At 47.9% G+C, this 69913-nt stretch overlaps 2 protein-coding genes across 2 annotated transcripts; both read left to right on the top strand.

Annotated features, from left to right (window-relative positions):
• The first annotated feature begins 35157 nt into the window (after positions 1–35157).
• LOC142027828 (electroneutral sodium bicarbonate exchanger 1-like) lies at positions 35158–43702 on the top strand. The gene is made up of 14 exons (XM_075022031.1): positions 35158–35740; positions 36197–36332; positions 36548–36708; positions 37643–37828; positions 37937–38025; positions 38158–38315; positions 38694–38781; positions 39287–39433; positions 39591–39682; positions 40016–40190; positions 40327–40460; positions 41003–41248; positions 41353–41458; positions 42393–43702. The coding sequence occupies exons 1-14, from the start codon at positions 35623–35625 to the stop codon at positions 42732–42734; spliced, it is 2178 nt and encodes a 725-aa protein (XP_074878132.1). The 5' UTR covers positions 35158–35622; the 3' UTR covers positions 42735–43702.
• Positions 42952–46641, top strand: LOC142027825 (electroneutral sodium bicarbonate exchanger 1-like). Its single transcript, XM_075022027.1, has 6 exons — positions 42952–42981; positions 43282–43395; positions 43551–43895; positions 44514–44765; positions 45572–45640; positions 46183–46641. The coding sequence occupies exons 1-6, from the start codon at positions 42952–42954 to the stop codon at positions 46639–46641; spliced, it is 1269 nt and encodes a 422-aa protein (XP_074878128.1).
• The last annotated feature ends 23272 nt before the right edge of the window (positions 46642–69913 follow it).

Raw genomic sequence — 69913 nt, 5'->3', positions numbered from 1 at the left:
GAAAATGATGACTGACTGAATGAAGGGGACCGGAGGGGAGCCCAGCTGAACCTCTGGTTACAATTAAGCTGGGAAATGATAAAGTTGAATTTTTAGTAGATACAGGAGCAGTATATTCTGTTTTGAATACTCATAAAAGGAAATTAGGAGACAAAACAGCAACCATAATTGGAGCGACTGGGAAACAGGAAAATAGACCATTCTTTCAACCCCTTGATTTAAAATTTGGAAATAAGGCAATTACACATGAATTTTTGTATGTGCCAGAATGTCCGCTACCCTTGTTGGGTCGAGATCTGTTATCCAAATTAAATGCACAGATAGTTTTTGAGGGAGGAGAAATTCTTTTAAAGATACCGGAGTCAAAGACAGGAGAAATATTGATGATACAGGAGAAGGTTAAGACTCAAGAGATGCCACAAGAAGTTGATGATGCTGTGATCCCTACAGTTTGGAACACAGACATACCTGGAAAATCTAAAATGGCACAACCTGTAAAGGTGGAACTGAAGGAGAATGTGAGGCCAGTGAGATTAAAGCAATATCCAATTAAACCTGAGGCTAGATTGGGAATCAAGAAATTAATTGATAAATTTTTGAAATATGGAATTTTAGAGGAATGTGAATCTGAATATAACACTCCAATTTTACCGGTGAAAAAGCCATCAGGAGAATACAGATTAGTACAGGATCTGAGAACAATAAATCAGATAGTGAAAGATATACACCCTGTAGTGGCCAATCCATATACACTGTTAACAGCTCTAGGGGAGAATCATCAGTGGTTTACAGTGCTTGATTTGAAGGATGCTTTCTTTTGTATACCCCTGGAAGAAGGAAGTCGGAAATTATTTGCTTTCAAGTGGGAAAATCCAAACACAGGACGAAAAACGCAATTGACATGGACAAGACTGCTGCAAGGGTTCAAGAACAGCCCAACAATTTTTGGGAGCCAATTAGCAGAAGAACTTGAGATGTGGAAACAAGATGGTCCCAAACCTGGACATTTGCTCCTTCAGTACGTAGACGACATACTGATAGCTATGGAAGAGAGACCAGCGTGTATAAAGGTAACAATTGATCTTTTGAACTTTTTGGGGCTAAGTGGATACAAAGTCTCTAGAACTAAGGCCCAAATAGCAAAGCAGACTGTAATATATCTGGGTTTTGAAATCTCCCAAGGACAAAGACAGCTGGGAACAGAGCGGAAAGAAGCAATTTGCAGTATCCCGGAGCCGAGAAATACCCATGAATTGAGAACCTTTTTGGGAATGGCTGGGTGGTGTCGGCTGTGGATAATGAACTATGGTCTGTTGGCTAAGCCATTGTATGAAGCTCTTAAAGGTCCACCATTTGAATGGGGTCCAGATCAGCAAAGGGCTTTCAAGAGTTTAAAACAGGCCCTGATGACAGCACCAGCCTTGGGACTTCCAGATTTGACTAAAGACTTCCAGTTATTTGTACATGAAAAAAAACACATTGCACTGGGAGTACTGACTCAGAAGATGGGAAGTTGGAAGCGACCGGTTGGATATTTTTCCAAACAATTGGACTTTGTAAGCAAAGGCTGGCCTGCTTGTTTGAGAGTGGTAGCAGCCACTGTGATGATAATACAGGAGGCTCGAAAAATGACTTTGGGAAGAATGATGGTGGTATATGTGCCACACATGGTGATATCAGTGTTGGAGCAAAAGGGGGGCCATTGGCTATCCCTGAGCAGAATGATGAAATATCACAAGATGATGTGATTTTAAAAACTACTAATTTGACTAATCCTGCAGTCTTTCTGAGTTCTGTACAGGAAAAAGGACAACTGGAACATGATTGCTTGACTACCATTGAATATGTATATTCCAGTCAAGAGGATCTGAAGGATGTACCTATGGACAACCCAGACTGGGAATTGTACACAGATGGTAGCAGTTTCGTTGAAAGTGGAATTCGCTATGCAAGATACGCGGTAACAGCTGAAAAATCAGTTATAGAAGCCAATACCTTGCCGAGCACAACTTCAGCTCAGAAGGCGGAATTAGTGGCTTTGACAAGGGCTCTAGAATTGAGTAAAGAAAAGAAAGTAAACATCTGGACTGATTCGAAATACGCATTTGGTGTGGTCCATGTCCACGGGATCTTATGGAAAGGGAGAGGATTATTATCCTCTCAGGGGTCCAACATTAAATATAAGGAGGAGATTTTGCATTTATTACAAGCAGTACAGAAACCTAGTGCAGTAGCAATCATGCACTGTAAAGCACATCAATCAGGGAACACAAAAGAGATTGTAGGGAACAGATTAGCAGATAAAACAGCTAGGGAAGCAGCCAAAAGGAATACTTTACAATTGGCATTGATTCCCACAAAAACTATTGCATTACCAAAGGAAAAACCTAAATATTCAGAAGAGGATGAGAAATTGGGGAAATTATTAAATGCAAGGAAAAATCTGGAAGGATGGTGGGTGACATCAAAATGACAAGTAGTGGTCCCACCATTTGTAATGAGGGAAATAGTGCAGACAAAACATAAAGAATGTCATTGGGGAGCAGAAGCATTAGTAACCTTTTTGAGAAGGCAAGTAGTATCAGTGAAAATGCTAGAAATAGCTAAAATGACAACTGCTACATGTGAAATATGTTTGAAAAACAACCCAGTAGTAAAGAAAAAGGTCCAAATGGGGATATTGAAATCAGGAATGGAACCAGGGGACTATTGGCAAATAGATTTTTCAGAGTTACCTCGACAAAATGGGTATCGATACGTTCTGGTGGGGGTTGATACTTTTACAGGCTGGCCAGAAGCCTTTCCCTGTCAGACCAACCAAGCCAAGGAGGTCATTAAATGGTTATTACAAGAAATCATCCTGAGATTTGGAGTACCTATTGGAATCTCTTCTGATCGAGGTTCCCATTTTGTTGCAGAAGTGGTCCAGGGTGTTAGTAGAATTTTGGGAATTACATGGGATCTACATACACCTTGGAGACCACAATCTAGTGGAAAGGTGGAAAGAATGAATCAAACATTGAAAAGACAAATTAGTAAAATATGTCAAGAAACCAATTTGAAATGGCCTCAGGCACTCCCATTAGCCCTTTTACGAGTTGGGGTCCAACCAAAGAGTGGGACACTGATTAGTCCTTATGAGTTATTGTATGGAAAACCTTATGAATCTCCTGAACCAAATTTGAGCATACATTTAAAAGGAAAACAAGATGTGTGTGACTATTTACTTTCTTTAGGAAAAACTTTAACTGCGCTGCGGAGTGCGGTTGTTTAGAGCAGACCTCTGTCTTTGGAAAATCCGGTACATGACTTCCAACCAGGTGATTATGTCTATGTGAAGACATGAGCTTCTGAACCTCTACAAGAACGCTGGAAAGGACCCTTTCAAATATTGTTGACTACTTTCACTGCTGTCAAGATTGCTGAATCAGATGCATGGATTCATTATTCAAGAATAAAGAAAGCACCAACAGGGAATTGGAGGTCTAAGGAAGTTGGTCCTTTAAAACTGAAACTTTATAGATAAGTTGCATGCTATGTACTTGGGAAAATAATTGTGTAAAGCTTATAATATTAGGGTTACTATTAGGGATACTGTCAGGGGCATTGATCCTCTTGTGTGGTATAGGCTGTGAATATTTCCTCATAAGTTGCTGTAAGCGTAAGATACAAAGCAGATGTAAGATTATAAAAGTAGAATCATGAATTGACATGGTAAAGGAATAAGTAGTGTGAGGTAAACAAAATGAGGCGATTATTGCTTAAATTATTAATCTTGATATCAGTCGCTCCTGGGATGTTGATTCAGGATAATCTAGTTTTACAATTGATTCAGGGTTTTGAAGAAGAAAATCAATCATAAAGCTATGATTATCCAAGTTATTGACATCAAAATGGACAAACAATCCCAGAGCTTCTTTTAGCTTATAGTGAATAATTGATAAATTACAGTGAAAGTACTGAAGTGATTTTCAAAACTTTCAAAGGGGGGAAATGTTACCAATACTTGATAAAAGTTGAAATTTTACTTAAGTCAGGTTTGGTTAAAAGGGTAAAAATTGTAGAAGATAGGGGTTTGAAGCTCACAATAGCTATAGAAACTAAGGAACATACAAAATGTGCAGTATGCAATCATAAAAGAATAAGTCTTGTCTAAGATCGGTTAACCATAGAAATTTTGACAGATTTGTTAGGTTGTAGTGTTTTGTTTTAAGAAACTAAGAGAGATTGTTATGGACCTTAGTTCCGTTGCTTAGAAACCCCACTTTGATCAAGATTCCAGTTAGTGGAATTAAGTAAGATTAACCAATGAATGTTTTAGTATAAGAATATTGATAAGGTGGTGTGACTGAGGGCCAATCACTAGAAACGTTAAATTCAAGAATTAACATTGAATGTACTTTCATGTAAATCTAATACATGATGGCAAAATCGTACTGCGCAGAATCACATAAGAGAGGTCAACTATCGGACAAGGTGAGGAAGACTATGAAAGACCACCAGAGGGCTTCTGAAGACCACCAGAGACTTCACCACGCCTGCATAAAAGGACATTTACATATGCTAATGATTTATCGGACAGTTGATGATTATGTATGACATTTCCCAGGCATCTAGTGAATATCTATAACAGGTGTGTATTTAACCTGCATGATCAAACCAGACAGGTGCACACACGAGGTGGAGGGATCCCCTGTGTGCCCAGCGCTGCAATAAAGGAGTGCCTGCTTCTTAACTTCTCATTGCCGTTAAGGAGTTTTATTCCGGTTTTCGGCGACGTTACCACCCGGGACCCCCCCCAGCTGTTTCCAGTGTTTTAAAACACACCGCAGAGGTGATTTTTTATGGAGTTCACTTGACTGTCCTGTTCCCATTATCAATACCTTCAGTATACAAAAATCAGAAAGTCAAATATCAGAGCCTAAGTCAAAATACCAAACAGAATCAATCAGAGATCGAATGTCATATCCAGAATCAATAGTCAAATACCAAAGCCTTAATCAAATTACCGAGACCAAACCAAATGAGTATCTTTGCCTTCAACCAGCGAGACGAATACCCTTTACCAGAGGAGTACTTCTACCAGAATACCAGATTTTTAAGGATCCTTTTATATTTCTTCCTTGCTGACTTCTCTTAGTCGGGCTTACAGGTAAGAGTACCAGACCAGAATACCAGAACCAAGGTAATCAAAAGAATGCCTTTAAATAAAATCTTACCAGTGGCCTTGGCTTGTGAGCCCAGGGAACAGGGATCAAGGGTCTCCCCAAGAAATCTCAGTGCCAGCTGGAGGTCCTGCGATCCCAAGTCCATCGAGTCTCAGAAGCCTCGTCCCATCTGGGTCACCAAAATGACACCGAAAAGCTGGTCGAAGAAACTCTCAAAGACTCGTTTTGGCGTTTTAGAAAGCAGGCATTCTTTATTGCAGTGCTGGATGCACGGGGGATAGTTCCACGTAGCGTCCACACCACAGCTTTAGCACAAACAGGTTATACAGAATAAGTAATTGCATATTAATCGAATTAGTGTACATATACTAGAAACGATCGCAACTGATTATCTTAGTACTGCCTACATCCGATCATGCGCAATGAAGGATCCCTTTGAGTCGAAGGGCTGCTTTTGCGACCACCGACCCATTGAAGTTCTTGCTGGCTGTCCTTGAAGTCTTTATTCTTGTCCTTGTTCTTTGATCTTGAAGCTTAATGCAGCTTCAATCACATGTGGTCAGTTTCAGCATTGTTCTCATCTAGTGTACAGGAACATCTCGTCATAAGAGCAAAGGACTGCAAAACTTATGAAGATTTACTAGTTAGTCCCTTGACTACACTCTTGTAATTATCTCCCCAGTTACCCTTTGTCTCTTGTTTCAGCCATAATTTTAATGCATGATCATTTATCAAATCTCACTTAGTCATCTAGCAGCAAACCAGTTTTCATAGAAGGTACAAAATATTAAAAACATAAAAGTTTGAACGAACCACATGAAATGTATGGACATATGCTATCAAGTTCAGTTATACACATTCGATTTCCAAAGTTCTTCCCCAAAACTATTACCGGGAGTCGCTTATCTCGCACAGTTTCTATCGGGTTGAAGTTCCCCCACTTCGAATTAAAGGTCCAGTGTTCTTTTCTTCTACAGCACATGCCCAAGGGGGGTGTGTGTGTGTAAGTGTTTTGGTCGTGAATTGAGTCGGTGGTCCGATCTGCCCCTGCTGCCTTTACCTTTCCTCCGGTTATCCAAGATTTTTGCTGACTTCGTGCCTATTAGCAGCTTTTCAGCTTCTCGGCGCCTCCTGGGGTAGGATGTTCCCTTCTTCTCAGCCTTTTCGTTCTCCTTCAGGGGCCCAGTCATTAGCAAGGCATGCCTCGTACAGACAAAGGATCTCTTATTTCACAAGACCTCTTCTTAAGTAAATGCCTCCTTCAGTCCATGGCTTCTCTCTCCAGTCCATCCTCTTTTGTTACTGTGAAATATGTTCATCTGATTCGTGTCACTATAAACAATGCTAGGGCCGCATAATAAAATGTGACCCTCACTGTCTATGTAACCTTTAACCATTTTGTGGATCCTCGTCTAACCGCAGGCCGGGAGGAGACAGATGATACGTGCATAGTTCGTTCTCTTTTTGCCAGCCCAGAGCCGGTTTTGTTGTTAACTATCCTGGAGGAGAACTGAGGCATTTGGATGTGTGTTTGGCCTCAGGGATTGCAGTGCTTGGGATCTCGATGGGCCATTTGTGGTGTGCATTTGTTGAGGGGGAGGTGTCTGTTGTGAACTTGTTTGGGTCCTGGTGACCGCAGCCGGTGCTGTGCAAGGTGAGACCAGTTTCTGGGAGAACTACTGCACCCCCACAACCAGGAGGTGGAGAAGAACACTCCTAGTATGAATATGTAACGAGCGTTGGACTACAAAAGAAGCTGTCTTGTTTCTTGTTTTTCGCGGCGCGCGTTGTGGTAGAGCAGAAGCTCCCGGCGCGCCCAGCGCTGTTTGCTTGCCTTTATTCATTGAATAAATTGTTAACTTTGATTGGAATCCTGTTTGGGACTAAATTCATTTATAACAGTTACTCCTTTGGAATCCAGTAAGATGGAGGCCTGCTGCCCCTCTGCTGAGAGAAGCCTCTTGACTGAGGTAAGCACCGCTGCAGCCCTTGCCTGCTCTTCTCGGGATCTGCTCCCTCCCTGTTTCGGGGTTGTTTGTGTGTGTGGTGGTTTTTTTTTTTTTGTGTGTGTGTGTGTGTGGCGGGGGAGGGTCCGCAGGGCCGTCTCCTGGGAGAAGCTGCTCGAAGCTCCCCCGGCTCGGAGCCGGACCCGCCTCTGGCCCAGGCCGAGCCCCTCAGCGACGGCGGTAGCGCCTCGGGGAGAAGAGATTTCAGAAGGGGAAGGCCCCGTGAGGGAGTCGGGGGAGTGGGACGTGAGAGGAACCCCTCTGCGGATGCCGAGGTCAGGGAAGGAGGAGGGGATGCCCCCGCAGCCCGCGGGGAGGCGGCAGGCTGTCCCCCCCAGCCCGTGGAGGGGAGCGGGGGAGCGGATGTCCCCCAAAATGGCCGCGACTCCCGCGCTGGAGCAGTCTGTGACGGAAGGACTGCACCCTGCCTGTGGAAGGGACCCGCGCTGGAGGAGTCTGTGAGGAACTGCAGCCCGCGGGAAGGACCCACGCTGGAGAAGTTGGTGAAGGGCTGTCTCCCGCGGGAGGGACGGACCCCCCGGCGGAGCAGGGGCCGAGCGCGGAGTCCTCCTCCCCCTGAGGAGGAAGGAGCGGCAGAGACAAGGGGTGAGGAACCGACCCCAGCCCCCGTCCCCGTCCCCTGTTCCCCTGCGCCGCCGGGGGGAGGAGGTGGAGAGAGCGGGGAGTGAGTGGAGTTGAGGCGGGAAGGCGGGAGGGCTCCCCGGGGGGAAGCTGTTCTCAGGCTGGGTTTTGCTTCCTCGTAGCCTTGTTGTGATTTGATGGGTAGCAGGTTACGTTGATTTGGTTTCTTCCTCAGGTTGAGCCTGTCTTGTGACCGTGACCGCAAGCGGGGAGTGATCCCTCCCTGTCCTTGAATTTGAGGAGCTGTAAGTCAGGTCTTCTTCAGGGGTGGGGAGGAGATCTGACTGAAGGGTGCTAATTGTACTTTGTCAGTGGAGCTAGGCTTACAGATGAGGATGGGTTCTCTGAATGACATGCAAGAGGCGCCTGGTGACTCTTGGAAGTAAGTGTAAAAAGGCCATCCATAGAAATATTTTGGCATTTGAATGTCTGCTGGGAAAAGTTGCAATTTCAGCAGAAAAGAAGTATGTTTTTTTGATAGGCGCCCTTCAGTGATATCTCAAATCTGTAATTTAAGCACTAAGAAACGCAATGATTACTATTGTATTGATTTGGTACTTTGTGTTCTGGTTAGTTGTTTGGCTTCAAATACAGGTACGCCAACACATGCTAAGCTCTAAGTTGATGTGGAGAGGATGGTTTTTACTGAGATGTGAAAACTCCCTGTTCTGTAACCAAATCTTTTTATGGGAAGCATTGTGGTCTTGGACTTGGAATGAGCTGAAAGTTAGTGCTTATTTCCACTTGGAGCTTTATTTTGGGTTTTCAGGCTTAATCCCAAACTGGTGGTGATGCAAAGGTAAAAAGATGAGAGAGCATCTTTGTTTTGCAGACTGCTGAGAGGCTGGGCAGTAGGCCTATGAATGTATTTTGCTGACTGTCTGGTTTTGCAGGGTCTAAATGACAGAACTGCTTGTGGAACCCCATTATCGGTGGGCTGACCGGCAAGCTCAAGGCAAGGCCAAAGCCGACCATCATCAGTGGCCCGAGACCTCCTGAAGAAAGCTTAGCGGATGAACTAGCAGCAGTGGACAGTCCTGAGGCATTGGTGAAAACATCTTTCAGGTCTGGCGGATATGAGCTTACTTTTGTTTATCCTTGAGAGGATATGTTTTTAAGATGAAGCCTGCAGTGTGGGTTTGGTGGGAGAAATGGGTCCCGAAGGATTCCGCAGTGCTGCGTATCTGTACTGAACAACAGTGAAAAAAGAGGTCCATAAGTAATACTGGCTGGACTTGTCCTTTACTTCTCTGACCTCATTAGCCTTCCTAAAAGATGAAGAACTAGACAGATACAAAGTCTGTAACTAGTCAAAATGGTGAGGAAAGACAGCTCACTCTAGGAAGATGTCTTTGAAGGTTGGCACTGTTTCTTCTGAAAGTGGTTTAGTGATGAAGAGTTGCGCTTTAGGTCAGATGATGTGCTTTATTGATGCGAGGGAGAGCTAACCCTTTTCCTGTTGATGTGATGTCTTGAGAACTGCCTAGCATTAATTTATTTTGCCAAGGAGAAGGATTCTGGCCAGGGGCTTGCGAGCAAGCGATCGCTGCTGTTGTAAAGTGTGTGATAGATCTATTGCTGGGTTTTCCTACCTCTTATTTAATCATGTGGACGTACCGTTGTCCGATGTTTCTTGGAGGCATGTTTTCTGAAAATGATTTTCTCAAAGTGAGGTAAACTGGAGAAGCCGAGGGATCTTTGACCAAAATGTGAAAATCGGCGTGCCCAGCAAAAGCGGAGTGAGTGGCAGAATTTATTTTTTCCAAGTGTTTTTCGAGCCTTTTTTTGGTCGTTGAAAACCTATGCTCTACTTTTCTTTTCTAGTAAACATACATGTGTGCAAGCATGAAATGGTTTTTGCTTTGGATAAATTTCTCTTGACTCCAGTGATTTTGATTATACCTCGGTCTGTCAAACTTATTTCAGTCTTTGTAGAATTGTGATTTTGAAGGCGCTGAAGTTCAAGTCATTGTATTAGGTGGTAATTTCAGATACCTTGTTTATACTGCTTGACATTTAAAAACACGTTGCACAAAGTGAGTTTGTCAGTCTATATAAATGAATCCCGTAATTCCATGGAGCGTTTTCATCCTTTAATATTTCCATTGAAATGATTCAGGACAAGTGTTTCAGAACCTTTTATGGTTTTATGGTGAGCCCTGGTATTGAATGGCTTTTAAACACTTTGTGTCTCTGGTATTTAAAATGTGTAATTTCAAGAGATCTAACTCTTTTTCAGCTTTCACTTCTGATACCAGATTCTGGGTATCTGCAGTCCTTAGGCTGCCGTCGTCACGATAATTTCAACCTTTTTATATGCCCAAATAATGTCGGAGCGTTTCAAGTGGCATGATTTGATCATGTGAGTAGGGGTGACTCTTGGAAGAAGTGAGCTTGTACATAGCATGAAGGGTTGGAAAATGTCATTAAGCAAGATAGTTTTGCTCATGCAGTTTAAGTGTCTTTATAAACATTACCGAACCTTTGTATTTCACCAGTAGAGCAATTACTGTACAGTGTGGCATTTTTGGAGGCTTTTATAGATGGGAATCCAAACAAATTGTTGTTCCAAAGTAAATTTTAATTGTCTAGTTTCATAAAGAAAGGAAGCCCCGTGTGCGCTTGAGCTGTGCAGGGGAGTGGAAGAGAAGATGGTACGTTGCAATTACTGTCTAAAGACACGAGAAAATAAAAACACTGTGGTGTTTTGACTGAGTTTGGGATCTTGTTGATATTATGGTGCAAACTGGGGCTTAGGAGGCAGTAGCATCTTTTGTATGATGGGCTGCATGTTTGATTCATCAAGGTCGTCTGTGGGTGGTGATCTTCAAGTGCTTCCGTGACAGAGTTTGCCTGGTGTGTCTGAGGGTAAGTGATTGCCTGGCAAGCATGGGCTTTCCTTGTTTCTTGTTTACTAGAGGCTAGTGGAAGATCTTGTTACCCTGTTGCCTTTTGGGGACTGAACTGTGCTTTCCAAGTTGTCCAGTTCAGCATGTCTTAATTGGGAATCTGGTGGCTGAATCTCAGGGGGTGCGTGGGGCCACGTTGGGCTTGCATGAACTGATTTTACAGAGAGAAAAACCAGGCCTTGCTTTCGAACGTGACTGCTACGAACTGTAAAATGCAGCGACTCCCTTGCTAGTTCTGATTCAGTGCTGTTGGAGCCGTGTATGGTGAAACTATCCCTTCCATGCGCAGCTAGAAAGAGAATGCCTCTCCAGTGTCAAAGGAGTGACGCTTGCTTGTGATTGCATATCTGTTTACGTGAATACATACAAGCAGCATGAAATCCCAGCTGCCACCTCTTGTATTAGATCTTGTTTTCTACTGTGCGGTACTTATTGTTCTGTAGCTTGGAAAATTAGGAGGAGATCTATGTTTGATTTTGTTCCGCTTCCAGATATGAGCTTGAAATGCATTTAAACCTTATGGAAGGAGGAATGTGACTATTTCAATCATTTTGGTTGTACTTTTCCTGCGGTAATAATCCATCTTTAAGATGTAAAGCAAAACCCAAATGAAACCGACCCCCTCTCTATACCCGGCATAAGTCTAGTGCACGATCCCTCCCTAATGAAGAAGTGTTCCGAAGGGTCTTGATTGTCTTATACAATTATTTTACTATCTCTTTTCTGAAGATACCAAGAACCAGCCCCAGATTGGTCTATGCAAGGCTGATTACCTTTCTAAAGAGAGAATTGAAAGAGTTTGTAGTATCATCTTGTTTGGAATATTGCAGTGAGGGAGCAGTTGTAAGTAATTTTGTGTCTTGACTAGTTCTACTACTCCAGTGCTTAAAATGTAGATTTAAAATCCATTCTCACTGGCATTTAGTCTATTTGTCTAGTAAAGGCAGGGGAGGCCCCAACTGGAATTACATTTGAAAATACAGTGGACTATGGAGAATGGTGGATTATCCCCTTTTGACAAGGGAAAAAAGTATCATGAGACACATAGAAGTGATTAGCTTCTTGGCCCACACTTTATGCAACAAACCCGATATATCCACTGTCTTTCTTTGCACCAAGATGCAAGTTCACAATTACAGGGGCTGTGATGCCTTTCTTTTTGAATAGCTGTGCGTGGATCAGGATCCATGTACGTACAATGGTTGGCAGTGGCTGTGGACTGATGCCAGTGTGGAATATTAGGTGGTGGGCGTACGGCCTTGTCCGGGCTGCGTGATCTGGCTGTTGGCTGGAGATGTCAGCGGTTGCCGACACTGAAGCCTGTAACTCGGAAACTCTCTTCCCGGATCTGCTTTTTGATCTGCTTGGTCCCTGTAAAGAGTAGTGGTGGTATTGGTCTTGGTAAGAATTAACAGTGGTAATTACTGAGCTCTTTGGGAGACTGTGTAGTAACTTTACAGCCTGCTTTAGCTTCTGTGTGCTGCTGCCTGGCAGCGCTACCCAAGCAGGCATTTTGATAATGCTGGGCTGGCACCCAGCAGAGGGAGCAGAGAAACGAGAGACAGTTTGGGTGCTGTTCTCCCAATACCACCTAGAAGTTTGTGGAAGTGCTTTATATTGGAGGGTAGGAGAGAAACTGCTGCGTTTGTCCCCAGACTGCTGCCTGGAGTGAACCAAGTCACCAGGGTGGCACTGTTCCAGCGGAAAACTCGATGTGTCCAAGATGTCATCATTTCTGCTAGACTTGATTGGTTTTGATGTACGGGAGAGACGGGCTGTTCTTTTGAGTCCGAAGACCCGGGACGCTGGGTTGGGGTATATGACTGTGGTGGTGCTTATGGGATGTAATGGCTGTGCTGGACCTTGTGGCAGGAGAGATCCCATGGTACAAGGTGACGGTGACATCCAGGGAGGAGTGGAGATGCTCGCCTGAGACAAAATGTTCAGTGCAACCTGCCATCCTGGTCCAGGGCCTGTGTGACAGCTGAAGTTGGTCTGGAATCGTGGAGTAGTGCAGCTGGCTCCATCTAGCACGTGGGGGCTTGGGGCAGCAGTGATTCCAAAGTGATCAGCCAGGGTAGCAGGCAGCTGAAGAGTCAGCAGGTGAGGCAAAGACCCTCTGTCCTGTAGCAGACAAGCCTTACGGGATACCTATGTAGCTATACTGAACTAGGAAGGGATATATATCATCTGTTACTGAGGCCATATGTCCTGGGAACCAGAAAGGCAGATGGAGTTCCTTCAAGGTCAGAGTGTTTTTAAGCTCAAGGCTTGCATGGGTTCTTAATTGCTGTCACCTTTCAAAATACTTCTAGCTTGAGACTGGTAACACCCCTGCTTACCTTAATAGCTGCTTTTCCTGTGTCAGCTGCAAAGTTTCTTTATCTTTCCAAGGAGGGTTTGCTTTGCTTCCCTTATCTGCTTCTGTTCTGCTTTGGGAGTCTTAAATGGCCCTGGCAGCTAATCTTCCTGTATTTCGGGTTCGGTTGTGAGTGATGTAAACTGTTGCTCGTGCCAGCGACTGGCCATTTGATCGACAGGATAGAGAGGATGCTGCAGCGCTCCAAATGCGAAAACTTCAGTCACAGCACCGCGTGCTGGGAGTCAGCCCACGAGGCTCAATCATGTGGGTCAAGGTGGCATCAGTGGGAATAAGGGGTACGAGCCAGCCTTCCCCCTACCTTGCCTGAGTCCTAGCAAGAGCCCATCTCTAGTGAGCTGGTGGAGAGGGACCTACAGGACTCCTTTAGCACCTCTCACGTTTTGACACTCTCTGGGCAGCACCGAAGCTTGGCTGTAGCTCCCTAAGCTAGTATGTGAGGTCTGAAAATCAGAGAGGGAGGTGATGCTATGCGGGAGAGCTGTGACCATGACCGCAGAAGAACAGGAGTCGAGGGCTAGTCGTGGGGTAGAATAAAGCCCGCCTTCCCTGCCAGGTCTCAGTATTTGTTTATTGCCTTTTTCATTTGGATTTTCTTCTTCTTTTTTTAAAGAACACACAAAAATGAGAGATGACTCTCACTTGCCCTAACTTGTTAAAAAAAAGAAAAAGACATTTTCTCATTGTTTTTTGTACCCATCTACTGCAGATTCAGGTCTTGCTAAACATTAAAATGTAAGCAGTCTCTCTGAAAACCACCCTTCTCAACATCTTTTTCAATCTAGACTTGTTGTAAGGCACTTTACTTGCATTAAACTTAAATTCATCAGCGTTGTATTCAAACCTGTTGCTTCTTCCTGTTATTTATTGGTAGTCATTATGACAAATAAGAAGGGAAGAGTGTTCTGTTCATTAAGGAAATGGCTGCCATATCATTTGTCTCTCTTGTCTCTTCTTTTAATTGTGGCTCCCTTCTAGGTGCATGTCATGGTTTGTGAGAGCTGTGCACTATTTTCTTGGTGGATTGAGATTTATGAGTCAGAGGGCAAATGATCAGAGGAGAAAGATTTATGCCAGTTACTGTTCAAAGGCTGCATTCTCTCTCTCTTTGCGTATACGCACAGGGGTCCAGGAGGAGGGTGTTTTTTCAGGCAGTTGAAAGAGAAATGGACTTCTCTGTCTTTCGGGTTGGGGGTTTTTTTTGGTGTCCCAGTCGTCTTGTTCTTCATAGGATAGATGTATTATTGATGACAAGCAAAGCCAGAGATTCTGTCCCTGTAAATATCAGACACATGAAAAGACCCAAGTTGAGAAATTCAGATGGACTGTGGGTGTCCTAACAGAGCTGTGCCTCGGAAAGGCAGGGAAGAAATCCCCTTCCAAAATGGGAATGAGAGTTTGAGCTGAAGCTCCATGGCTAAACAAAGTCCTGGTGGTAAAGAAGTCCTGCTTTGAGGACTGCCCAATGCCTGTCCTTGACCACCCTTCTCTGCCCGACGTACGTCACGTGAATCTGGTACCATAATAAACTCTGAGCATTTGTTTTGCAGCTGTGCAAGGCTTCCAGGTCTGTCTTTGTAAGCATGCAGATCACCCCCAGTCCTTGACATGGACTACGGTACCCCCACCACACACAGAGGACAAACGTATTTTTAAATGCGGATGGTGGTATACCTCTCCAACCACGTGAGTCTCAAATGTCCGTGCGGCACTCCTGTGGGTATACAAGGCTGTTCCCGGGTCTGTGCTTAGTTGCTTGGCTTACTGAAGTTGCTAGCCCAGTCTTCCTTGCAGGTTTTCAGAAGAAACTGTATGTGGGCAGGGAGTTGTATATAGGAAAAGGCACTAACTTAAGGATAGCCTTTATTCTGATAAGGAAGTGTTTAATAATGCACTGTTTAGTTGTCTCCACCATGAGCGACTAAAAGCCTCTACCTACTAATATCAAACTGGGATGCCTTGCAATTCCTGTTGACATAATTTTTAGCCTGGTTTCCTAAGGAAAACCGCCTATCCTTTTCCAAAGGAAATTGCTGTATATCTCTCAGTCAGCCTTCCTGTTAAGTTCTTAAGCATAGCTGAACTTGATCAGTAGCTTAACAGAATGGTAGACATCTCAAAGGTATTGTTGTGGTTTAACCCCAGCCAGCAACTAAGCACCACACAGCCGCTCACTCACTTCACACACCCCCCCCCCAGTGGGATGGGGGAGAAAATCGGGAACAAGAAGTAAAACTCGTGGGTTGAGATAAGAACGGTTTAATGGAACAGAAAAGAAGAAACTAATAATGATAACACTAATAAGATGACAACAGCAATAATAAAAGGATTGGAATGTACAAATGATGCGCAGTGCAATTGCTCACCACCCGCCCAATCGACACCCAGCTAGTCCCCGAGCAGCGATTTACCCCCCCGCCACTCCCCAGTTCCTATAGTAGATGGGACGTCGCATGGTATGGAATACCCTGTTGGCCAGTTTGGGTCAGGTGCCCTGGCTGTGTCCTGTGCCAACTTCTTGTGCCCCTCCAGCTTTCTTGCTGGCTGGGCATGAGAAGCGGAAAAATCCTTGACTATAGTCTAAACGCTACTTAGCAACAACTGCAAACATCAGTGTGATCAAGGTTCTTTGCATACTGAACTCAAAACATAGCACTGTACCAGCTACTAGGAAGACAGTGAACTCTATCCCAGCTGAAATCAGGACAGGCATTTAGTTCCTCTCTGCTTTGTGAAAACTGCTGGTAGGATAAGAAAGGGTCCCAGTGAAGGAATGGATAGGAGAGAGAGAAGCTGACTTCCCAGAGTTGCTGTCTGGCTGAGCAGTGCTAACATCCTCTCTATGTAATCAGCACATCTGTAGCTGTGAAGGAGGCGCCATATGTGACCACACAAGCAGGCAGGGCGCTATTTGGAGGAAAAGCCCAAGGAGAGCAGAGCAGCAGGAGACACAGCAGATCAGAGAATGTGTTGCTGTGGGGAAGGTAGGAAAGATGTAAAGCACAAGTGCCTAAGAAACCAGTCACAGCTTGTGCTGCAGCTTTGAGTACTCGAAGTGCTGCTAATGAAAGGTACTGTTGTCACTACTGTTATGCTATAAATCGTGTCTAATCACCCTGGTGGAGGGGACCACATATCTTATTCGGGTTAATCCTATGCCATGACCCCCTGGCCTCTTGGCATGTGGTGACGCCCAGCGTGGTCTTTCTGTGCACATGCAGAGGTCGAGGGTTTCCTGATGTGAACTGACTGTCCTGGCGTGTCACCTAATGGGCAGGAGCAGCTGGGTTTTCAGGCAGAATAGCCCTGGAAAGGGGCTGGTGGCCACCTGGCCTATTCCTCCAGCCTGCGGCTTGCCCTTGAAGGGCACTTGGGGGGAGGGGAATGCGGGCTCTGGAAGAGATTTATTCTCCTGGCAGTCTGCGCATGTCCTGTGGTCCATAAGTTGCTCATGCTGTTATTGAATTAAGGCTGTCATGGTGTATAATTGATTGCCAATGAGAAAATGGGATAGTGGCTTTCTTAGTCTTGGCAGTCAGAGAGAGTGTGATGAGCTGAGCTAAGTGTGTTAGATGAATTGCTGAAGCTTTGAGTTCTTAATGCTTCTTGCTTATGCAAATTAAAGGCGGCACTCCAAAGGAAATTCCTATACAGTTTCATCTGCTTTTAAATGGCTGGCTGATGGCAATGAAGTTACGTGGTAGGTTGTACTGTGATGCTTTCCTAAAGGATGTGGTAAAACATTCTCCAGATCCAATCCCATCAAGGACAGATTTGGTTTGGTTTTGAGACCACAAAACCTGCAAGTACGAGTTCAGGAATATTTTGAAGGGAATAACAACAATAGCAGTCATGCAATGTCCCAAAATAATCTTAAGGCTGATGGATAAGAGCTTAATCTTTGCTAAGGTCCTGCGTTTCTTCTTAGTGTGAAGAGCTTTGAAGGAGGAGGAAAAAGGGATACTTAGCTCCAGTTAATTGAGTATGACAATCAGATCTGGAGAGAAAACTGTGTTCCGTCTTGGGAAAACACTAGCCATTTATGCATCGAAAGATCAATTTGAGATTTGTTTTTTTGATGAAACCCAAGAGAGAATCTATGCTAAACATTTACCTGGGACACATTGGAAATCCCCATACCTGTTGCAGGTGTCATGCATCCAATGGATTGAATTGTTGATTCCCCCAGGAATGCTCTGACTACCAGCTATGGGTTGCTTGGAGTCCCCTGTTTGCACCCCCTGCTCTGTGTATCTCTCTTTTGACCCTGTGCTTTCTGATGAAGGTTTTGTCTGGTTTGCCTCCCCATGCAGAATGATTTTTGGTAACTGCTGTATTTTGCTGGAGATTCCTTTGCCAGAAATTCTAAAGCCCAGCCTAGCAGTGCCTTTGCAGATAGACAGCAAGGTGTAGGTAAGCTGCCGTGAACTGTCAACACTCCTTACCCCCCTAACTTGCTAATGGCTGTTCTTTTATCTGGTTTTTGCCTGTTAGGCTGCCAACTGGCAACTTCTGGAAACTCTCTTATGTAATAGAAAGGTCTCATTTGGAAATTATCACACTATCCATCTGAGTACTCAGCACATGCTGATGTCAGAGCCGCTGTGCCTGTAGTTTGCAGATTGGGACAATTATTTGTAGTTGTAATAATTTTTGGATCTGAATCTACTGAAGTGTTCACAGCAAGACTGCTAAAGCTATCATGTGTTAGCTGGTTTCCACGTGAACTTTATAAATGGATCTAAACTTTATAAATTGACTCTGGTTGTTTTGAAACCAGGCCTGTAGTTTAACTTTGCTGTCAGTGCAGCACCAGTACTCTGGCAAAGAGCAATCTTGTATCTTCTTTTGGTGGAAAGGCCTTTATTCTGAGGTGTGGCAATTGACCCAGGAATGTGGGCTTTGGGTCCCCATTTGTGCCCAGGGCTTCCTTCTGTTATGTCTGTAGCTTTGATCTGTCTCTGCTTTCATGTGAGCTCTTGCAGTTCCTTGTCAGAGCAAATTTTCTCTCAGCTCAGCTGAGAAAGGGCTAGACCTGAAGTTGTGTTTCTTGTAAATGAGAGCTACTGACAAGCATTTCTTGTAAAAAGGAAAACTCTCAGAAGCTTCTTTTGCTTCCTCTTAAATGATGTGCGCAAGCAGCATTTAGATCAGCGTGAGCATCTGTAGTTGGAGTTTCTAAGAAGAAGGTAACATTTCTCTTTCCAGTACTTGGAACCTCAAGACTGATTTTTGTCATGTAATTGTCACCAGTAGTATCTGCTCCTGAATCAAAAAGATGCTTGTTATCCTTCCGGCTGCTTGTAGCAGTTACAATTAAGCCTGCCCTAATTCCAAACAGTATTACTCATGATAAAGTAATACTCAGATTCATTCTGAAGATGTTGAGAAAGTTGGATTCCTCTTCTGGCACTGTAGCTCCTTGTGAGAGTTTCTTTGCTTCCTAAATAGTTTTAAAGTTGCTTCTAATGTGATTACCTGCAATGCCTGCAGTACTTGAGTAAAAGAATGAGAGAGTGTAGTAGTGTAAATGGGGTGGGCCAAAACTGGTGTAAATTGGCATAAAACTCAGTTGACTTCTGTGGAGTTCTACTGATTTACTGCAGGTGAGCGTGTGGCTTGGTATTTCAAAGCGGTGCTCGTGCACTGAAACGTGCCTCTGTGTTGATTAATGTTAGAAATCTGCTAAACTTGGCAGAGTGTTTTTGCTGAATCATGAGCGATGCTGTTGAATGATGTATTAGTCAAAGTGGCCTGGGCTAGATACAGCAAATTCCCGTCTGTGGAGTGCCCACTGGCTTTCACAAAAACTCTGTGAAGCTTGCAGACTTGGAATCAGTATGGCCTTTAACTGTTGACCTTTTTTCTCCACTGCTTTAATGCTGATTCTAATGTAGCCAAGGCACTTTCTGAGCACCTGAAGATGGTGTTGGCAAGCCATGAGCTGACACGTAGGTTTTCTTTGTGTTGCTTGGGCTTTGCGTGTTTGCTCATTGCATTAGTTCTCAGAAAAAAAAAAGTGCTTAGTGCTTTTCTGCTTTCTAATTCATTATGTCATATAAATAATTGTGTTATCCTGATACATCAGCTCTTCTGCTAGCAAAACTGTCTTAATTTCTTACAGAAGCTGCTGTTTGGTATCAACAGAATACAGGCTCCTTAGTTTTGTGCTGCAGCAGAATATCAGCCGTGTTGGTCTCTTTTTTCCAAACTCATTTCACTTTTTTCTGAATTGAGGTTAAACTCAGATTTGTCATCTTCTATATGTCATTCTTTTTGAAGCAGCGGTACAATAATGAGTGAAAATTTTATAATAGCAGAAACTGATTCAATCTATTTTACACAGATCGGTTTCCGCCCCGGTCGCCCGTGCCCCAGCATGGCTGTGTTATGGCCTATACAACTGTGGTTTGTGCTGTTTAACATGAATGACCTGGATGATGGGGCACAGCGCACCCTCAGCAAGTTTGTAGATGAACACCCCCCCGCCCCCAAAAGAGGGGCTGTGGTTGGTAGACCTGGTGGGTGTGTTGCCATCCAGAGGGACCTCCACAGGCTGGAGAACTGGGCTGACAGGAACCTCATGCAGTTCAGCAAGGGGAGGCACAAAGTCCTGCTCCGCGGCAGGGAAAAACCCCATGCCCCAGTATGTGCTGGGGGCTGACTGACTGGAAAGCAGCTTTGCTGAGAAGAAGCTTGGGGTCCTGGTGGACAACAACTTAGACCATGAGCCGGCAACGTGACCTTGCAGCAAGGGCGGCGGCCAACAGCATCCTGGGTGGCATTAGGAAGAGCGTCACCAGCAGGTCCATCTTCCGCTCTGCTCAGCACTGGTGAGGCCACATGTGGAGCGCTGGGTCCAGTTCTGGATTCCGCAGTGCAAGAGAGACAGGGGCATACTGGAAAGAGTCCAGCAAAGGATCATGAAGAAGATGACGAGACTGGAGCATCTGACATAGAAGGGGAGGCCAGGAGAGCTGGGACTGCTCAGCCTGGAGGTGAGAAGGCTTGGGGGAAGCTTATCAATGTAAATACCTGACGGAAGGGAGCACACAAGATGGGGCCAGGCTCTTCGCCGTAGTGCCCAGTGACAGGACAAGAGGCGGAGGGCAAAAATGGAAATTCAGGAAATACCATTCAAACATAAGAAGCAGCTCTTTTTTTTTTTTTCTGAAATGGTTTTTGGGTTGGATTTTTTTTGGCTTTGGGTTTTTTTTTACTGGGAGGGGTAGCCAGACACTGGCAGAGGTTGTCCAGAGAAGTTGTGGAATCTCCATCCTTGGAGATATTCAGAACATGATGGGACAGAGTCCTGGGCAACCTGCTGTCGCTGACGCTGCTTTGAGCAAGGGGGTTGGAGTAGATGATCTCCAGAGGCCCCCTCCAGCCTCAGCATTTCTCTGTGATTCTGTAGTGGGAACAGCGAAGCTGAATTATCACCCTGTGAGTAAAATCCTAGCGTCTGATCTGCATTGTGGATCTGTTGTCTGCATTGCAGATTTTTGTTGCATTGTCTGCACACATCTGCTGGGTGGAACTCCCTCTAACATCAGTATGAAGTAGAGGTCTGCAGTGCAGATTGACAGCTGGGATTTTTCTCTGGAGCGTTTCCCCATCTGTGTTTGAGGCAAACCAGGATAACATATTTTAACTTTTTTTTCCTCTGTAAACGGAGTGTTTTGTGAGTTGAGTGTTCCATAGAGAAGTTTCTTAAAAGGCAAGCTTCATCTCCCAGTCCTGGAAAAAAAGTGGCACTGAGTTCACAGCTCAGATGATAGCAAAGAAGAAACTCATGTGATGAGATACTAATACAGGTCCGCAAGTGTAATTTAAATTTGTCTGAAGGAGTTTCCTCTAAGGAGGGAGGGGAAGTGCAAATGACAGAGACAACTTCCATAGAGAAGCAGTGAAAACGTTTTTATCAGTTCATTGTGAGTTGGGTAATGGTCTTAGTGAGATTATCTGTAGCCTTAGAAAGCATTAGTTCATTTCCAGGGTCAGCCAAATGCTTTGATCTGTTTTGAATCGAAGCCTGGTCGCAGAGGTTGCTGCTTGTTGCTTCTGCAGAAGCATTTCTGGGGGTCCTGCTGAGCTTTCTCTAGGTCTTAAAAAATACTGCTTAAATGTTGATCTTTGCAGAGATACTAGACTAAGGTGGCATCTCTTTTTAACCAGTACTCTCTCCTAATGTTGATGTCAACAGAGAACTTGGCCTAAAATACTACCTGGGCAATCTTCTAGTGTATTTCCTCCAGCCCTGAGATAAGACAAAGTGATAGGAAAGCAAATAAGCCCATTCTCTCATTAATCTTTCAGTTGCTGAATTTGTGTGTCTATTGATGTACAAAATGTGATTATACTTTTCCTTTGTCTTGTCAAAGGTGAAGTCATCTTAGTGACACTCCTCCTGTCCACAGACACTTTCTTGGGAACTACCTGTTCAATACTTTCAGTAGCTGGCTTCTAAACTTCTCTATTTTTGTTTGGTTTTGTTGGCCCAGGCATGGCCTCAGATGTGAGAGCAGATTCTCTGCCAGTTTTATCCCTGCAGTTTTATCAGAGTACCTGCCTTTAGCAGGGCTGTACCAGTATATGCCTAAGGCAACTAAGATGTCACAAGCTGAATGGCATTAGCTAATGGAGTGCAATTCAGATGGAGAGCAAGGTAATCAATCAACCAGTTCTCTGTTCTCTTCTGAGTGCCTGCATACTTCTGTGGGAATTTCAAGGACTCTGGTGATAGAAACAAAGCACCAAAAGCTAACTTGACTCAAAATTTCAGATGGGTAGCATGAACAGCAACCATCTGTGGTTTTGTTTTTTTTTGAACAGGAGATATTTTCTGGAGAGGAGGTGAAAGAAACAGGTTTGCTATGTGACCACATTGAGATAAACACTGGCTTTGTTGAACTCTGAGACAAAATGCTGGCTTTTGAGGGCCAAGTATGCGCAATTTGTAGAGTAAGTCCCCATGGCTGTAGCTCTGGCTAGACAACTGCACCCGTGTTCATGCTGTTTGACATCCCCAGTACAGAAAGGCTGAGTGCTGCGAGGGATCCTTGCTATTCCACAGCACCTGACTACGGTCTGCCTAGTCTTGGAGAGCATTTGTGCCATACTTGACTTCTCTGTAACCATGCGGACCCCAGGGCCACCTCACTGTTCCCTTTGTAAGTGGCTCTGCCCCGTGTCCTCCTTGGCTGTTCTCTGGTGACCACGGAGGGATTGTTTTTCAGTGGGATGTTACTAGCAGGACAGGAAAGGCAGGAGGGGTTCAGCTGTTTTGTGAGGGACAGCCAGAGCTGCAGGTAAGAGAGCTGAGGTGACCTGCGGTGACCTCCTCGTGGCCATGGATAACCAGCTGGTTCACATGCAGGGGGGGTCTAGCTCCTGTGCCAGTTTTATGTTGTGTGTGGGATTTTGTGTGATTTTGTTTTTGTTGTTGTTTTTGGGTTTGGTTTTTTTTTGCGATTCTTACTGAACCAAGGCCTGTCACCCCAGGCTGTTTCTGGCAGAGTGACACCAGCATCCCTTGGCAGGACTGGATTTGCAGGACTGGGCTGTGGGTAAATGAGCTGGCAGAAAGCCTGGAGTAGTGCCAGGTCTGGGATGAGCTGCCCAGTCCAGGAGGAGAGAGAGGGTGGTGGTCATCATCCTCTGCCTGCACTAAACTCACATTACCTTGTGGCCTTCCTCGCTTGGCACCAGCCTGTTCAGTGTCAGCACTGGAGCGTGCAGGTGTGTGAAACTACAGCCATCTGGCTTGTCCTCGACTTAGTGATGAAACTAACAGTTGCTTTCTGACAGAAGGCCATCCTTGGCTGGGCTGGGCATGTCCACGGGTTCCCTGTTGCGTAGCATCTACTGGAGGATAGTGTCCATTTGTGTGGCACTTAGCATTTTCCTGGGATGACTGCCATAAGCATTCCATTTATGCTAGTGTCGCTGATCAAGTCTACGATTTCTGCGTGTTTTAGGGCTTTTGTCTGTCCCAAACTTGTAAGCAGTCAAGACCCAGGTGTTAGTTTAGTCTTGTGAAGCCCAGTGGCAGTTACCTGATCAGCAACCTCCTTGCTTGGTGCCCGTGTTGAGATGACACCATGACTGGTCACGGTGAGGCATCGTTGCATCTAGTTTTCTGGGTCACACTGGCTATAGCATCGTGCTGACCTGGCCATGTAACTACAGTGGTTTGGGCTATGCCTCTTCTCCAGGTGTGCATTGACTAGTGATGCTTCAGGTGGCTTGCGTCCAGAAGATGCATCCAAACTACATATGAGTGCCGACTGGAAAGTGCGTCAAAAGCCCACTATTTTCAAAGCGTTACTGCTTGTTGAACAAAGGCTGGTGCCTTGCTGCAGCCTAGGCAGTGTGGACATATGGCCAACTTAGCCTGCAAAGCGGCTTTGAGAAGATCGTCTCAATAGAACCAATGGAGAGTTGAGAGAGGATTGCTGAGTTCATTTTATACCCATTTCCTGAAATTTCTTCTTCTCAGCTTTATTCTTCTTGGTCATATATTCTTAAAATGAAACTCTTCTTTATGAAAAAGAAAGAAAAAAAATTCTGGCTCTGTAGTTTCCAGGCAGCCTGGATTATAAAATGAAATAACCCAACTGTATATTTAGAAGCATGCAAGTAAATGTCTCGTAGCTAAAGTTAATATAAAGGTACAGCTAATTGGAAGTAGTATGTTAACACTGAGAATAACAGTGTATTTATTTCCCATTTCACAAGGTGGAAAACAGACTTCAGTTAAATGAAACTGCAATGAAAATCATAATTATTTTGTTGTATTTCTGAGGAAGAAAGTAAGCCTTGGAAATTTCTCAGGTGATTTTGGAACTTTCTTCTATTGTGGGTGTTCTTTCAACTTTAAAACATTTTCATCAGAATTTTTTGATGCCTGTAAAAATAGTAATAACATAGGAGACTAGCAATATTAGATAAACAATTGCCAATTAAATCAATCTCACTGTTAAAACACAATAGGAAAATGTACACTGCAAAGCAGCATGAAAAAAATGCATAGAAAAATGGTAATGCATGATTTTCAGAATCACGTGCTTTGTGGTTTTTACATGCCTGTTTAGTGGTTTGTCATAGTCCTTACCAAACAGTCGTGTAAGGAACCAGCTTTGCCAAGGACCTTCCTTGCAACACTCTCCTTGGGATACCTAGTTTGTGGCAGCAAAAATGGGAATGCCATGGAAAGGAAAATGAGGAATGAGAGTAGATGGATGGTTTTCTGTGTGTGTGCATGTGTAGGTAGGGAGAGCCCTGGCCCATTTCATGAATGTCAGGCCAGGATCCTGCTGAGAGATGCTGGTGGTCCTGCAGGATAACTCAGCCCCGGATTGTCTTCCTTCTTCAAGTGCTCTGTCTGTGAGAAGCCTGAAAAAGGTGGCCTATGTTGGAAAAGCAGGGCGTGTGGTACCAAGTACCTGCTTTTTTTTTACCCTGATAGGAGAGGAGGATTTGTGGCCTGTCACAGACTGCAAGTTTCCTCTCTAGTGTCAGCAAGTGGGAATTTTGCTCCTTCCAGGGCAATATGGTAGGTTGAGACCGATGAACACAGTGCAACAACTCGGCCAGGTGGGAAGCCTGAAACCATAGTGAGGGACAAAACTTAGCTGCTAGAAGAAGCATTAGAAACTGGCAGTGAAGTTTGTCATGAACAGGTCCAGTGAGGAACCCGCTATGTTGTGCTCATCTCTGAGGAGATGCAAAACCCACAGCTGAATACTAAGCAAAAAGGGGGAAAAAAGGAGGAGGAAGAAAAAACCAAGCAGCATCGTTTGGAGGAAAGCACGTATTTTTCACTCTCATGTAGAATCCAGGAAGTTGGTTTCAAAAGTTTTGTTGTTGTCATTACCTCTTTGATAGGAGTAGTTCATGCTGCTACAGGAGAATCACAATTAAAACTGATGACGGTGTGAGGGTAGCCTCCATGACAGGAGGCAGCGCATTCCCCTCTCTCTGTGTTGGCTTGCAGAGCCTCGCTCCTCACTGAGGGGGGTGGGCTGCCACGCTGCTCTGAACTTGGAGGCAGGTGATTTTGATGCTGAAGGTCATGCCCAGCTCCTCTTTCATGTGCCACAGGTCTGTGACTAGCTGATGAGTGTAGCTGCCCATTATGTATATGCAACGGGAGAGAAGAGGGCTGTTTTGCTGTGGCTCTACAAAAGCTGTGGACAAGAAGACCCAATGACAGAGGAGCGATAGCTCTGATAAGCCAGACCTCTACGCAGTGTCTAATGTTAGTGTTTATCTGGCCAGTGGGTAACTGGAAGTGTTGTCAAATGGCAGATAAAACCCTAAAAACATGCACTGTGACCATCCTTTTACCGTTCGTTGCAAGTAACCATGGGGCTAGGGATGCAAGAAGTCCGTTTTTGTTTCCCCGTTGTTCAGTTCAAGAGTGAAATCAGGAGTAACTTTAAGTGAGAGTCAAATGGACTCCAAGCCTGTAGATGAAACGAAATACAGGGATGGAGACTCTGACCTTGCCTATCCACAAAATAGCAGTGATTTAGAGATCAGTTTATGAACTTATGACTTGCATCTATTTAATTTCATTCAGTAACTGATGTGTGCAGCATTCCCTTTCTAGCACACCTGGGTGGAGGAAGATGTTATCATGCCAGTTCAGGCACTCATGCAGCAGCAAGTAGAATAGCTGTTGTTTTCTTCCTTCACTTCCTCTAGATGAACATCTGAAGTAAGGCAGAGGGGCATCTTTCCACACTGTCATTCTGTGAATTTCTCTTTCTTCAGCCTGTTTCCATTGTACTTTAATTTTGTGCAGAAGTGATGGCTTGCCCATGACACCTGGCTGATGGTTGTTCTCTCATTTGGCCCTTGTCATGGCAGAAGCAGGCGTACTGTGATTGCTTTACTCACCACGTTAGGCTATCAACCAGCATTTGTTGATCACTTGTGCGCTTGCAGATTTGAAGTTGTCATTCTTTCCATTTGCCACAGTTCTCTTTTCTTTTTTTTTTTCTTTTTTTTTTCTTTTTTTTTTGTTAAAGCTTCTGGCACAGGACACAGCCCTCACTATACTTCAAGTAATCCTCTCTGCACCCTTCCCAAAATTCATGGCTATTATTCAAGAAAGCAAAGAAGGGTTCAATGAACAACACTGAGACAGAAAGAATGAAGTCCTGTCAGTTTATATTAAATGGATGGCATTTTTAAAAATTCCTAATTAAATACCGCAACCTTTTCTCATTTCAATTGTTGGCAATAGTTTTGCTGTAGCCCAGTGTCAATTTACTGTTCTCAGGCAAGAGAGGAGCCCTGTTGGTGGGAGAATTGTGCGGGTGGTGTAACACATAGAGCTTCTAGCTCACCTTCCTGTTATTCAGATGCCAGAGTCTGTGATCAGTTGTATACAGCAAGTTGCCTATATTTGCGTTTCACATTTTGGTGGCACTTGCAAGATACCTACTGCTATGTATTAGTCTTGTATTTTGCCACTAGTAAGAGATTGCTGCTGAGCTGATTCACCCTTGTGGAGAATGAAGTCATATATGTAAAAAGTAAATTATTTGGCATGTGCTTGACTTACTACCCTGACTTTTTATGATGTTGTGAGTCAAATTGAGAGTGTTTGTCCTCACCCAACTTTTGAGAAGCTGGCTTACAAAAGATGTCGTTAATAGGTGCGAACACAGTTTGATGCAGGCAGTACACAACTCCCAGCATCACAGGGCCTAGCTCCAATGCTGTGAAGGCCCGTTCCTCTGCAGGTTTGCACTGTGGAGGGGATTGAGAGACACGTCCTGCCGGTTCCTTCTTTTAGTCCCTTGAGCAGAATGGCATTGCGATAGGCTGGAAGAGAGAGGTGCTGGTTTGAGGGCACCTTGTCAAAAACCCCAGTCCTAAAGGTTAGTGAGGATTGACTGAAAAGATCTGATCTCTCATCCTTTGTATCCTCAGATGCACAAAATACAAATGGGCAGAAAATTGAAAAGGAACAGTCCTTGTGGAAGACTGGATGTTTTTTAAGAACAATAAACTGGGAATTCATCTGCCTGCTAAGTATTTTCTCTGTGCAATGGGAATGATGTTTTGTTGTTGTTTAAACTCTTACAAGGAACGTAGCTCTGTTGCTTTTTGGCTGGGGTGGGACTAACTCTCTGTTTGTTTCACAGCGGTCTGGATCTCGACACCGCTGAAAGTGCTGTCAAGGAGTTAGAGGTAGGAGATGAAGCAGGTCCACGGGAGCTTAGCTGAATGTTAGGCTGAGCAAATCTTTTGTTTGTTATGGGACGGAGGACGTTTTGTCAAATGCAGCATTTCAAGTGCGAGTAATGGGGAACTTCTCTAGAGAGTACGAGGGTGAAAAAAATGACGTAAATGAAAAGTGTCATCAACAGGCAGCATGAGCGCGAGTAATGCTTTTATCAGAAATACTTCAAAGAAGCTACTGCCTGTTGAAATTGGACAAATGAAAACTCCTATTTGTGGAGCTCGTTGCACTCCGTGCCTTGCTGGTTCCTGTTCAGATTCGTTCTGCAGTAGCACTTTCCCGTGGTTTCGCTCTCAGCCCCAGACCTGACCACTGCTTTGAACTTCTCAGGCTTGACTAGCTGTCAGACCCTCCTAGTTTTTCAGGAGCTGTGGCAGTACTGGTGAGCTAGCTTGATAGCAGCTAATCTAATGCTCAGTTGCATGTGCTTTCCTCATAGCTGTGGGAGCCAGGGGACGTTCTTTTAATGACGCCATTACTTTGTGGCCAAGCTCGGTGACAGCTGATGAGTTCTGTTGTTGTCATCTTCCTCCTGAGACAGAAGAAAGCCCCTGCCATTCCCGAGGAAATGAGACCAATATACTGCCTGCTTAAAAATGCTCCTGTTAGTTAAGTTTAAACAAATCTTCAGAGTACAGTAGTAGCATTGTAAATAGTATTGAAGAAAGTGTGCTGATCTTAACTGATACAGAAAATTATTGGTTCTTTTTTTTTTTTCTTTTTCACTTTTGAAAATACTGAAAGGTATTCCTAGAAAAAGTTTCCCCTTTATAAAGCAGGAGTTTGTTGGAGCTGAATTACAGTTCCTTTGTAACTGAATTGGGTCAATATTCCGAAAAAGGGGAATATGTTTATTTTTGAAACAGGTCAATACTGCATGTGTTGTGCTGGCAAGGAGGAGGCTTCTTAAATGTAGAACTTCTTAAATTTAAAAGCACACCTCCACTCTCCATAGTAATGCTTCCATGTTAATTCAGGGTTAAGATATTCATTCACTTCAGTTTCTGTGAATCTGTTAGGGCAGCATGCTCTGAGGTGATGGGAGGGAGCAGGGGGAAGAAGGGGAAGAGGAAAAGCAAAATATCTGGAACCTGCTCTTCCATGACTCCTGCAAACTGCAATGTTATTTTTTTCCCAAGCCTGAAAACTGTACTTGACAGTGGAATTGTGGCTATCTTGTTAATATTCTTCCTTCCTTTCTTATTTTGGCCTCTCCAGGAAGCAATTCGAGTAATCCTCGGAAATCTTGATGATTTACATCCATTTTCTACAGACCACTTCACTATCTTTCTGTGTACCCTTTCTTTCCTACTTGTAAAAGAAAAGATCCAATGACTTGTATCTGTTGGGCATTGCTTAATTTGACATTCCTGCCTAGTAGTGCGCAGATCTTTAGCTGGAGTACGAGTCCTTTGAGCTTTGCAGTTTTACACTAGCTGAAGATCCTCCTCAGTTGTTGCCTTCACCAGAGAACTGATGTACGTAAAAAGAATGTTTTGCAGTGTTTTCAGATGGCCACCCCTGCGTTCCAAATCTGATTTAGCCAGAGAAAACAAACGTGTATATGTAAAGTCCCAGGAAGCCCACGTAATGCGATTGCAAGGAAAGCTAGTGTGTTGTTTCAAAAGGTTAATAAAACGTAAAGCGCTCCTTACAGGCGCAGCAGTGTTGGCCCACTAGTAGAGAAGACCGCAGTAGTTTTCTTGTAAGGTACATTAGGATTAAACATTGTAGTTGCTGTAGTGTAAAGGGTTAAGAAGAAGTTACTCTCCTGAGGCTGTTGTTGCAGAGAAAAGTAAGTTAGTTGAAGGAGAAGCCTTTTCAGTCCTAAGGTGTGTCAGTTTGTGAATCGGATCAGGCCCTTTGGCATCATCACCTCCCGTGATTCCGAGTGCCCAGGAGTAATGAACACCCACGTGTTTCCGCCTCCAAGGCATTCCCTTCCAGTCTCGGCAGACTGCGTTATTGCCACCCCTGGTCCTAGCAGGCAAGAACGAGATCATCCTCTTTCCCTGTCAGAAGCTGGTATGTATGAGAGCAACTTATTCCTCTTACTGCCAGGAAGAGAAAGTAGCCCAGAGCATTGTCAGAGAGGAGGCACCCAAACAAACGAAGCCTCGTTGTTGGTTTGCTTCGCTAAAGCGCAGCCAGTTTTGCCTGCGTGCTTGAGGAGGGTTTGATTCCCGAGCTTGTATTTCTAGAACTGGGAAGTCCATCCACCTGCTCAGCCAGCACCGGGCCCTGCGGAGAACTGCAAGCTCAGAGGCCTGGCGTGATGAGCTGTCCTGCAATCTGTGTGTCGGGCTCCTCGCTGTAGCATACCTCTTAGTTAATCACCAGCTGTGGGAGTCCTTGAAGCCAAACTCAAACGAACAATTTCATCCCTTAAAGGAACTGATTGCGTCAGCGTTTCATCTAGGCAAATCTTGGGCTCCATCTCTGGTCCTCAGGATGTTAGTTTCTGCTAGCAAATGGAGTAAAAGTATTCATGTTACCTGTTTCTTCCTGAGATCAGAGGCACGTAAGGAGACTGCTGCCTGGCGTCACCCATTCTTGCACGCATGAGCTCCTAGGTGTGCGAACTGCACCCCCAGGAAGGAACGTCTGTAACTGTGGCGTTTGTCATGTCAATTATCTTTTGTCCTCCCATTTTGAACTGTGAAGTGAATGTAATGATGCTACTCCTGTGAATCCTAGTCCTTTTCAGTTTTTTAAAAAATTACTTTTTAGTTAGGAAAGCTGATGAGGTTTTATTCACAGGGTTGGGAGCGCCTGGCATGTTGTTTCTTGCGGGAAGATGTCAGGACTGAAGCCAGATACAGTTAAGGAAAGACAATGCTATTAATGCAAGCAACTGATGGGAGAGTGTCACCTGGGTGAGTGTTTCTTGTAATGTGTTACTAGCGCTTTTTCACCAAGTTCATACGGACAGATTGTAGGTGCTCCCTTCTGCATATACGTTCAGTGTGGTATGACTTTTGAAGCTTTACAAGAGGACTCCTGCTCCTTTGAAATGTTAGTGCTATGTTCTTAAGTCTTATTGTTGTTCTCAGATGTCAGTAAATGGGAGAGAGTATCGAAGATGAGATTCAAACATGAGAATGTCCACCTCGTGCCTTATCCCTACATTTGCACGATGTATCTAGAACTCGGCTCTATTTCAGCACGGCGTATCTTGTGGTAATTCACTATGGTTATGTTTGGATAATGTCTGGAAACATCTATGATCTATGTCTTGCTTTTCCCTTTCCCTTCCTCCACTGTGTCTTTGAATGAGAGGGAGCAAAACTGCGTGCGGTATGGCTGTACCATGGATTTGAAATAGAGCATAGCAATGTGTTCTCTTTTGTCCTGTATTGCTTTTTTTGAAAATGTCTGGAATTTCTCTTTGCCTTTTCACCCACTGCTGACTCTTCAGCTAGTATTTTTATGAAGCAATGCCCAGTGGCTCCCAGCCTTCATTCTTGAATGTCGGTAACTAGGCTGGAGCCAGCACATATATATATGGAACATGTGTTTTTCTTCCTTATGCTTGACTACATTTGTTGACGTTGAATTTCACGCTCTTTGTTTCTGTTTTCCTAAAGAAAGAATGCATTTGTTTTTCTAAATAATGATAGTAATAATGGTAATAATGTCTTTTGTATAATTAGCAAATGTTGTCACCTCCCTAGTGTCTCATTTTCCAGGTTTTCTATGAATTCCCTGAAGAGCCTCAGGCCCCAGCTGAGACCTCTGTGGGACTCTGCATTGAACCTCCTCTGTTGTGAAAACTGAGGTTTTTTTCTTACTGTTTCCTGTTCTGATGATTGGTCCCTGGGAAAGGCTGCTGCTGGTCTGTCTTGTGAGCACTTAGTAGATATTCTGGTCTCCCTTATCAAATGGACAAGTAGTCCAAAGCAATTGTCCCCATCCCACTGGCTTGTGTTATTCACAGCCAGGAATTCTGAAAGAGCTGTATTTGCAGTTCTTCGGTTTCAAGATATCATATGCAAGTCCAGCATTGTTTCTAAGTCATTTATCTTGTTCTCAGGACGTGTGGTGCAATGCAAAAATGTACTATAAAGTTGGTTAAAGAAAGTCCAGTCACCAAATATTCACCAGATTTTACAATACCTCTGTTACAGGTAAAGAAGTAAACAAGGGCAGTGATGAGCTTTTAAGTTGCGTGTGTGGTTCTCTTTTGTGTGTTGTTTTTTTTTTTTAAAAAAAGTGATATTCCAAGTAGTCTGGAGAAGCAGAAGATATATCTAGGCAATGCTGTAGTTGTCCTGTTTCTGGGTGTCAGTCAGGCAGTGTAAGGTGGGAGTGAATTCTCACCTAGAACCATCCAAGTTGAGGGAAACCTTCCTGTCAATTCCAGCGGACTTTGAATGAAGTCCTGCCTGAGGACGTGAGAGCCGTGCTGGCTTCAGTTAAATGTGTTTTCGCCAAGTCTGAGCTGAGCTGTCAAATGGTTTCTTCGCTGTGAGAGTCTGTATGAGGTCAATAGTGCTGAATAATGAAGTAGTTTCCTAAGTGCTGCATGTGTCGAAAACAACCAAGTTAAGCTTCTTTGGAAAGTAGTTGTTTAGTGAGATCTCAGGGTGGGTTTGTTTTCAATACAGGTAAGTGTCTGAAGATGGAGTGAATTAGTGAAGGTGTCCTGTCCAAATTCCCCCCGAGGAAATCCCGCTCTCTCTGCTAGCATTACGTTCCTGCTAATGATGTTCCTAGGCCCTCCTCTAAAAATGGAGCCAATAGGATGTCCTGGGAAGCAGTAGTTCTTCTTTAAAACTGTTGAGCATAATTCTCTGGATGGCCTCTCAGTGCTTACCTTCTGTTTGAATAAGGCAGCTAATCTTTTATTCCTGAGTCATTTTTTGGTTTTGGTTGTATAAGCCTGGACAATGTTGCGAAACACAGATGTATATTAAGTCTGACTTTTGTTCTAAAATAGAAAAGTCAAAATCAAATTTTATCAATACCAAGTTTGCAATGTTTTGAAGGTCAAGAGAAGAAAAGAAGTGTCAGATAGTGCTGCAGTGGAAGAAATGGTGAAGAGGAGAAGAGTGGAAGTCGGAGCGGAGGCCTCATGCCCACAGTCGGGTGTGGGCAGGTCAGTTGACTACAAAATAGTCTTCTGGGGCACATATCGATGTTTTTGATGTCTCTTGCACCTTCCTCGTATTTCATTCCTGTGTAACCCTTTGGCCCATTTGTCGTCTTCCTTCTCTTCCCTAGGTGACAGAATCTAAGCAGCATTGCCCACGTTTGGGGAAAAGTTGTCCTGTGCTTTCAGGTTCCCATGCCGTTAACTAAAGCTCTTCCCCTCTCACTCCTTTGTGTTAACGTTACCTGCAGAATCACAGCGGGATGAGAACTGGGCGGCTCAACAAAGCGGTGCACTGGCTTGCACACCTGAGGCAGGGATGACAAGGGAGGAACTGGGAAGAGTTTTCTAGCTGCCTCCCAGCCTGCTCCTCTGAGTCGGCTGATGACTGCTGCCTCTCGGCTTGAGGCAGAGATCTCTGTCTGTGGCTTTCACAGAACCGTTGAGGTTTTCGGGACCTTTGATATCATCGAGTCCAAGCCCTCCTGCTCAAGCAGGGTCACCCAGAGCAGGTTGCCCAGGACGTGTCCCCTCAGGTTTTGAGTGGACTCCAAGGGTGGAGACACCACAACTTCTGTGGGCAACCGGTTGCAGTGCTCGACCACAGTTGCAGTCAGAAAGTTTTTCTTGTGTTCAGCTTTAATTTCATGTTTTGCAGTTTGTGCCCTTTGCCTCTTGTCCTGCCAGAAGGCGCTGCTGAGAAGAGCCCGGTTCCCTCTTCTTCATTCCCTCCCATCAGATGTACATGGATAAGAGCTCCCTGAGCCTTCTCCAGGCTGAAGGGTCCCAGCTCTCCCAGCCTCTCCGCATATGAAAAGTGCTCCAGTCCCTTCGTCACCTTTGTGGCCCTTTGCTGGGCTCGCCCCAGTGAGTCCCAGTCTTGTCCTGGGGAGCCCAGTCTGGACAGAGCACACAGACTGGCCCCAGCAGCCCTGAGCAGAGGGGAAATGATCCCCCCAGGCCTTGCTTTCTCATTCAGTGCTGTCTGTAGGTACATGCATAAATTTGCATGTCTGAGCAGCCTCTCAGGCTGTTGTTGCTGGAAGGGTCTTTCATTCCGTCTAGCTGGCGCTCTAGGCTTTCACCTGTCTCCTGCCTTGCTGCTCTTTCTTCTTGAGCTCTTGGGGTATTTCTCACGGAATGTTAAGTGGTTAAAACGTAACACAAGACATGGTTATTCAAATGCATTTGTCTCTTGTTTCTCTGTGCAGCCTGATGAATATCATGGCACTAAATGACTCATTGTTATTCCTTGTATTGCAGATAACTAATTCTTGTTCCTCAGATGCAGCTGTCCTAGGCGGGTAGTATGTTTCACCGGAACTGTTGACCCAGGTGGAAAAAACAGTCTTCTCGGTTCTAGCTAGCAGCCAGGATAAACTACTGTGTAGCAGGGTTTTTTTCTGAATCTACCCATTGATCCAATAAGATATTCTTTTTCCCTACCGTATTTGTGCCTCCTGTTATCCTCAGGATGCTAGAGCTTCAGCTCTACTGTTAGAAAGAAAAAGAGAGAAAACATGATGCTGCTAGTGGGCTTTGCTTCTCAGGAGGGTGAACGAGCCTGTGAAGGGTTTTCCTTCTGCACACTTTTGAGCCTGACACCTCTCATGCAGGAAGTTTCTCTGTTCTGGAGAGTTTTTGCTCAAAGCAGAGCTGGCTTCTCCCCAGGCACTAAGTTTTCCAAGCGGGAAGGCTCTAGGGGTGCATGGCTTTAAGTAGCTGCCTGGATCCGCATCATAGCTTGTGATTTCACAATGGTCCCTATTGTGTCTCTGGAGTTGGTGCACACTGGGTGCCACTTAGCTCCTCCCGTGAGGGCTACTCCATCAGTCCCTGGGGAATCGGGCCCCCTGACTGACCTGGAGGTTCAGTTGTCCCCGAAACCCAGTGACTGACGTGAGGATGAACCCAAACGGGGGTTACAAAATGACACTTCTGGAAGAGTTACAGGTAGCACGGCCGGGGCTCAAAAGTGCAGTTTTGTGGGTTGGGGTTGGTTTTTTTCCAGTTTGGAAATCACTTTTTTAGACAGGAACCTCAAGAACAAAGCAGGAGGTGGGTTTTTTTGGTCTGAAACACTCATCCCTCTCCTGCTGTATTAAAGACGTCCAGACTCTCGTGGTATACAGTAGAGGTGATGTTATGGGCTGTTTTATTTGCGTATGGGAAGGAAAACCTCCTACAAGTCCGTGGTTTTAGGGCTGTGCCTGAAGGAGGAGGAGGCGGCACGTAGAGGCGTGATGGCTCGTGGACTCGCGTGGACGCAGGGGTGGGTGATGGCTGGGAGGACGTAAGGGAGCTCTCCACCCCCAGCCCCAACTTTTCCCTTCTTGTCGTTGCTAAACAGAGACATGACGAGGAGGCAGTGATTGACCGGGGAAGAAGGAGCAACACTGTCAGTGTTCGCTATGAGGAGGAGGAGTTGGAAGGTGAGTCTCTGCTGAGATCCTGGTAGAGGAGCCACCAGCCCAGCGCGTTTTCCCATTGCACAAAGTCTCTCCTGTGTGCCTTGTCGGGTGTCACATCATGTGCAGCAAAACGTGCCGCGCTTCTCAATGAAGCAGCACAGTTATTGTCACGTTTTTTACTATTACGGCTTTTTAAACGGAGGGAAAAAGCCCCCCGGGAGGCCACGGTGTGAGTTGTAGCCACAGGGTTCGATAATTCATGGCTTTTTTTCTCGCAGAGGCTGCTCCTGGCTTGGAGAGGTCAGGAGAATCATTTCAGGGCTGCAGACGCGGGGCTGTGATTTTCTTTTTTTGTTCTGGAGTTCATTACGATGGGACTGATTTGATCGTCTCTTGTCGCCTCGTGCCATACAGAGATTTTGAAAATAATTAGCTTGTGTTGCTGCTTAATGAGCAAGTCTGAGTGTTGTCCAGCCGAAGCTGGAATTTGAGAAGAGGTCCAATACTTTGGGGGCACTTTTAGATGACCCAGAGCCAACACTTGTTGTTGCTGTGTTGTTGCAAAGCTCGAGTAAAATAGGCTTGGAAAAAAGGAGGTCCAGTGAAAATAACATTCAGGGAAGCTGGCGTTGCTCCTGGGATATATAACCGTGGCTTAGCAAGGCACCGGCCACCTCAACCATTGCCGCAATGCCGAGAGTGCTGCAAAAACCGCTGCTTTTTCGCAGGCCACCGGACCCTGTACGTGGGCGCGCGGATGCCACTGGTTAGGCAGAGCCACCGGCATCACCGACGCCACAGCCAGAAGCATCGGGAAGGGGAACGGGAGAAGGACTCTGCCCCGATGGAGCAGGGCTACCACTGTAAGTCCCACCGCGGCATTCGCTAAACTCCTGGGGGCAACGTGGGCGCTGGGGCCTTCTGCAAGCAGGTCCCCGTGGCTAGTTTGAGTGAGTTGCTGTTCTTCCGAGGGAAAGTGGCCGTATTGAGCAACACCCTCTTTTTCCCAAGTTTTCTTTTTTTTTGTTGTTTTTTTTTGTTTGTGTTTTTTTTAATGCAGTTAAATGCATAATGGGTTTAGGCTCGTCTTCCTTAGAGGGATCCTGGCTTTAAAAATGGCAATGTGGGGAAGGAAAGCAGCCCATCCTCATGCAGAGGTGGACTAGATGCTTCTCCTTCTCCACGGCTCTGTGCAAGCCCAGACAGATGCAGAGGAGAGGGGCCAGCCCAGTGTTTATGGCTGCACTGGTGCTGATGGCCACTTTGCACGTGAGCGTGACGAGCTGTGTTCAGGCGCGGTAACGGGATGGGTCTTTGCCTTCTGCCCCCAGGCTCCCCGTCCCAGCGGGTGCAGTTCATTCTCAGGAGCAAGGAGGACGAGCAGCACCTCCCTCACCACTTGTTCTCCGAGCTGGATGAGATCTGTGTAAAAGAGGGCCGAGATGGCGAGTGGAAGGAAACGGCAAGGTAAATCCCTGCTGCTTGGCTGCGGTGGGAGAGGAGTCCCTGCACCGGCAGCGCCCGTGGGCTCTGCTTTCTCCTCTCCAGGATGCGAAGCTTTTGCAGCTGCAGGTGGCGGCACGAGGAGCCTTCTCCTCTTGCCACCCCGTGGCTCTGTCAAAGGGGTTGCAGAGCTGGGGCTGTTTTCTTGCAATGGGGCTGATCGCACCCGATGTCCGCAGGTGGCTGAAGTTTGAGGAGGACGTGGAAGATGGCGGCGAGCGCTGGAGCAAGCCCTACGTTGGCACGCTGTCCTTGCACAGCCTCTCCGAGCTGAGGAGCTGCATCAGCAACGGGTCGGTGCTGCTGGACATTTGTGCCAACAGCATCGAAGAGATTGCAGGTACCATGGGCGCTGCATCCCTCCGGGAACGGCCGAGCTCAGCTCGCCACGGTGCTCTTCACTCCCAAATCAAACCCTGCCCCAATGGCACGTCCTTTTCCAGAAGTGCCACTGTGTTTTTCTCATGAGCTGTTTTTGGATGTAGACTGGGCATGCAACAGTCGCACCGTTTTTTTATTCCAATGCGGGGTCCTTTTGAAAGCAGTTTGTGGGGTTGGAGAAGCCACTAGAGAATATTCTGCAGCCAAAAAGGAGCGTGTGTCAGGGCTTAGCAGGCTGCTCTTAGAAATACAGAGTCTGCGTAAGAGCTGAACCTCCTTAAAGGAACTATTTCTTACAAGCTGTTTCCTCGCATTCTTTTTTTTGCTTTTGCCTTAAGATCCAGCATGTAAGAGTTTTAAGGCAGAGTTTATCTGGCGATGACCAAGCAGTGTATTTCTGTGGGGAAGATACTTGAAGTTAATTGCAAAAGCCGCTTTGGAGAAGTTATCTTTGACTGGCGGCAGGTCTCCATTCAGCCCTTTCAAGGGCTGGAGAAGTCGGAGCCGTTCTTAGCACGTTTCTCCCTGGGCTCGGCAAATTGCACTCCATCAGCACGGGAAGCTCTGGGAACGTCTGTGCTATAGATCGCTTATAATTTGGGTGAACGTGTAGAGTCAGAAAGGCCAGGTCGGGCAAGAAAATTGCGTCATTTAGAATGGGAAATATTTATCTTAGCGGAATGATGAATAAGCACTTGGATGCCATGTTTCTTAGCAGAAGAAAATTCTCGTTTTGGCTGCAAAGGCTGAACATTATTAAAAGGCCTTGCTATGCAAGGCTGAGCCGGCATTAGGGTGCAGCCTGTGTGGCACAGCCTTCCCTGGGGGCTTTGGGGGTCGGGACTTGTTGGGGTTTCTGCTCTGATGGCTTTGTTTCCCTTTGCCATCCTCAGATACGATCCTGGCCCAGCAAGAACAGTCCACGGAGTTTGACGAGCACGTGCGGGCGCAAGTTCGAGAAGTCCTTTTGAGGAAGCACCACCATCAGAACGAGAAGACAACCAACCTTCTGCCCGCTGTCTGCTCGTTTGCTGATGTGAGCAAGAGGCAGTCAGACCTGCACCTCCTCTACAAGCCAGGTGAGGCTTTCTGCAGGGCTGTGGCCCCATTAGACTTGTCCGGGCAAAGGAGAAGCGTCCCAGTTGCTCCTCGTCCATCTTTCTGAGTGTCTTTCTTTTTCCTACCAGCCCAAACAATCACCTCTTGTCCTTCTCCCACCGCTGCAGAAGCTAAAGATGGGGTGAACCCTGAGAGCAGAGCAACGGATTTAAGCAAGGTGAGACACTCGTAGCTTTCTCACGCCTTTAGGGCCAGATTTGCTCTTGCAAACTTGGCTGGAGAGTGTGCTGCAGAGCGCTGTGGGCTTTGCTTTTGGGGTAATTGCCTGAAAATCGCTTGTCGTGCCCAGGCGCAGCTGCACTTCATGAAGAAAATTCCCACCGGGGCTGAAGCATCCAACGTGCTCGTAGGAGAGCTGGATTTCCTTCACCAGCCCATCATGGCATTTGTCCGCCTGAGCCCGGCTGTCCTCCTCTCGGGCATGACGGAAGTTCCCATCCCAACAAGGTGCGAATGAGAAGCGCAAATTTTTTCCGTAAAAAAGACACCCAACCAAAGATCGAGTTGCAGGCATCAGTTTGGTGTCCCAAGGGAACAAGGCGAGTGGGAGGGGGAGCAAGCACGTTTCCCCCACCCACATCTCCTCGCCTTCGTTTCTCCATTCCCTGCTGTAGCTTTTAAACCCATCGGCCAATTGTAATGAAAGTTGGCCCCCAAATGAAATTTGCCGTCGGTTTTGAAGAATTTCAAATTCATCACGGCGTCGCTGAGCCTACGTGTCCCGTCTTGAGCCACGCTCCGGGCTGGGAGCTGCCAGGGCTTTCCTTGGGTGCTCTTGGAGCAAGGACACCTTCTTCTCTCTCTCATTTTGTTTTTCTTGCCCAGGTTCCTGTTTGTTTTGCTTGGACCAGAAGGAAAAGCCCATCAGTACCATGAGATCGGCAGGTCCATGGCCACTATCATGACAGATGAGGTGCGACAAGATGAGATAGCTCCGGGTCATTTTTGCCTTTCTTCAGCTCTCCCTGTCTCTGAAGTAGTGAGGAAGAGGATTTGCTGTCCCAGCTGCCCGCAGCTCTCCAAATAGCCCAGCCCTCTTTCTCACCCCAAAGCGAACACGCAGATTTGCATCACCCCACATCCTGGAGGCTGAAATCCCACCCGGGGTGCATCCTGCACCTCATCCTTCTTGCCGGGGTCCCCAGCACGCTGTCCCCAGTGGTGGCATTGCCAGGGCCAGTCAAACTTCTCTTGCTCTTTAAGCAGAAGGGTATGGTGTGCCATGGGGGACGGGGGCCTCGTGGGGGAGATGATTACAAATGCCCTGACGCACAGATTTTTCCTTTTGGGGGAGTATTTCCTGCCCTTTCCAGCAGGAAATTTGGGGGAAAAAGCCTTGCGTTTAGCCAAGAGCTTATTGCACTGGTTAGGACCTCCGAGCTGGGTTGTCCTCTCACCAGGTTGTCTTCCATTGGCAGGTTTTCCGTGACGTTGCCTATAAAGCCAAGAACGGGGCTGACCTCGTGGCTGGCATCGACGAGTTTCTGGATCAGGTCACGGTCTTGCCGCCAGGAGAGTGGGATCCATCGATCCGAATCGAGCCCCCGAAAAACGTCCCTTCGCAGGTGGGAGGCGCGAGGGGGACGGGCGGGACGGCTGGGGATGCTGTTCAGGGGCCCAAATTCACAAGGTCCCACTCTGACACAGTCACAGAGGCAGACCAGAAGCAAAACAAGCCAGCGGTTACAAGTCCATAGCTTTATCTTACTTCCATTTTAACAGGAAAAAAGGAAGATGCCAGGAGCTCTTGACGACAGTGCTTCTCACAGCACGCTGGAGAAACACAGTGGCCCTGAACTGCAGCGGACGGGAAGGTGGGAGCTTTAATAGTTTGGGTTTTTTTTCTGTTTGCTTCTCAAATCTGAGCATGCACCCTCCCTTCTAGCAGGTCTTTGGGGTTAGCTGGTTCAACGAAGGGGCTCCGCATTGCCAGCTTGGTCCCCTGGGCTGGGCAGGGGGGAGATCTGGGCAGCTGGGCTCAGCCCCAGCCATCACCATTGCACGCAGGTTTCCTTGATTTGGGAGGAAGGAGAGTGCTTCTTTTTAGCCACGAAAGTGACTCCGTGCTTCTGATTGCCCTTCTGCAGCAAAGCAAAGTCACCGTGTTCCTCCAAGAAAACAGACTCTCTTCTTTTTCCTTCCTGCAGGCTCTTTGGAGGTTTGACCCTGGACGTGAAGCGGAAAGCCCCGTGGTTCTGGAGCGACTTCCGGGATGGTCTGAGCCTGCAGTGCCTGGCGTCCTTCCTCTTCCTCTACTGTGCCTGCATGTCCCCTGTCATCACCTTTGGGGGACTGCTGGGGGAGGCGACCAATGGCCAGATAGTGAGCACCTCTCTCTGTTGGGGGGCATGGGGGAGGATAAAAGTCAGGCCAAAGTCCTCGCTGCAGTGAATCGGCTTTGGTTTTTGTTTCTCCCTAACGATTTATTTACTCACGGCTGCCTCTCTTCCCCGGACAGAGTGCCATGGAGTCGCTGCTGGGCGCGTCCATGGCCGGCGTGGTGTATTGCCTCTTTGCCGGCCAACCTCTCACCATCCTCGGCAGCACCGGACCCGTCCTCGTGTTTGAGAAGATCCTCTACAAATTCTGCAAGTAAGGCTGGCTGCCGCAGCTGGGTGCTGCGAGAGCCTTCAGAAGGGGGCAGTGATGGAGAAAAGATGCTTTGCTTTGCTTTTCTGTTTCTTAGGGGTAGTTGCTAGATTTTAGTGACAGTCCTTTTGTTGCTATGGCTTTGATGGGAGATAAACCACCCTTATTGCCATAAGGTTTATCATTAAGCCCCAGCTTGCTGGCAGCAGGTGACTGGGTGCAAACCCAGCTGGTTTCAGTGTCAGGGCATCAGGGTGATGTGGGAGAACACCACCTGGCCCAAGAGGGACCTGACCTCAAGCAGCCTCCAAGGTGTTAACACAAGATCCTTGTTCAACAGTGGTAACTAAATAATTGGCCTCTCCTCCTGTGGGTCTACACCCTGCACCACAGCCCCGAGGCTCTCTGTAGTAGTACATGGAAACTGCATTTCCCATCCGCAGCCTTGACACGCTCCAGAATTGCTCCCTGTTTTCCCCGAAGGCAGGCATGTCTCAGGGCCTCTTGCTGGCCTTTGCAGCCTTTGTTTCATTTTGCTTTCCCAGGGAGTACACGCTCTCCTATCTGTCTCTGCGGGCGTGCATTGGGCTGTGGACCGCCTTCTTGTGCATAGTGCTGGTGGCCACCGATGCCAGCTGTTTGGTGTGCTACGTCACCCGCTTCACGGAAGAAGCCTTTGCCTCCCTCATCTGCATCATCTTCATCTACGAGGCTCTGGAGAAGCTGAGTCACCTGCGAGACACCTACCCTGTGCACATGCACAGCAAGTTGGACTTCCTCACCAGCTACTAGTGGGTTTTTTTCCCCCTGAGAAAGCTTCTGCCCCTTGGCAGGATCTGCGGGCTGCACCTCCATCGCCTTTCCCTTACCCCTGTCTTGGCTTCTCTCCTCCCAGCTGTAAGTGTGAGGCACCGACCCATCCCAGCAACGAAACGCTGCGTTTCTGGGCGAGCAACGGGATCAACGTGTCTGGCATCGCCTGGGAAAACCTCACGGTGACCGTAAGTGCCCCGAGCCACTGCTTCCTCGCGCCGCGGCCACGGGGTCCAGGGGCATTTGCATGGTGCAAAAGTCAGAGCCCTTCAGGGAATGATGGGCTTCAAACTGTGCTAGTGCTGCTCGGAAAAGTCCTTGCTTAAATCTAGCGTGTGGTTTGTTAAAACCGCTTGGTCCTCGGGAGGAGAGTCCACCTTGTCCCAGTCTACCTGGTCCCCAACGTTGTGGGTAGGTAGCAAGTGTCCCCCTCAAGCCTGTTGCCGGACAGTATTTCTGACTGGGAGGAAGGTTAAGTAGTGGGTGGTTTGATTATTGTAGAAGTTGTAGGTAGGACTTAAGTTCATGCTTGAAAGGTAGTAATTGGCCTCCTTAATGGGTTCCTAGTAACTCTGGGCCTTGCTTTCTCGTTCAGTGCTGTCTGTAGGTACATGCATAAATTTGCATGTCTGAGCAGCCTCTCAGGCTGTTGTTGCTGGAAGCAGAGCCCGGGCCTAGGGCGGCAGGCTCTTATGGTGGCCTTCATCCCCTCTTGGCCAGGTTCTGCGAGCCCTCCCCTGGGAAGGGACGATTTGTCTCTTCTCCTCCTTTCCTACCATGGTTGTCTTTAGCCCTCCTTCCCTCTTCCCTCTCTCTCTCTCCCCAAGAGTTTCCAGTGTTTCCTTCCCCTCTGGTGTCTTCTTTAGCCACGATTGCTCGAATGGCAGGCAGAGGATGTGCCGAGGGTGCGTGGTATGGTGTCCCCTCACATCTCGTTTCTCCGCTCTATAGTTCGATGTGTCACTTGTTCAGCTGCTGCTGCTCATTACATATAAATCTCCATTGGCAGGAGCAGTTAGAGGGTCGTGGATCTTGGACCAAGATCCTCAAAACCCCCTAGCTACGCGAGGTTTCCCTGCCGCACGTGCACTGCCTTTGTGTCCTGACGCTCTGTTTCTCCAGGAATGTCGGCATTTGCGTGGGGAGTTTCAAGGACCTGCCTGTGGACGCGACGGCCCCTACACGCCTGATGTGTTCCTCTGGTGCTGCATCCTCTTCTTCGCCACCTTTGCCCTGTCAAGCTTCTTGAAGAAGTTTAAAACCAGCCGCTACTTTCCAACCAGAGTAAGTAGAAGATGGTGGCCAGCGTCCATCTCCACACTCGTTTCCCAAAATGGCTTTCCTGGAGCACTAAGCAGTATTAGCCCCGCCATGGTCAAGCTGGGAAACGTTGGCCTTGCAGGCCAAGCTCTCCAAGAGCTTGGATGTCCCGCACTCATTTCCGTGAGTGCAAAATCATCGTAGCATTTCCCACCTGCCTCGCGATCTGCCCCAGATTGAAGATTTTTGGGGTTTGATTTTTTTTAATTTTTTTTTTTTTCCCCCTCCTCAGGTAGTAGGAAGTCAGGTTTCCCAAAGTTTTGGGGGTTGGGGTTGTGGTTTTTTTTCCCTACCTTCTGCGCATTATGTGCTCGAGCGGAAAGTAGATTCGAATGAGGAGGTTCCTTTTGAGGACTAAAGGATGCCTCAGTGCCTTGTTGCCGTTGTAGCTGTGAGTGTAGCTGTAGTGGCAGACATCTCTTTTCTTATTTTTAATATTATTATTATTATTTTTAGGTTTTGACTTAAACCAACCCTTGTCCGCCTAATTAAGCTTTTTTTATTATCTGACACCAGATCTCACGGGGACAAACACAGCAACAGTATCTAAGCAAGGGATCAGGCTGCATGTGCTCAGAGGGGTGGTGGGATTTGGTTAACCAGCCTGAATGTTGTGGATGTCCGCAACTCTTGCATCTCACGTTACGGCCCTGTTTGCCATGCCCCTTTCACCTCTGGTTTCTCGCCCCAGGTACGGTCCACGGTGAGCGACTTTGCTGTTTTCCTCACCATCGCCATCATGGTGCTCCTTGACTTTGTGGTTGGGATCCCATCGCCAAAGCTCCAGGTCCCCCACACGTTCAAGGTAATGGGGTGTTTTGGCACGTGGGGGTGCCACAAGGTGATGCCGGGGCAGGGCAGGGCTGAGTCTGGAGGAGATGCTGGTGGTGTGACCATCTCCTCTTCCACCTCCAAGTGCCTTGCTTCCTCCTGGCAATGAGAAGATGGCCCCAAAACTAGATACCTACAGGAGAAGTACCTAGAGGTGCTTGCAAAGAGGAGACTGGCACTGCTGAAGCCCACGGGAGAGGGGGACATGAAGCCAGGGCTGGGAGGTGCTCTGACACAGGGAGGGAGGGGAAAAGGAAAGCCAGTGGAGTGCCTGGGCTGGGAGACGATGCTGATGTGTGGGCTTTGTTGCAGCCTACCAGAGACGACCGCGGGTGGTTCATCAACCCCATAGGACCCAACCCTTGGTGGACGGTGTTGGCTGCGCTCGTCCCAGCTCTGCTCTGCACCATCTTGATATTCATGGACCAGCAGATCAGTGCCGTTATTGTGAACAGGAAGGAGCACAAGCTGAAGGTAAGGGCCTGCGAGAGATGACCCCGGCCCCAGCCCCTTCTGGGCTGCAGGTCTGGGGAGAAGCTCTTATTGCCGATGCTTTCTGAAGGCATTGGTTTGGGACAAGGTCAGGCTGCGTGGCAGGATGCTCTCCTGGATTAACGATGATGCAGGGAGCAAGTGACAGGGCAGTTCAGATGAGCAACCTTTTGGAGGAGCAAATTAATCTTGGAGCAATATGGAAGCGCGTTTTTGTTTTGAAACGGCAGCGGCAGCAGGTGCGGGGAATGCATTGTTTTGATGCGCTGCCAGGGATAACTCAGAGTCACACCTTCCTCGCAAGTGGTAGAATTTTCTTTGTGAGTGAAAAAAACGGTTTGGTGGTTTTGGGTTGTGGGTGGGGTTTTTTTGGAGAAGTATGTATCGCACAAGCTCCCCATATCCCTTGTGTCTGAACTCCTGCCAGATTTTCATGCCAGGTGCTTGTGCAAAGCCTGCGTACACCCGTACTTGTTTCCATTTCTTGTTTTAAATTCTGAAGAAGTTGACCTGTGCTCGAGCAGGGTTTGAGTCTGACTTGCGACGTTATCCTTGCTCTTGTGCTATGGGATGCTCTGTTTCTTGTTTTCCTGCCTGCAGAAAGGATGCGGGTACCACCTGGACCTTTTCGTGGTGGCCGTGATGCTGGGGGTGTGCTCGGTGATGGGGCTGCCCTGGTTTGTGGCTGCGACCGTCCTGTCCATCACCCACGTGAATAGCCTCAAAGTAGAGTCTGACTGCTCAGCTCCAGGAGAACAACCCAAGTTTCTGGGGATACGAGAGCAGAGAGTCACTGGCTTGCTGATCTTTGGGCTCATGGGCTGCTCCGTCTTCTTCACTTCCGTGTTAAAGGTGAGAGGAAAATGCAAACCACCCGACAACCGCGAGCTTGTTGGAGGTTACAGAAAAACAGTCCCCTCTCTGCAGGCCTGAGTAGTTAGTTGTGGAGCGGAGGAGGAGGGGGTGATCCCAACCCTTGGGGCTTGACCCACGGTGGGAACCAGCCTCGGTTAGGCTTTGCAGCCCTTCGGGCCGCCGTTTGGTGTGCTCGAGGCAAGCGAGCAACGCAACTGCTTGAATTTTCAGGTGTCTTTCAGGCCCGCCCATGTTTATGGGTTACAGCTGAGCATATTCAGACCAGCACGTCTGCTCTCTTTCAAACAGGCAGCCCTTTACGGGCTGCAATTTGCTCCCCAAATGCCCTGGAGCAGCTGTTCCCAGGAGCTAAACACACTGAGGTCATCCCCGTGGGCTTCCTTGCACGTTCCTCCCACAAAGTAATCTCATCTCTAGGCTAAAAGGAGGCCTGTGGCCTTTGCCTGTTGCCCCAAGATTAGGCAGAAGTGTTTTTCTACCGCCACAGAATGCGGCATAGGGTAGCACGGGTGAAATCGCCTATTTTCCTCCAACCTTTCTGGAAAATAGGAGTATTCTGAGGAGAGGTAACTCCAAAGTTCAGCCTAAAGCAGAGCCTTAGCTCACTCGTGCGCACAAAATCTTTAATGGTTAAAACCTGACCCATCTGTAAGCCTGAATGGAAGCTGGAAGGCTTCAAGCAATTTTAGGCAGTGCCTGTGGAAGAGGGTGGTAATACTGAAAATGCAATATGGAGAAAGAAACGATTGCATTCTTTTTTTTTTTTCTCTTTTCCCCCCCAGTTTATACCAATGCCTGTGCTCTATGGCGTCTTTCTCTACATGGGTGTGTCGTCGCTCAGAGGAATTCAGGTACGGACTCTTTTACAGCGTGCAGCATGTCGTTTCCCTGGTATTTTGTCTCCGTAGCAGCAGGGAAAAAAGCAGTGGCATGGGAAAAACTTCTTGCAGAGCAAGCAATGAAACTCTTTTGTGTAAGAAAAAGATTGGTGGAGGCACAGGAGGTATATAGGGCTGGGAGGACCAGGCAAGTTCAGCGCTCTCTGTTTCAGGGTTTAGGGCAGGTCAGTGTTTGGTTACGTGAAAGCGGGGGAATTCAGTGCAAAGGGAAGGCAGTTTCTGCCACTGGTGGAAATCCTCGCTGGGGGATTCAGTGGGCCGAGAAATGCTAATAATGGAATGGCACGGAATAGTTGCCGTTTGGTGGGCAGCTCTCAGGGGCAAGCCGGTTGATAGATGGAGCGAAGGGAAAATGGGTGCTGCTCCCAGGAGGAACGCGGTGGGATCCAGGATTTCTGACGGCAAGCGAGATGCTGCAAACCGCCTCCACGTCTCGAGAGGGCCAGAAACTTGCCGCAGTCCCAAGGCGGCAACCTTTCCCTTTTATTTTGCAGTTCTTTGATCGCTTGAAGCTGTTTTGGATGCCAGCGAAACACCAGCCGGATTTCATCTACCTGCGGCACGTGCCCTTGCAAAAGGTGCATTTGTTCACGGTGATCCAGCTGACCTGCCTCGTCCTGCTCTGGACCATCAAGGTGTCCCGTGCCGCCATCATCTTTCCCATGATGGTAAGAGCTGCCGCCGCTCAGCAGCGGGGTGTTTGCAGCGTTGGAGTGAGAGGTGGCATCGTCTCTGAGCTCACCGCATCTTCCCTCTTATTCGTGAAGGTTTTGGCTCTCGTCTTTGTCCGGAAAGCGATGGATTTCTGCTTCTCAAAGCGCGAGCTCAGCTTTCTGGATGACCTTATGCCAGAAAGGAAGAAGAAGTTGGACGATGCCAGAAATGAAGCCAGAGAAGAAGAAGAGGTAAGGCTTGCTGGGTCCTCGGGGCTGGACATCTCTGTCGGGCTGTGAGGTTGCCTGTTTCTCTTACAGCTTGTCTGGAAACGTTGGGGGAAGATCAGCACTCAATCGAAATAGATCCCAATAGCCTGGATCCCACATTGTAACCTTTGTTTCCTCAAGTAGCAGTGAGCTGAACGCTTGAATACAGGTGTAATTTTTAAAACGAGTCGTTTTTCACAAAGGTCATTATCATTACGATGATTATTATTAGAAGGTGCTGCTGCTGCTGCTGGCAAGATTTGCTCATAATCGTGTTTTGAACACCCAGTCCCCCTGCCCCAAAACCTTTGGAGTGAACGGTTTCTACCCTGCTGCACTAATACCTATAGCTGCCAAGGGGCAGAAGGGGAGGGCAGACTGCTAAGTTTGTGCTGGGCATTCAGCTTATCTCCACTTTGGCCAAAGACAGAGAACGTGATTTGTCCCTTTTTTACCTCAGGAGTCCAGGAGGGCGATGGAAGCTGCTGCTGCTGCAAGTTCAGTTCAGCTGAACGTGGGGAAGACCAGTGACATGGATATCCCAAAGCAAGGCAGTGACAGGTAAAGCCCCACCAAGCGCCAGGACCCCCGGCAAGATTAGCTTGAAGGGGTTTGGCAGAGTTTTCTCCACTTGCCTCTTTGTGGGGCATCCCACAGAAACCAGCAGGCAGCTTGGTGGGAAAATCAAATTCGGGGGCAGGGCTGCAGGAGGTGATCGCAGGGCTCTGACCCCAAGCAGAGTGGCTGCAGCACTCGCGTTTGACCCCCAAACCTTGCATCATCAGCGCCTTTACGGTAGCTGGAGTTCCTCATACTTACACATGAGGAGTTGCAGGCGTGATCTGTACCAGCAGTGGCTTAGGAACCCGGACCAGGGCTAAACCCCAGCAAGAGCCTTTGCACAGAGCTGTTGCTCTGCAGCTCCCCAGCTTGCCTCCCAAAACTCCTCATCCAGCAAAACCTCCCATGCTTATGCGCAGCTTTGATTCTCAGGGCTCCGCTGTTCCTCTTGCTGATGCTAATGCCCTTGGTGGCATCAGTTCCCATAATCACGGATTGCTGTGTAAAATATTTATTGCAGGACTGATCCTTCTGAGATTATTATCCTGGATGAAATGTCACAAACGACTGTATGGAAGGCTCTCACTTTGAAGACAGAAACCCTTTGAATCCAGGGAGGAAAAAGGTAAAGGATTGCACACGAACGTGTCCGTGCTCCTCTGCAAGCGACGGTGCACGCCTACGCTTTTCCCACGCTTTGGCCGGCAAGGCTGAGCAAACAGCCTGTCCCTGGGAACAGGCAGTGAGGACCGTGGCATGCAAACCAGCTCCTCTCTGCTGGGGTGGTCCCCCAAACAGGGCTGAATCAGCAGCAGCTGGCAGGTCTTCCACTGATGATGCTCTCCCTCTTTTTCTCTTCCCTTTGCCTTTCCCCACTCCCGCTTTTCACATTTAGGAATCTTGACTTGGAAGGAGAGGAGCGAGAGCGTGACTCGGGGATGTGCCAACGCAGACAGAGGGAGAAAGCGCTTTGTTTCAGTTGGAGGATTCCCATTAAAGCCATGCAGATGTTTTCAGTTATCCTTGGTGTGCTTCAGGCATTCAGTGTCTCTAGACCAGCAAGCTGAGGTGAACGTCACAGTCAATGGGAGTTTGGTGGTGTTAAGTCTGTGTGCGTACGTGTGCGTGTGGGGGTGTGGGTTTGTAGTGGTAGAGGGACTGCTACTGCTTTATCATTCAGTGCTCTTCTTTTAATACCTAATTCCTCCGCTTTTTTTTTTTTCCTCTTTTTTCCAAATGTAAACTGGGAATGTCCAAAATAATTTTCTATTATATTTGATGCATTCTCCACTTTCTTCTTCATCACGACCGGGTTTTTGGTCTGGTTTGGGGTCCTGGCTTTAATTCACTCTTCTGTCTCTTACTGGTACGAGAGGGATGCCCTCTGTGGCAGGGCAGCATAGAGAGCGTCCGAGCAGTTGGCCTAAGGTGAAAGAGAAGCATTTGCTCCCTGCGCTTCAGTTTTACCTCTCTTGCTTGGTTTGGTTTTGGTTTTGGTTTTTTTGCTTTGGCTCTGCCATCAGCCTGGGAGCTGCAAAATGCAGAACTGCCACCTTCTTGTCCCCTGGCTGTACACTGCATCTAAGGGAGCACTTCAGGTATTTGATTTTGAGTACACCGTATGGTCACAGGAGCGGCCAGATGAGACCTGGGGGGGGCTCTGTGTCCCTGGGCTGCCCCCTCTGTTGTTCCTCCACTTTCCTTCTGTATTGGGTCTGGCTGAGTTGGAGTTCTTTTACCCCATAGCAGCCCTCGTAGTGCTGTGCTCTGTACTGGTAGCTAGAAAGCTGTTGATAACACAGCAGTGTTTTGGCCATGGCTGAGCAGTGCTGGCACAGCATCAAGGCTGTCTCTCTAACATTCCCCCCCTCCCCAGTAGGCTGGGGGTGGGCAAGATCTTGGGAGGCAACGTAGCCAGGAAGAAGGCATACAGGCAGCAAGAAGAGGCATCTCGGTAGCAAGTAAATCTTAGGTCCCTTCAGATGCTGGGGACCCTGCGTTCATGCAGCATTGGGCAGACCCCAGATGGATTTTCCCTTGGCACACTGTACAGATCCTGCCTGTGGAGAAGTTCCTCCTTTTGGTCATTCACGGTGTTATACAACTTTTCTTAGAAGAAAACAACTCTATGCGTAAAGGATGTTCACGCGCGGACTTCTTGCTGCACTTTAGATAACGGCAGGGCCGCGCAGGTGGCGTAATCGCTGGTACCAAGCAGGAGCTGCCTGGAGGCTCCTCTGTCACAGTCAACCAGCTCCGTTTATCCTGCGGCCAAGGGCCATGTGTAGGGACACAGCCTGAAGGCCACGCCGTACGTACGGTGCAGCACAGACCTGCACCCGCTCCGGTGAACTGTTAGGTGGATCCCCAACTCCTGGAGGTACAGTGATCTCCCAGTCAGGATCTCTGCAGCAGGCTGTTAAACTGCACGGTAACTTGGGAACCAGAGAAGATCCAGATCTGGAGGGGATGGTTAACCACAGGGCCTCACGTTGAACCTCCTCTAAGCTCGTCCTGTGCTTCCAGGGTTCTCGAGCCTCTCGGGGGGCATCTCCCAGACTGGCCGGTGACTCCCAGCTCCCTCGTTCCTGCCTTCCCCTCCCTGCCTGCCTGCCCCACTGTGGCCCCTGCAGCAGCACTCAGCTGAGCACCCTCCGTTGCTCCTGGGGAAAGAGCGTCCTCCTTGCTCTCCGTGGCATTCCCCCAGCACACGGTGCTGTAGCGAGGACAAGGCAGTCAGATACAGACACAGCCTGTTGAACAGAGCGTCCTGCACGCAGTGCTTCCGATAGAGCAGCTCAGGAGCGAGGAGGTGAGCTGGGTGTGCTGCCTCTCACAAAGAGCATTTGACATCGGCGACCTTCCCCGCTGGACCCTCTGCAGCCTCTCTTTTTCCCGATGTTGTAGGTGTTAGGTTGTGTGGTTAAAGGTTCATCTCCACAAACACAGAGGAGGACAAAGGAGCAATGGCAGGCAGGGGAACCCCAGGGACCTAGGCAGAGGCAAGGGAGCACCCTGCTGTGGCTTTTCCCAGGGCTGTCGCAGGAGAGGGATCGCCCAGCTTGTCTGGGTATGAGGCTCACCAGACAAGTATTGACTCTCCCTTGCTCACCTCACAGACTGACGGGGGGAATGCGCTTCTGTGGCCATGCCCTGCCTCTGAAGCCCGGCCGTAGACAAAAAACTGGCTCAAACTGTGAAGGTTACCAGGCGAGACGTGACTGGGTGCACGTGTGTGGCAAGGTCTGTGCATGTGAATGTCTGAAACTGGATTCTGAGCTGTCAAGCAGAAGCCTGCTTCTCGCTACACGCAGCCAGCGTGGGCTGGTTGTAAATTTGGGTAACACCTGGAATAAGCAAAAGTGGCATGTCCCGAATCCTACAGTTAATAACGAGCTAGGAGAGAGAAGCCTTAATTCGGAGGCTGATCAGGCATTGTACTGCTCCCATAGACAACTTAGATTGGGAACACTGGGGGCGTGGGGTTCCAGAAAGAAGAGGTGGTGGCAAAAAGAAGGGTTCCCAGAAAGAAGAAGGGATCTTGAAGAGAAGGAGGGGACCCAGGAAGGAAAAGGTGAAGATCCTGGCTGGAGGAAGTATCCTGGAAGTGGCGGAAGATCTTGGAGACCAGAGAGCTGCGTGGAGACAAGTGCCAGGGGATGCCCAGGGACCTTGACCAGCACCCTGCGAAACTGGTAACGGCGAGCAGCTGCACAGCAGGAACCAAGGTGATGTTCTGCCTGACCTTCCTGGACCTGCAGTAGCCTCCCTGCTGGGATAGGGGAGTTGGCTCAAGCAACTGCAGGATTCAATAGGAATGCATTTCACCAAGGTAAAGAGGACACAGCAGTGGCTTGGAAATGCTGGTTGGTTTAATGGTAAAACTGGAATTATTCTGTCAACTGTGCATTCCTTTTAATATGGACTTAATTTAAAACGGCTGCTTTGAAGTTGTTCTGGCTTCACCTTAATCGACACCTGCAATCTTCATCATCTTATCTTCTCCAACAGCGACACCACACCCTGCCCCTCCCCACCCCCTGCAAAAAAAAGCCAAAACCAACCCAGGAAAAGAAAGACTTCAAGGGCAAGCTAGGCAGCAAAGTTGTGCGAGATTGGTCAAACTGCTCAAAGTTTGCAGGGAGATTGGAGCTTGCAATTCAGATGTACGTCGCTCAGCGTGGGGAGGGTAGTACGCACCTTTCACTGGAGTCAGAGGGAAAAACAGGGAGAAGGGAGCTGCAGCGTAAAGAGTAAAGGACACAACATTCTTAGGAAAACTCTCCTTTTTCTTTCCTTTTCCTTGCTCCTTCGCTTCCAGATCTCCGTGGTCGCAGTTTGTGCTGCCTCACCTCCAGCACAGCGTGCAGAATGAAAAGACTGTCACAGAATTCGTCTTCCTGGGGTTCTGCAGCACCCCAGCCCTGCAGCGCTGCCTCTTTGGCCTTTTCTCTGCCCTCTGCTCTGCCACTCGGATGGGAAACACACTTGTCTTTCTGCGTATCTGCCTGGACTACTGCCTCCACAGCCCCAGGTACTTCTTCCTCTGCCACCTCTCCATCGCGGACATCTGCTACGCCTCCAGCAATGTCCCCGTATGCTAAGGAGCCTCCTTGGACAAGGCAGAACCCTCTCCGTTGCTGGGTGTGGGGCACAGATCCATCTTTATTTAATCTTTGCACTTACAGCGTGCGTGCTGCTGGCAGTGATGTCTCATGTTCGCTACGTGGCAATCTGCCGTCCCCTCTGCTGTGCCCTCATCATGATCTGGAGGCTGCGCCTCACCCTTGCCACAGTTTTGTGGGCTTTGGCGTTCGTATTTGGTACACTGCAAGCCTCTCTGGCTTTACACCTGCCTTTCTGTGGCCCCTGCGAGGCTGTCCACTTCTCCTGTGAAATTCTTGCTGTCTTAAAGCTGGCCTGCACTGCCGCTCCTGCCAATAAAGTCCTGATCTTTGCTGTTTGTGTGTGCTTCTTCCTCTTCCCTTTAGCCTTAATCCTGATTTCCTCCCTGGACATCCCGGCCACCGATCTGCGCATCCGCTCTGTGCCAGGATGGCACGAAACCTTGTCCACATGTGGCTCTCACCCGACCGTGGTGGGTGTCTTTTATGGAAACGCCATCTTCATGTACGCGGGGCCCGGGAGCGGTAAGTCCTCTGGGAGGGAGACAGTTCTTTCCCTTTTCTACACTCTCGTCAGCCCCAGTTTGAAGCCCGTCATTTACAGTCGGAGGAACAAGCAGGTGAAGGAAGCCTTGCTGAAGCTTCAGAGAAGGAAGAGGGTCTTTCATTCCGTCTAGCTGGCGCTCTAGGCTTTCACCTGTCTCCTGTCTTTCTGCTCTTTCTTCTTGAGCTCTTGGGGAATTTCTCAGGGAATGTTAAGTGGTTAAAAGTGTCCTGGTTTCAGCTGGGATAGAGTTCACTGTCTTCCTAGTAGCTGGTACAGTGCTATGTTTTGAGTTCAGTTTGCAAAGAACCTTGATAACACTGATGTTTGCAGTTGTTGCTAAGTAGCGTTTAGACTAAAGTCAAGGATTTTTCAGCTTCTCCTGCCCAGCCAGGGCACAAGAAGTTGGCACAGGACACAGCCAGGGCAGCTGACCCAAACTGGCCAACAGGGTATTCCATACCATGCGACGTCCCATCTACTATAGGAACTGGGGAGTGGGGGGCGGGAAATCGCTGCTCGGGGACTAGCTGGGTGTCGATGGGCGGGTGGTGAGCAATTGCACTGCGCATCATTTGTACATTCCAATCCTTTTATTATTGCTGTTGTCATTTTAGTAGTGTTATCATTATCATTATTAGTTTCTCCTTTTCTGTTCTATTAAACCGTTCTTATCTCAACCCAGGAGTTTTACTTCTTTTTCCCGATTTTCTCCCCCATCCCACTGGAGGGGGGGGAGTGAGTGAGCGGCTGCGTGGTGCTTAGTTGCTGGCTGGGGTTAAACCACGACGGAGACAGAGTCACAGCAGCACAGAATGGATGCTGAAAGGGACCTCTAGAGATCATCCAGCCCACCTCGGCTGCTCAAGCAGGGTCAGCTGCAGCAGGTTGTGAGTCTGGTTCTCAAAGATGCCGTTGGCTGCGTTGCTCCCAGGTCGTGGAGCTCGCTTGGGAAATGGGCAATAAAGAGGGATGAAGTTTCCAGGCACTTTCTGGCCGGTGCAGTGATTTGGGGTTTTTTGGGGGGTTGGTTGGGGTTTTTTTCCTTCTGATTTCCGCTCCCCCCGCCACTTCCCGGTCTTGTGGCTGCCCAAGGTGCAGCCAGAGAAGGGGAGGAGGGTCCCTGCCTGGCCCGCAGCTCCCTCCCTCGCCATTCTTGGGGTGATTTGGGGTTATTTTGCTGTGTCAGTGAGGCAAAGCTGGGCTCTCCGGGGCTGAGGTCAGTGGGACCCGAGGAAGGCCGTGACGGTCTTGAGGCTTTGAAGGGCTTTGCACCGAGCCCCGGCCCCGCTGGAGGGGACGCTGGTGGTGTTCAAGACGAAGGCCTTGCAGCCCTTGCTGTCGTGTGTGCCCGCGTCCCCCCCGGCCCCCAAGGTCTGTCGTTGTCGCAGGGGCTCTGTGCTGCTTTCTGCGTGGGGCCGTGCCCGTGAGTCCTGCAGGGACCTGTCTGTCCTGGCTTCCCCACCAAAGGGCTGCTCCCCCTGGGGAAGGGGAGAGGGGAGTAGTCCGCGTCCCGCCCACCGTTGCCTGCCCCGCTGGTGGTGACTCGGCCCTGGGGGGATGCTCACCGGGGCTTGCTGAACCCCCATGCGAAAAGTGCCGGGGGAACGGGTGTGATGGGGATGGCGAAGGTGCCAGAGCAGACTGGGGTGCCATACCTGCTGGTGGGGCCTGGGGTGCCTGGGCTGCAGGGAAGGGCTTATCTTTTATAGGTTATCTTTTGTGATGGTAACTTGTAACCTTCCTTCTTGTCTTTTCCCAGAGAGACCTGGCCACCATGCATTGTCTGGATGTCCTTTACCATATTGTGGATTGTTAAATAATGATACATTTATTGGCAGTGGCACCCCTATCAAGGGTAGGACTTAGCTTTGTCCAGAGGCTGGCATTTGGGTAGAAATCCAACAATCACTTTTGCGGAATATTCGAGCTATATTCTGTGTTAAGATTAAATGGAGGTTCCGATCCCAAGATGGTATCTGGCACACTTGACTCATTGCTACCGTAATTGTTACAAACAAATCATAAAAATCAGTCGTAACTTTATCAATTTCAGTTTAAGGGGAGACTCTTGTTCAACTGTCCATGAGGTTGGAGCCCTTTTAATCTTGGAATAATGAATCCACGGGCCTTTCCCTTGGACCTTGACAGCTGTATGAGTAGTCAGGAGCACCTGGAATGGCCCCTTCCACTTCTCAGTTAGCTGCTCCAAATTCCACGACTTGATGTAGACCAAGTTTCCAGGTTGAAATGGATGGGCTGGTGTATCCAGTTCCAAGGGCCTGCTTGTCGTCACGTACTTGTGCAATTCCTGTACAGTCTTTCCCAAGGACATTAAGTAATTAAAGTCCATTTCCCCTTTAATGTGAATTGTTCCTGGTATATGTGGGGCCTGGTAAGGCCTTCCATAAAGTAAGTTGCAAGGGCTCAAGCTGGTTTTACCACGAGGTTGTATTCCAATTCTTAACAGCGCTCAAGGTAGCGCTTGTATCCAAGTCATTGATGCTTCCTGACATATTTTCCCGATCTGCAATGTAAGTGTATGGTTCATTCTTTCTACTTTTCCACTTCATTGTGGCCTATAAGGGGTATGGAGATCTCATGTTATGGCTAAGTTTTTACTCAACTGTTTTATAACTTCAGCAACAAAATGTGGTCCTCTGCCTGAGGACATTCCTAAAGGGATACTGAACCTCAGGATAATTTCTTTCAACAAGATTTTAGTTACTTCTCTAGCTTAATTGGTGTGACAGGGAAAAGCTTCTGGCCATCCAGTAAAAGTATCAACTAGAAGAAGCATGTATCTATATCCCCTTTTCTAGGCAGTTCTGTAAAATCCATTTGCCAATAGTCTCCTGGGGAATTTCCTCCTTTTGTAACCCCCAATATTAATTTATTACTGGTATTTGGGTTATTTTTACAACAAATTTCACATTTTTCCATGATAGATTGGATAATTTCTGTCATTGCTAGGCTTATAACTATCTTTTGAAGATGTTTTACTAAATTTTCAGTTCCCCAATGTTCTTTATTTAGCAATGTTCTCGTTTAGCAATTTCTCTCATTAATGAGGGTGGGATTATTATTTGCCCTGTGGGTGTGACAGCCCACCCATCTGTTTGTTCTTGTGCCTGTAAGGCCTTTATTAAGTTAGCATCTTTACTATCATATTTAGGTGGTGTTTCCGGTAAAGTTATTTCTTTTTCTAGTAATAATGCCATGATGCCTGTTTCTGCAGCCTCTTTGGCAGCTTCATGTGCCAATTGGTTACCTATTTCTGGTGGGTTTTTTCCTGTTTGGTGGGCTTTGCAATGCATTATTGCTACCGCCATTGGCTTTTGAATGCTCTGTAATAGTTCTTGAATTTGTGCAGCATGCTTGATTTCAGTTCCTTGTGCGGATAGTAGTCCTCTCTCTTTCCAGATGGCTCCATGGGCATGTACAACTCCAAAAGCATACTTAGACTCTGTCCAGATATTAACCTTTCTCCCTTCACTCAGTTCCAATGCTCGAGTTAAGGCTATTAGTTCTGCCTTTCGGGCTGATGTTTTGGGAGGTAAGGCTCGTGCCTCTACTATGCCATCTAAGGTCATCACAGCGTATCCTGACAGTCTCTTCCCATCGCGAACTAAACCACCGCCATCAGTATATAACTCCCAGTCTGGATTTTCTAACAGAACGTCTTTAAGATCCGGACGGCTAGCATATATTTCCTCTACAGTTTGTAAGCAATTGTGTTCTGGTGAACTCTCCGCTCAATCAGTGGAGAGGAACACTGCAGGATTTGTAACTGAAGTGGTCTTCAGATCGATGTCATCTTGTTCTAGTAGTACTACTTGGTATTTCAGTGTACGGCTGAGGGACAACCAATGCCCCCCTTTTTGTTCCGAAACTGTGACTACCGTATGTGGTACACACACAGTAATTTCCCGAGATTCCGCTGCAATTAAGATGTCATCTACATATTGTAATACAGTTCCCTGTCCATTTTCTTTTCTCCAAATCTCTAATTCATTCACCAGCTGATTTCCAAAAATAGTTGGGCTATTCTTGAAGCCTTGTGGTAGAACTGTCCAAGTATATTGTGTCTTTTGCCCTGGTTCAGGATTTTCCCACTCAAAAGCAAAAAGTTTTGTTCACTGGTGAGGGTAGTTAGTAACGTACACAGGTTTGCAACAACTGGATGTATATCTTGTACTCTCTGATTTATTGCTCTAAGATCCTGGACTAAACGGTAATCTTTTCCGTTAGCTTTCTTTACTGGTGAGATAGGTGTATTATATTTTGACTCACATTCTGTTAGCAACTTATATTTTCAGAATTTTTGAACTATTGGTACCAAGCCAGTTCTCGCTTCTAATTTTAAAGGGTATTGTTTAATTCTTACCGGTGACGATCCTAGATTTAGATCAATTCTTACTGGTTCCGCTCTCTTAGACCTTCTTGGACCTTCTCCTGCCCAAACGATGGGGATCACTGCATCTTCTATTTCTCAAGGTATCTTGTCCCTTTTGGGGTTTGTATCCTGTAACAACAAGGCTATGGCTTCGACATATTTAGATTCTGGGATTAAAATTTCAACTTCCCCATCCTTGAATCTGATTTCAGCTTCTACCTTTTCAAGTAAATCTCTACCCAGTAAAGTTTTCAGAGAATTTGGCAAATATAAAAACTGGTGAGTAACCCATTGTTTTCCAAGTTTAAATTTCAGGGATTTGAAAAATGGCCAGGTCTCACGAGTCCCTGTCGCACCAATGACATTTATGCTTTTGTTACTTAAATTTCCTTCTAATGTATTTAAGACTGAATATGTAGCCCCAGTGTTGACTAAAAATTCTGTTTCCTCATCTCCCAGCTTTGCTTTAACCAGAGGTTCTGCTGGGAGAGGTTGCTCTGGTCCCCATCAGTCCTCTCCCCCTGCTTACTCCAAAGGCTTCTCTCAGCACAGCCACAAATACACTTGATTCCTCTTTCCTTTAACATCCCTCTTCCTTAACCCTTTCCTCTTCTTGACCACTGTAGCCAAACACACTACCTCATCCATTAACTTCCCTGGTCATTCAGGGACATGTTTAGAAAAATATTTTTATTGGTGCACATATCCCAGATTTCCACAAGAGTAACATTTTCTTCTAGTGTTCCTTCACATTCTCCTTCTCTTTTTCTAGGTCTTAGTTCAGACCCTGCACCTGATCATCTTTCTTCCTAATCCTTATCTCACTTGTAAACTCTTTGCAAAAGCGACTGCCAATAAATCAGCCTCTTGTTGCTTTGCTCCTCTTCTTTTTTCTCTCTTTCTTTTTCTTTTTTTTTTGTTTTTTTGTTTGTTTGTTTTGTTTCTGCTATCAGGGGCCATTTGACCCACAAGGACACTAATTGCAAGTGCATCATTAAAATTTTGTTAGCAGAGCTTGTCTGAGTCCCCCAAAATCACTGGGACACTCATCAGGTCTCTGCCTGCATTCTTGTACTTTTAGTTCAGTTTACCAATTTACCCCTAGTTCTCCACATGCCCTAATGGCTTCTATTAAATTTCAGAGCCCTGTCTGACAAACAGCTCAGTCTCCTACACCATTATAGTCCCAGTTTTGATTTTTTTTTTTTTTCCCCCTAAACTGTTGTGCTAGTTCTGCTCAGGGAAATTTAACATTCACCCTTCTCCTTTTCTTACAGGGACATCAGATCCTAGGTAGCAGCCGCAGCCTCCTCCAAGGAAGATATCCTTGAGATTTTTTTTTCTTTTTCGGAGGAAGCTCTCCCCTCCAGGATCCACCTGTGACTCCTCCCAGCAACCACGAGAGGCTTTTAACCTCCCTTTTAGGCACCTGAGATCCCGGGTAGCAGCCCCAGACTTCCCCAAGGCACCCACCCAAGATGATTTTTCTCCTTTGGAGGAAGCTCTTTCCTCCAGGGTCCACCTGAGGCTCCCCGGAGGCATCTCCCAGAGTCTTTTGGCCTTTTCTTATAGGGACCTCAGATCCCAGGTAGCAGCCCTGGATTCTCCAAGGCAGGTACACAAGATGATGTTTCTCTTTTGCAGGAAACTGTCTCCTCTGGGATCAACCCAAGACTCCTCCCAGTTATCTCTCAGAGTCTTCCGACCTCTGCTTTCAGTACCGGAGATTGCAGCTACCTGCCTCAGACTCCTCCAAGTAAGTTACTCGAAATATTTTTTTCTCCTTTAGATAAATCTCTCAACTCTGCCAGCCACCTGAGACTTCTCCCAGGTATCTCCCAGAGTCTTTTGACCTCTGCTTTCAGGACCAGAGATCCCAGGTAGCAGCCCCAGACTCCTCCAAGTAAGTTACTCCAGGTATTTTTTTTCTCCTTTAGATACAGCTCAACTCCGGCAGCTGCCTGAGCCTCCTCCCAGTCATCTCCCAGAGGCTTTTGTCCTCTGCTTTACCTACCTAAGATCTCTGGTATCAGCCCCAGAATCCTCCAAGTAAGCTACCCTTGAGGTTTTTTTCTTTTTTGGAGGAAGCTCTCCCCTCCGGGATCCACCTGTGACTCCCAGGCATCTCCCAGTCTTTTGACCTCTGCTTTCAGTACCGGAGATCACAGATCAGATTCAACAAGGGTGTAAAGAGGGTCCCGCCAGAGGACATTTTGGAATCAGTCCTCCCAAGAGCAGCGGATCTGCAGTCAGGGACTCCCCCTTGGGTCGGGACGCCGCCCGAGGTAACTCCTCAAGGTAGAGAGCCCTCAACTTTTAGGTGAGTGATACGCGCATTTTGAGTCATCATTTTAAATTCTTAAGTCGGCTGTGTAGTATTAATTCCCCTTACATCACTGAGCCTGTGGTTTACAAAATGTTACTGGAGTTCTAACTAACTTTTTACGAAAGAATAAAGCTGAGCTTTAACACCTGTTGGATTTGACTGTGTGTGCCTCCATAACATCCCTTCGAGTGTAGGTTAAAGCTCTGCCAATGAGCCCCGTTAGCTCGTGAGCCAAGACCCCCTTCCCCCTTTGAGAAAGGCGAATCCCATCTGACACCAGCAGGCCTGGGGCCGTGCCGGCCACCCCATTATTGAAAAACCCAAAACTCTGGCAGTGACACCAGCCGCGACCCACGTATTAACAGACCGGGTCGGTCTCTTTCTTCCAGTGTTGCTGCCCACAGCTGGAAGGAGAGAGGGAAAAATAAGCCGTGTTCCAGATTCCCCTCCCAACCATCCCAAGGCCCCGAAGTCTCTTTCGATTGCCCTTGGACCACGCATTGCAGCTTCGTCGCCACCCAGGCAGAAGAGCAGTAGTGGGCAATAGCCCGTGGGCTGTCCCAGGCTGGGAAGTTTCCCAGTGCTGCCCTGAACCTGGGCCCCTGGGAGGCAGCAGGCTTCCCTAAGAGGAGGCTCTGTCCGGCATCTCGGCCCCTCTGTTCCCCTCAGAAGGGAGTCACCCACACCCCTAAGCTGTCTTGGCTTCCTCGGGGAGGCGGTCGTGATACGGGGGTAGGCCTTTCTGACCGTGGCAACACCTCTGGCGCAGCTGGCCCGAGCTCCACATCCTCCCTGGACTGGCCTTCCACCTCCGGAGCCTCACAGCTCTTGTTGAGAGGCACCTGGGAAGGTGAGGAGGGGGTTTGCCTGCTGCCCCCAGCCTGGCCTCCTTTTTCTTTTTCCTTTTTCTTTTTTCCTTTCCTTTCCTTTTCCCTTTTTTCCCTTTCCTTTTCCCTTTCCTTTTCCCTTTCCCCTTTCAATTTCCCTTTCCTTTTTCCTTTCCTTTTCCCTTTCCCTTTCCCTTTCCTTTTCCTTTTTCCTTTCCCTTTCCCTTTTTTCCTTTTCCCTTTCCCTTTCCCCTTCCCTTTCCTTTCCCCCGGCGGCGGGAGGATCCAGGGTCCCCCGGCTCTCGGGTGCTTTCTGGTGCCCGTTTCTGCCTCGGGGAGGGCAGAGCACGGTTCCAGCAGCCAGAGGCTCTCAGAGTCCCGGGTGCGCCTTCCCCTTCCTGCTGCCTCCCGGAGCTCTGCCGGCGGGCTGGGCTGAGCTGAGCTGAGCTGGGCTGAGCTGAGCTGAGCTGGGCTGAGCTGAGCTGGGCTGAGCTGAGCTGGGCTGAGCAGGTCGTCCCCTCGGTCCCACCTCTCAGGGCTGGTCCCGCTCCTGCCAGCCCTTCCCAGGGCCAGGCTCTGGCACGCCCTGAGGCTGCGTGGGAGCTCTCTCTGGGTCGCCACATCCCTGCTGGCGAGCGCAGAGGACGTGGCTTTCTGCTACCGTCGCCTGGCTCCTTCCCCCGGCCGAACTCCCCTCTGGAGCGGGCAGGGGCACGCCGCCCTTCCCCGCCAACTGCCGCCCCCGGCTCTCTTTGCCCGCTCTGGCCGCGGCGCTCCCCAGGCCGCTTCGGAAAGGGGTGGGGGTGGCGCTGTTACAAATAATCTGGTACGTTAAAATTTTATATAAAGTGGGTTCGATCAAAAGGTGAAGACTGTAGAATATAGGGGTTTGAAGCTCGCAATGTACTCGTCGAAACTTAGGAACGTACAAAATGTGCTGTATACAGTCATAAGAAGTAAGTAGTGTCTAAGATTGGTTAACCATAGAAACTTCGACCGATTGGTTAGTTTGTAGTGTTTTGTCCTAAGAAACTAAGAGAGATCGTTGTGGACCTTAGTTCTGTTGCTTAGAAGCCCCACTTTGATCAAGGTTCCAGTTAGTGGCATTAAGTAAGATTAACCAATGAATGTTTTAGTATAAGAATATTGATAAGGTGGTGTGACTGAGGGCCAATCGCTAGAAACGTTAAAGTCAAGAATTAACATTGAATGTCCTTTTTATGTCAATCTAACACATGATGGCGAAAATCGTACTGCGCAGAATCCCATAAGAGAGGTCAACTCTCGGACAAAGTGAAGACGACTACGGAAGACCACCAGAGGGCTCCTGAAGACCACCAGAGACTTCACCACGCCTGCGTAAAGGGACGTTTACATATGCTAATGATTTGTCGGACAGTTGATGATTATGTATGACATTTCCCAGGCATCTAGCGAATCTGTATAACAGGTGTGTATTTAACCTGCATGGTCAAACCAGACAGGTGCACACACGAGGTGCAGTGATCCCCTGTGTGCCCAGCGCTGCAATAAAGGAGTGCCTGCTTCTTAACTTCTCATTGCCGTCAAGGAGTTTTATTCCGGATTTCGGCAACAGCGCGGCCCCCGGGCCGAGACCTGCCGCTCCGCTCCGCTCCGCTCCGCTCCGCTGCGGGCCGGGCCGGCTCCGGGGCAGCTCGCCTCGGCGACCGACTGCCAGCCGCAGTGACAGCCGGGCAGCGGCCCCAGGCTGCTCCAAGGAAGCTCCCGGAGACGAGGGCTCTCCTCTGGAGGAAGCTCTCTCCGCCGGGAGCCACCCGCCGCTCCGTCCGTCCGTCCGTCCGTCCGTCCGTCCTCGGGTCCCCTTGTCCCGGCAGGCTGCGCTGGTGCCCGGGAAGGGCAGCGGGAGAGCCCCAGGGCTGGGCCGGGGCCGGGGCCGGGGCCGGGGCCGGGGCCGGGGCCGGCTCTGTCCTGGCGGCGACCCCCCTGTGGCGGGGGCACGGGAGGACCCCCTTTGGTCCGCCCCGGGACTGACTGACAGCGCTGCCCTCACAGCGGGGGGGGACTGACTGACAGCGGCGTCACGCTGCACAAAGCCCTGGGGAGCTGCCCCGGCGGGGGGGGGGGGCGAGGCGGCAGACAAAGGGGGGTCCCTCGCCTCCCCTGCGACACACGGCCGTGGGGGCTTCCTCCCCTGCACCGCTCCGCTCTGCCACGGATTGCCTGGGGAGGGGGGGGTTGGGGGGGGTCCGGGAGGGACACGGACACTGTGCATCTAGCGAGGTGGCTCTCTCTCTCTCTAGTGCAACTGTAATTGCCAACAAGCCGTAACGGCAACCATCAATCGGAGGAGCACCGGGTGTCTGTGTAGTATTTTCATACAAACTTATCCTCCCCAAGAAAGTAAATCGCTAATAAAGCAAAGCCAGCAGCAGGACAAGCAGCACCGGGGCAGAGGAGATCCCCCTTTTGGGCAGGGAGCGGGTAAGTAGCACAAAAATGTCCTGCGGGAGGAGGAAAAACGGAGAAGCCTTTCCCAGTTCCGACTTCCCTCCTCACCCACGAGCTCTCCGGCCTGATCACGCTGACTTCAGCAGCTAGGAGCATCAAGGTCCACAGTCACCAGTGCCAGCAATACGGGACCGGTGCCACCAGCCCAGGTACCGCTGGAAGTGATGTCAGATACAGAAAACCCTGTGGTAGGTGAGAAAGTCCTGGTTTAAATTCAGTCAGTTAGCCAAGACCAGTCCGATCGGTTCTAGTCTTCCTGTTTAACGGTGCCTCACCTGGAGCACCAGTGCCGATCCCTTCTGCTCTTCCTCATGGATGGCGCGTCCCTCTTGGCAGGAAAACGGACCGCTGACCCGATACAGAGCGACTGAGCGGTCAAAGCGAGGAGGGGACACCTCCTCAAAAGACCACCGAAGGCCAGCCGAGACCCCCGCGCGTGCGGAGAGGGCGTCTGATGCGTCAGGGTTACACAATGCTAGGCACATGCACCAGATAGTTTGAATATGTATTAGGTAGGAGTAGTTTAATAAATTAGATGCAATTGTTACCGTATAAAAGGGACACAACTGATGAATCCGCCCTGCTTGATTTGTGCAAAGTCCACGGAGCACCCTGCGCAGAATAAAACAGTATCTCTTCCGCCTGTGTGAGATTGCTCTCTTGCACACCGTGTACCAAATCCGCTTTTAGGACAACAGAAGCAAGCGTGTGGCTTTTTCCAGGGTTTATGGGATGCCAAGGGGAAGAGAGGGAAGAGCTTGCTTGTTTCTGCTTGTTCTTCTTTAAGTACCTTTCCCTTTCCTTTTAGAAGGCGGCCACTGCTTTAAAGAACAAGGTGCTTTCTCAAAGTTAAAAGAATGCCTATCCCAGTTAAAATAAAAACCATCTTTGTTTAGATTTCATTAACCCATGTTCTTTATCGTCTAAAATGATTTTCCAAAAGGGATGCGCATCTTGCCCGTAATTCTGTAATGGCATTTTCCGGACTGAGACATCAAAATGTCTTTGTGTGTAGGTTGTAGCCTCAGCCAGCCCAGCTCTTGCAGGGTAAAGGCCCTTTCTTATGCAGCTGCATCTAAGATCAGGGAAGTGGGACATCCTCCTGCTCCTGACAGAACCAGTGCTAAAGAAGATCAACTCATGGATATCTTCCCTTATTTATGGCTTGTTCTCCATCTGGTCAACTCTCTAGCCATTCCCTGGTCCTCACCGCTGTCCATCTCATTGTACAGCCCCCCAGCAGAAGGGACCGAAACCTGGTGCACTCCGCCTGTACCACGGTTTGCGGGACAGGACTGAGGAGAACGCCGTAAATGGAACCAGTTTCTCAACCCCATCTCTTCTTGGAGGGAAAGCATTCTTTCACTGCTGATGGGAGTCCGGGAATGAATACAGAGGCATATAGGGTGGATAATCCGTGCATCATGGTGGGAACAAGCCAAACAGACCCCGTGTTGCGTTATCATCTGACTCTTTTAGAACATCACCTCATTCTGCCAGACACGTTACCCCATCAGACGGCCACACGTCGCTACTGCTAAAGTAACCACCAGTAACACAGTGTTACGTGTTAGACCAGCATTGTGCGTGTAGGTGCTGACGGTGCCTCAGCTCGGGAGAGGGCTGAAGAATGACGGTTTATTGCAAATGCGCTAGCGTGATGGCAAAAAGCTGCCTCAGCATGCCCTAGGCGCGTCTGAAATCTTAACTCCCAGCCTCATCCCACTACCTATCAAAGGCATAAATAATTACACAACTTGTAGCAGAGTGGTAAAAGCTAATCCAAAACATTTTCACCAATTTTGACCTTTTTAATGCTGTGAAGCATAGGGCAGCAGTCCATCCAAGACGAGAAACCTCTACTTCTTCTTCTTGGAGGGAAGGAGTGCTTTCTGCCAGGGTAAGACTGATTAAAGTAACACACAGTGCCAAGCCGATGCTTGTTTTATTAGAGTCTCATACAATGATTTTCAAATGTAAAATTCCCCATTTATGACACTCAAGGATCAACATCGTAAAGCTTGTCGCTCTTTTTTCCAAAACCTCTAGGTTGTGAAGAAAAAGACATTCTAACCCAACATCTTCAGTATGTTAATTTGAAAACGTAAACAAAGTAGAATTTCATTTTAAAGCATTTAATAGCGGAGACAAGCCATGTGTAAAGCTGCATTACAAAAGAAACAATACAACCCGACATTCATGCTACAAGTTTACCTTTCCACAACCAGTAGTACTTCCAGGTCAGTTCTTTCCAACAAAGAGATGCTGTAGTGGCGAGAAGATTATGCTGGGGAAACAACAACAACAAAACCCCACCATGCTGTACCTAAAATACTTCTCTGAGAATTGTAACAACAAGGTAATTTCTGTCCACCAGAAAGACACATCCCCAGCACAAAATAATACAGAGGAAGACCAAAAAAGTAGAGGAAACATAGAGAACAACCTGTGCCATAACGGTCTAGTCTCAATAGTTAAGGGGACTGGCATACATTATGATTAACAAGGAGTTTTATTCCTTCCAAAACCAACCCACCTATCAAACAGTTACTGCCAACGTTCAACACGGGCTGTGCAGTGAACAGACCACTCTTGTTTCGACAGCTTTAGAGCACTCCTTTAGTCAGCAATGCCCAGCAACTGCTGGCGGGGCTACTTTCATTTCAGTTTAAAATGGTGTCTTTGGGAGTCAGTTACAAAGGCCACAGTTGCTAAGCGGGCAAATAAAGGCCATACTTGCCTTAAGGGGACTGAAGGTCCCTCCCAGGAAGGCCCCTCGAGAAGGGGCAGTGTGTAAAAGTCCTTTAGAAACCGGGCTGGAGACGGCACTCCGCAGCTGATAAAAGCCACATCCTATGAGGGCTGTGACTGAGGTCAGTAACACCCCTCCATCTCCCCAACCCCAACCCCCCATGAGGAGTTTTTTCCCCAAAGACAGCCCAGAAGAGGAACGTTTCCTGGGAATGCTGCACCTTACCACAAGACAAAAGGACACCCCTGAATGCTCCTTTGCCTTGGCAGACTTTTTTGTTTAACCACAGAAAAGAGGGACCCATTCTTCAAGAGAACGTAGAATCACCTGAACTGCCAGAATCAGGCACAGCCTCGGACAGAGCCAGGACTGCATCTGCTCGTAGCTGCAGTATTTGTACCTTCTCCAGAACCTGGACAGACCCCTTCCTTCTGACTCCACGTTTCCTTTGTTTACCGTTTGGTCCAGTTGCTGCAGTAGCTGCACCGCACCCTCAGCCTGACCGGTTCCTGTTCTTTGTTCAAGGTTCGATCCCACAGGCGCCCCTGTCAGAAACAGCAGCAAGAACAAAAACACAAGCTCGCTCTCTCCACACTCCCTGCACACCCAACGGCAGACCCTGAAACCGAGAGGTCGGTCCAGACTCTGACTGACATCACGCCTGGGAGCTTTCAAAGCAATCACAGTGCAGACTGGTTGGAGGTAGGCTCCCATCTCACAGCCCGGCTCTGAAAGAGCTACGTAGCCTGGCTCTGTGGGTGGGAATTGCTTACAGCCAAAATCATTGCTGACCTACTGCTCTTTGGTGGTTCTAATTCCTAGTCTCACGTGCTGGAAAATACCAAACACCACTTTTAAAGGAAAACTATTACCAATGTCATCCTTGCGGCTTTTGACTTCATATGACCAATTCGAATGAAACAAGCCAGGAATTCCTTACTTACACAAACTCACCCGGTTACAGCCCACAGTAAGGGATGCTGGACTAAACTCACGCTCATCTTCTTTGGAGGAATTCTGAAAGGAAAAGGAACCCAAGAACTTTCACACCATGTAAAATTCTATTCTACAGGAGATCTTTGTTTCTTTGCTTGCTTGCTTGAAGAACTAAAAGGCAGGGTCTGCTCTCTTGTTCTGTGACTTTATTTTCTTTCCTGCTACTATGAGGACCTTCTTCACCAATATCTTTCTGCCCCTCCCTCCTCAGGACGTTCCCAGGCCTAACATAAAGCTGGAATTCATTGACTAGACTTTAATATAGCAGATAGTGAAAGCGGGACACCAGCTACGGCACAGACAGACATTTTAAAAAACATCGACAGAGGTGCTGTGGGAAATAACAGCCGCTGGACAATACAGGCCCCTAGACATCAGCCCTGCTAAGACACACTCATAGGAAGCAGAGTAACAGGGCAGGGACAAAAGTGAAAAGTGCCAGAAGCAAGAGGTGAGCCAGCAATACCCATTCACAAGGCTATCAGCAATACAAAGGACCACAAACAACAAAACCACCCCGTAAGCTTCTTTAGGAGAAAGTGAAACAACTCTGTCACAGAGATAAGATAAGCAAAGAATAGATCCCTCCCTGATGGTGCTTCTCTTGCACTAAGCTCAGGTTCACCTGAAATTCCAGACTTTAGATGGCCAGAGATCTTTGCAGTTTAGTCTCAGAGCATTAACTAAGGTAGGAAAATTATCTGCAGTGACAGGCTGAGCGTCTCCCAGTTCTTTCTTCCTTGGACTTCTACTGGTGCTCTTGGTAAGCAGAAAGATGCACAGGCTCAACTCCAGTCACCCTGACCAGACAGCCTCCTGTCAAAATCACAGGCCTGGAAGGCATTTGGATGAGAGCTGAAAACGCAATCTGTTTAAAAGCCATGCAACTGCAGCACTCCCACGCTCCTCCTTCTGAATCGACTGCCGATGCTGTAAAGTCAGTCCTACGCGTACTAAGCAGACAGATTTCCTTCATGTTTTAACGAGAGCCTTCCCTTTTCGAGATGCACTCTAAAACACCAGCTGGATTTGGATCCAAAGTCATACACTGCTCATAAACTGAACAAGAGCCCTGGAGGAATGACCAGAAGAATCCTGAGAAAGCACAGGCGCTACTGAGATGGTTTTTCCTAAACCTGATCTTTCTTCTCATCCTGAATACCAAAAGAAAACAAATGGAAAGCAAACCAAACGGAAGGCGTGTCACAGAAGCACCTGGCCCTGATCTCCTAAGAAAGCACACGAGGGAGAGGTCATCTGCTCAGGATTCCATGCGGTGCTCCTGACATCTGGTCTGGTATTCATAAAGACACCAGTTTGTGTCTGGAGCTCCCTCTCAGTGTAACAGTGCCCTGACTACTGCAAATTGCAGGTACGAGTCATGGTGGCACAAGCATCTCTTCTGGAGAAGGTTCTTCTCACCTGAACTGGTATTTGCCGACTTGATGATTCACTCATCATAGTTCCAGATTACCTGGAAAGAGCTCAGGACATGTCCTCCCACATCAGTTAACACAATAGGAGGTTACGGTGATGTCTGCCACCTACCACATCATTTCTCAGGGTCCAACATTCTAACCCGGAGCTCCAGCTTCCAAGGACCCTAATGTTTGGGAAATTCAGCCACTGTACAAGGAGCGGAGGCATTCTGGGGACAGCAGTTATGGCAAAGCGGGGAATAAAAAAAAGCATCTTTCAGAGGATGACCCTTATCCCACCAACAGAGTGTTTGGAGCACCTGAGGAAAGAAGCCAGAAAGGGCACGCGTAGAGAGACCTGTCGCTAATCCTGCAAAGGTAAGCTGAAGGGAAAAAAAGGGATACAGGTTTTGGAGACAAATCAGCCTACTTGTTTTAGAGAAGTTCTGTACTGAAGGCTCCTGAGGAGTTACCAGACAGTCTCCTTCCTATCTTGAAAATCCAACAAACCTGTCAAAAACCCCTCTTCTGAAAGAAAGTTTTGGGCTTACAACAAGGTGAGGGCTCTTTCAATACAGGAGTTTACCTGGGCAGGCTGAAGGTAACCATGCAGCTAGCAGCACCTGAAATTGCAGGCCACTGTACATGCAGGGGATCCCTGCAGAGCAATTATGCTGAGATTGGCCCTTTGAAACTAGTCCTACAGCAGCAAGCAGGCAGCATGCCCTGGCCAGCAGGCACCAAGCCCACAGATGATATTTGCGTAAAGGCTCAGCCAGTTGTGGAGAGGTCCAAAAGGTTTCTGAAATGGGGGCAGCACGTCATCATGCAGAAACACGCAGAAACCTGGGCATCTGATGCAACTCTTCCCCTCCCAAGGAACAGTGGGAGAAGAAGCTGTTCCTTTTATACCACCAGGCAACTTCCTTTGTGGACAACCCCCAGAGGAATGAGTTTGCCTCCTTTGAGAAGACTCTCTCCAAAGAGCTGGAGAGGTAAGGTGGCCAGGAAGGCAATAGTGTGGCAGGGGTTTGAAATAAATGCAGAATTGCTATCAGGATCCAGAAAATGGATGAAATGCACTGGGAGGATGGGCAACAGCCAAGAGGAGGAGAACAGGGGGGTGAGGGAAGACCCTCTTACCTAAAGGGTGTGCCTAACAGCAGCTCTGTCAGAGCAGCCTTTTAGCTTGTGGGCTACAAGAGAAAGAATCTTGCCCTCCTGACAAGGTCTCTGGAGAACAGTGGGTTTAGAAAGCAACTGCCAATCCCTCTGGGACAATCCTGTCGTAAATCTGCCTTCTGAGGACATAGCGAGAAAAAAACATGACACTGTTTCAAGAAGAGGGAGATGCCTGCAAGGCCATCTGCACAGAGAAAGGACACTGCTGAGGAGTGGCAAGTACTCGCACCGAAGCCAGCGTCAAGGTGTCAGCACCCACTGTTGGCCCTTCATGGAGTTCTGCACAAAGGAGCATGTGAGGTAAAAGAGGACTGGAGTCTCTTGAGGACAAGGCAGGGCAACCTTCAGGTTCAGCTGCGAGAGGCTAAGTTCACCCCTAGAGCTTGTAGCTTCACAGTCAGAAAAGCCTGTGTTGGTTCCCGGTAAAACTCATCCCGTGGCTAAGTTTGATGAACAGGAATCACAAATGTCTCCATGCAGGTGATGCAGGTGAAAAGGGAAAAAAAGTTACCTGAAGGCATTTTTATGCTTGCCACTTTAAGAACCTAGGACTAAACAGATGCTGTTGTCTCTGAATATTCTGTAGCTTATCGTTTCAAATCCATGCTTTGCTTTACTCGTATGGCAAACGCGCTCGGCTCCAGTTCTGAAAATAAGTCAAACGGGTAAGAACTGAGTTTACCAAAAGTCACAAAAAGGAAGCAATCTTGTAAATGGCTGCTCAAGTATTTCATTAGAAAGCAGGGTTTTAGTACCTCCCTCTAAGCCAACAAGACAGGTACCCTTAATCTGTATTTGTACTCACGTTTCAAAGTCTCATCTAAAAAATGACAATAGGCACTCACTCCAGTATTAGGCTTTCTGCTTTTCTAGGAAGCCCAACAAGCAGTTAAAGAGAAAAACAGCGTGACGTGACAGGGAAAGGGGCATGAGCAGCAAGGTGAGAAAGCTTGCAAATCCTACAAGATTACTGACACAGGGAGAAGGGCAGGTAGCAAAGAACCATAGAAAGGTCTTACAAGACTCGGTCGTGGAGCAATAAAATGGCAGAGAGGTACAAAGTGGCGCACGTGGGGAAAACCAGTCCTGGCTTCACACACAAAGGCTCTAGAGCTTCTCAGCTGAACGCTTGAAGCAAAATTTCAAACTACCGTCAGTAAAACCAGCCTCTTTTCCCACTGAAGC

Source organism: Buteo buteo, unplaced genomic scaffold (assembly GCF_964188355.1).
Source record: "Buteo buteo unplaced genomic scaffold, bButBut1.hap1.1 HAP1_SCAFFOLD_59, whole genome shotgun sequence".
NCBI classification, from domain to species: Eukaryota; Metazoa; Chordata; class Aves; order Accipitriformes; family Accipitridae; genus Buteo; species Buteo buteo.
This window is presented reverse-complemented; position numbering and strand designations above follow the sequence as displayed.

Bases quoted from the DNA above. Each gene is read 5' to 3' on its own strand.
- LOC142027825 (XM_075022027.1), top strand. From the start codon at position 42,952: ATGCCTCAGTGCCTTGTTGCCGTTGTAGCT. The intron at 43,896-44,513 runs GTAAGGGCCTGC...TCCTGCCTGCAG, and splicing joins GGAAGGAGCACAAGCTGAAG to AAAGGATGCGGGTACCACCT. The intron at 44,766-45,571 runs GTGAGAGGAAAA...TTTCCCCCCCAG, and splicing joins TCTTCACTTCCGTGTTAAAG to TTTATACCAATGCCTGTGCT.
- LOC142027828 (XM_075022031.1), top strand. From the start codon at position 35,623: ATGCCACTGGTTAGGCAGAGCCACCGGCATCACCGACGCCACAGCCAG. The intron at 40,191-40,326 runs GTGAGCACCTCT...TTCCCCGGACAG, and splicing joins AGGCGACCAATGGCCAGATA to AGTGCCATGGAGTCGCTGCT. The intron at 41,459-42,392 runs GTAAGTGCCCCG...CTGTTTCTCCAG, and splicing joins GGGAAAACCTCACGGTGACC to GAATGTCGGCATTTGCGTGG.